The following is a 72,089-nucleotide window of genomic DNA, read 5'->3' as shown; positions in this document are numbered from 1 at the left end:
AACCATTAGAACACAATTCAATGAGCATGCGGTACTCATAACCTCATTCCAAAATTGAACATGAAGCTTAGAATCCGCCAACATGTTTCTAGTCGCTTCAATCAATGTTCTATTTATTTTGTTCAGCTACACCATTTTGTTATGGCACATAAGTAGCACTATATTCACATAATACCTCTTTGAATATAGAAAAGGTAAAGCATACTATTCTTGAACTTTGTGCCGTTATCAGTTTGAATACGTCTCACTTTATGTTTATAAAGTTATTCAATCTTAGTGATTAAATTTTGTACAAGAACTGGTGTCCGATCTTTCGTACTCATAGATAACACCCATGAAAATATTGAATAATCACCGGTGACAAACAAACAATAAAGATCTCCAACAATACTCGAATGGTTCACTGGACCAAAAAAATCCATATGAAGTCGTTCCAACGGAATATCAATAGAGTTAATCTGCTTCAATGGGTGCGACTTGTTCTTATGTATACCCATTTTGCAAGCAACTCTGTGATTGATCAATTTAAATTCTTCAATGATGCACCATCCACTAAATCATTTTCCATCAAATGATTCATCTTACGAGTGTGAATGTGATTCATCCTTCTGTTCCATAAGATCGTGTCCTTCTCAGTTGCTTTAGAGATGAAACACGTTGCAGTTGAAGAAGATAATACTTTAGAAGCCATATCAAGCAAATATATATCATTTGATCAAGGTAATCTCATGACAACCATGTCCTCGGGAATAACAAATCCCGGTTTGAGAATAACGCATTCTTTATCAGTGAATAAAATGGTGTAACTTCTTGTCACAAATCTGTGATACACTCAACAGATTATGATCCACTTTATCACAATAATTTACTTTCTCGAATGTAATAAGACCATTTGATACTTCTCCCTCTTTTGTAATCAATCCACCTTGATTACCCTCAAATGTCACATAAACCCCTTGAATATCTTTCACATTTGTAAGGAAATTAAGGTTGCCGGTAATATGTCGAGAGCATCCACTATCCATGATCCATAGAGGCACATTCAAGTAGATGATTAGGTCAAAAAGGTAGCCCAGGCCTTAGTCTTGGGTTCTACCTTCGTTTCCTTTCGGCATACATTAATTTCGGGTTTTCTTGTTGCAAGATCATCAACAAGACGCATACTCACATTTGATTCCCTTTTTATGGTATTCTGATGTGACTAATGTGTCACACCCCAACCTAAGGCGGAAATGCCGGGGCGTGAGCTGATTGCCACAGCTCTTAAGGTACTATCATGAAATTATAAAGCGACAATATCTAATTAATTTATTTATTATCAAACAACTTCATATACAACAAAAATAAAGAAAATTACAAATACAAAACCAACTATTCTTGTATATGTTTTATCCTAAAGTCATCTCTATGTGAGCTTCAGTTCGATAAGCAATCCAAATCTATAACCTGCACATGCGTACAAAATATATGTTTGTCAACAACATATGTTGAGTGAGTAGATCACCAGTTTTGACACAAACAAAGATGGTAATAATATATAATGATATAAGTGAATAAAAATAGGCAAAACTGTTATCTGTGAGTATAAACAATTAAACCATAGCACATACATAAATAATCAACCATAAAGAAAGGGCTAAACCGTTGCCATGCGAATGGGTACTGGTTACCAAAAATGAGGTGTCGGTGAAACCATTTCCAACGCGATCGGGCTCCGGCCACTACGACGGTCGTATGATCATACTATAATGAGATTATGTTGGACCTCTACGAATGTGATTCAAGTAAGCAAGTAAGCAAATAGCAAGTAACATACAACCATTCAATTGATACACAGCACAAAGATCACAGTTTGCGTTTGAGAAATAATAAGATAAATAATCTGATAAATGGTACGCAAGTGTCCCCAAAACATTTGAAAACAAGTAAAATAGGGGAGTGATTACTCACCTGTTCGGATGAACGAAACATAAGAGATGATGTGAGAGAGATGAACCCTTCGGGATAAACCGACAAGGATTCCTAGTTAAATAATACAATATTAAATTAATTATAAAAGGTACAACACGAGTAGTGGTTTTGAGATTTCAATGATTCGAATTATGTTTGGGATTAGAATGGTTATTGATCGGTTGATTGAACTCTGCGGTTATTGTTAATGTGAAATCATTATTATTAGTTTAAATGAATACATATGAGTTGAATAATTATATATAATGCAATTGTAGATGTATACAACAAATAAATATAACCTATAATATATTAAATACTTTAAATATAAACGTTCAAATATATAACAAAAATATATTTTGGAATACTTAACGAAAATCCAGTTTTGTAAATATAATTAATACGTTAAATGCGATTGTTATAGTTTTTAAAGAATGATACATACATAAATAAATAAATAATATATATATATATATATATATATATATATATAATTAATATAAGCAAATTTATAGAAGCGTCCACTATGAGAAAACATGAATTAAGAGAGTCGGGTTTTAATAAAATAAAGTTTATTATTATTAATATATTGTTATAATACCTATATATATATATACATACATACATAACCGAATACTTCTAATGAAATTTATTGGATAAGAAAAAAGTAACTTAGTGATGTCGATTATAACAAAACAATATTTATTTGATATTGTAATTAGTTAAAATTAACTATACTTCTCAAAAACAAAGTCTACAAAAAATTAAATCCAAAAACGCCCACAACAAGGCTCGAACCCGCGACCACATAATTCACAACACACAGACCAAACCAGTTGATCTAGCATGTCAGGTGGTCATTAAAGTAAAACGATTAAATATATACTGCAACAACTAGAAACCCCAACTCAAACATAAACCATTAAAATCCAATCGTGTAATCCATTAACGGATTGATTATTTAGTGTTAGGGTTTTTGATTAGGGGTCAAAACGAACACAAAGGTTTGTTCAGTTACCATTAACGAAAATTAATTGATAGCTTAACTGATCCGAGTAAAGCCGACCAGAAACACTGACGAACATGAAAATGAAGGCTACGATACTTTGATTTGTATTGGGGGTTTAGTAGGTGCTGGTTATAGGGACGGGCAAACGAAACGAATTGGATTATAATTGAATTTATATGGTATTATGATAATACCCTAGGACGGTTTAAGAAGAAAATCAATACGTGATCAAATTGATCTTGTTTCCAAATTAAATTGGCGGTGTTAGTTATGATACGCGTATAAACGATATTCAATAGTCAATTCCAAGTTTAAGGCGATAATTAAGGTGCACGAAATCATACCGGTTGCGGTTACAAGATGGATACGGGTCTGGATCTTGGATTCGGATTATTATACATATTAATTAACCAAAATTGCAAAAAAATTCCCTTAACTTTGTAGGTGTAAGGCCCCGTGACCGGTGCCTCACATTTGGGCGTTGGATTTACTCATTCACATAGTTCTAGTCATCAGAGTTAATAAAAACATTCGCGGAATATAAAAACTTCAACCAGAATATATTACATAGCTTTCAAATCTCATCATAATAAACATTCAAAGTAGTTTAAACATAAAACATTGTCTTTAAAATAACATAACACTTCCTTGAGATGCCAGTATCTTCAATTCCATGCCATGTGTTCCCCTCAAGCGAGCTGCCTCATCCTACTCACCTGCGTGCATACTAAAAGTCAGCTACGCTGAGTGAGTTCTAGTTAATCATACAACATACAATCGGTTCACATACTTGCACACACACCCGAAGGGGTGTACATTATTCATACTTACTTTTCATACATAACTATACATCCTATTTAAAGAGCCTTCCACCTTATAACCTCACAGATATTATAAGGGTCTGGTCCCTAACATCACAGATATTATAAAGGGTCTGGTCCCCACCATCACAGATATTATAAAGCGTCTGATCCCCACCACCACAGATATTATAAGGGTCTGGTCCCTATCCTCACAGATATTATTAGGGTTTGGTCCCTTTGTTCCTGCAACTGTACCATACTTGTCTCTACATACCTCCTATGACAACACGTGCAATATCCGAAGATCGTTCACGTGCCATCAACATATCATACATACATCATATACATTCATACGTTCATCACATCATATCATATCATGCAATGCATACACTTACCACTTAAAGTAAGTGTATTAACTATCACATCGAGTATGCGCATAGCCCCGAAAACATAACAAGGAAGTGGGGCTAGAAACTCACCTGAATGCGGTTACGTTCACCTTTTATTGTAATCCCCTTCTTGAGCTGTGCACGACTAACTGTATAACAATTACACGTATCAATTATCTATCACTACCCATATTGCGTATCTAGTCTAATTATAACCTTCAACGGACGGGGGTCCGAGGGCAGCGCCCCTGGCAGCGGGGTCTAGGGGCGGCAGCCCCTAGCAGGGTCCAAGGGGCAGAGCCCCTGGCTGGGGTCGAACTGTCGTAACACATTTTCCTTTAGGATTTTAAATCATTATTTAATTCGCTAACTTGAAAGTCCAATGGCTTCTTTGTAATTAATTCAATTTTTTTTCTAAGTCCAGGGACTGTTCTTGTCATTATGTTAAACTTATGATTCGTTACTGGTTCATAACGAATTGGCTTATCTTAGCGAACTGGTTCCTATAACGAATTTGGACCCTTTAACGAACTGAACTCCTTAACGAATCAAGCGAACCAGTCCACATAACAAATTGGTCCATCTAATTTGTTTTCTCTTTTAATGAACTGGTCATAACGAATCAAAGGTAATTCGTTACCCCTTTCCCCTAATGAATCAGAGACGAACTAGAACTAGTTCGTCGTGCTCCCTTATGCGAATCAACTAACGAATCACCCTCCAATTCGTTAAGTTCCCATAACGAACTAGGGTTAGGTCAGGGAATGTCAGAACATTCCCTGACATTCATTCCTCGTATTAACTTTTTCGGCGCCGCCGTCGGAAAGCCGCCGGAAAACCGCGGATTCGCCGGAAAAACGAGTTTTAACTCATTTTTCACCGTTTTTCGTCTCGTTTGATCCAGATCTGAGCTAGGGTGACCCCTAAGCTCATCATTGGTTCGGTTTATATCCGATTCCACCCGGATCTCATGACTTAAACGGTTTAACGGTGTTAGCTCGTCGTTTCGTGATTATATCTAACGGGTTTAAGCTCATACAATATTAAACTATCATTACCTCAGGTCGGTGTTCGGTTTCCCTCTTGGTCTCGGTTCAGAGAAAGGAAGTACTCTTAAGTGTGTGTTTTGGGTGGTGTAAGGGATATGTGTAAATGAGGGATTAAATGGTGATTATGGTTAATACATTTAGGGATAATGGGCTTAAGCCCATGGTCTTTCCTTCTTTCTTTCATAACCCAAGTCCATAACCCATATCCATTTAACCCAACACTAGCCCAACTCACATTCTATTTATCTAAACCGATAACGACCAACTATAAAATAGACGAAGTTTATTTTATTATTATTACCGAAAGTAGGATGTTACAATAGGTGGATACAATGATAAGTTAAAGTTTAATTTAGGGATAAAAATGTATATGTTTCAAAGTTAATTATATATATTAAATAGATATAATAAACAACTAGAATAATATAATAAATTCTCCGATAAACGAAATATTTTATTGATAAAAATTTCCCAAATATAAAGCGGGTCGGGTAATTTTAAATGGAAAACCGAGTTGTTACATGATGAACTTTGACTTACTTTTAAGATATGCATCACAGATCACACCCGAATGCACATTCTTACAAATCGGTTTAACAAGCTCAACCGGTTTGCAAGTTACTTTAGACTTATTGAAGTTAACATTCACAACTTTTTTTTGGATGAATATCATGATACATTATATGAGTATCATCAAGCTCGACTTGTGAAGGCTGTCTTTTTAAAATAATTATAATCAAAGGAACTTGTTCTTTGACCAAAGGTTTCTCAGTTGGTTTAAACCTAGATCCACATTATTTTGCAAAATGCCCGCGTTCACCACACGGGAAACAAGTTCTCATATCCACAAACATTGGTGGTGACACAATAGGTGTGTGTGAAACTTCAGGTTGATTTGAAACAACTTTTACATTAGAAGTACTATGTTTGTTTGCACATTTTTTCTTGTAAAATCCATATTAGAACAATCAAATAAACTCTGAAGTGAATCTGTTCTAGTTGAATTTACAAACTGCAATGGTTTTAAAAATTGATTATTCACCTTTGTTTTAAGTTTATTCTTATTAACCAATTTTGACTTATTAAAAGCCTTCTCAAACTCATTCAAGCTTGAAGTCTCGTTCTTAAAAACACTCTCAATCAATTCAATTTTAATTCAACTTAAAGGGGTATCTTTTTCATTAAACACGTTATCCACCCCTTTTAGTTTGTAAACCCTACCATTCTTTACTTTATTCTCAACAGGATTCATGAATCTCATCAAATCCTTATAAGAAATCAATGGTTTTTTCTGATTTAGTCTCGCTAGAATTAGAAGTATGTGAACCATACATAACTTTCTCAAATTCATGTGGTTCACAAAGAATACGATTAGAAAGTGGAATATTCTTTTCTTTGCATTCATCACGTTGAGAACATTTCGTGTTAAGAGTTTCATCAACAATATATGACATTGCATTAACAAATTTAACTGACACAGACTCAGAAGAGTTAGAACTAACCTCTTCAATACTTTCCATGCAAGCGAAAGTATCTGGCTGCTTTATGCTTAAATCATCTGAATTAGTCTCAATTTCTGATTCTTCACTCTCATTTGTTAGCTTATCTCCATTTGCATCTTCAAAGTGTTGAGCTTGCACAAACACTGTGAGATTTGCTTGGCTGCTCTCAGAATGTGTATTCCCCAAAAGTCTTTGAGACCAGTCAATCCCTCTTGAGTAATCAAGGCTTGTGACGCAGTTGGCTTCACTGATTCAGCCCCTTTGGCTTTTCCTTTGATTCAAAGTTACTATACTTCTTGTTTGAGTATCTTCTTGAGTCCTAGGGCCCACATACTCCTTCTTTGGCTTATGACGCTCCTTTGCAAAATGACCAAATTGCATTTGACCTTTAATTTATCAAAACCAATTCTTTTGTTCATCACTAGTGAATCTTTTCATGTCTTTTGCATGAAATTCTTGACTTTCCTCGTTTTCATGGCCATATTTCATTTGAGATCCATTAATTCAAGATCATCTGGATCGATCTGATCATATTCCTCATCAGTTAAATCAATCATAGCAATCTAGCTACCCATCAATTGTTCGTATGAAGTCATAAAAGCACACATGAAGACAAATTGTTGTTCTGCCTCCTTCATGTTCACATTTGGTGGTTGTGACTTTTGAGGAATTGTACCAGATGAAGAACCGGTTCAGATGTCATAAAAGATACATTAGGAATAGATTTAGCACTTTGAGGAATCTCTTGACTTGTTTGAGAATTGAAAGTTGTGATTGGTATCGATGTACTGCCTGAAGGAAGTGCTCCCCCATAAAGAGTTGGATCTTGATTTTCTTTGGAAGAATTTTGACACTTCAAGTCAAACTCTCTTTCTTCTAGCTTCTGAACGAATTCCATTGCTGTGAGTTCTTCATTTTTAAAGACATTGTTTTCTATAAGCACAAGCAAGATCATGGAATATGACGAGGGTAAATCATTCTTCACAATATCAATCTGAGCAATCTCACTTGGAGGCATTTTGAAGTTACTCTCATCTTAGCTATTAAATGACAAAACCTTGTCAATAACTCAATCACAGTTTCTCTCTTTAACAAACAAAAGTTTTGATACACGAAACGTCTTTAGCTTTTCGTCTTGTTAGTGGTCGGTTGATAGTAGTATGATAAAACGATTAAAAAGGTCAACGTATAAGTCAACCTACTGAGCGCATATGTATTCAACGTATAAGTAACATATACGTGGCTACTGGTGGGTTATATGATGGATGTATATCATGAACATATATGGGGTTATACGTTGACTTTGGACTTATACGTGGAATCCTTGATTGTCACACCCTCAAAATCCACTAACGGAGTTTACCGTCAGAGGGTGTGAACTAACAGGATCGAAATCATTAGTATATCAAAAACCACAATTAAAGTTTTAAAAATAACCAAGAAATCAAGTCTTAAGTAAAATTGTGGAAGCGTAAAGTGTAAAGTAAATAGTTGCGCCACACAGGACAACTTAAAGCAACCATGACAAAATTTAAAAGAGTTTTAAAAACATAAGAGTTCAGTGAATGCATGTCCTATACCGCTCGCCCGCCTCAGCTACCTGAGATAAACATACTAAAAAGTGTCAACACAGGATTGGTGAGTTCACAGGTTTAATTAAATTTAAGCGTTGCGTTTTAGCGTTACCAGATAGTGTTATGTCAATATATATCAATAGGTAGCTAACCTATCAAGCATGTATTACTAAGTGTTCGAAACTGAAGCTGACTGTTTATACGATTGCCTTGTCACCATGTCAACCACGACCATGGTAATGTGTTAGCCAAAATTACACCACTCGACCTACATTCAAGTTTAAAGTTGGGTGGGGTTTGTCAAACCTAGTAGTACTACTCAAAGGTGACTCGCTATTATCCAATATTAACCGGTTCGATTGTTCAGGAGGACTTAGTTGGTTTGTTGCCACTTAGCTTTACAAGTGATATATAAAGTATAAACAAAATCTAAAGCGTTGGAGTATGTTATCTCCCCCTAATAAAAACGTTAAAGAGTAAAAGGGGTCGTGAAACTCACTGTTTGCGAAGTTATCAAAAATCCGAGAAAAGCGTGTGTCAAAGAAATCCTCACTAGTGGTCTAAAAAAATGAGATTTCTAAGTGTTTGAACTACGAGTGAGTCTCTAGACTCGACACATAAAAGTTATGCATGAGATGTGTTCGTGTTACGTTTGTGAAACAAGTGCGACTCGACAAACACGTTGGTGATAAGTTACAGGTGTGAACAAGTATAGTTTTAAGTGTTACTACGGTATATCATCAGTAAAATATCTACCACAAGGGAAATATGTCAAACACATTGCAAACATCGGTCAAATAGTCACTTTTCATGTTTAATTAAAGAATGCAGCAGCTAGGTTACCGAGACAGATTTTAACACGTCAAGATTACTCTATTTCACTAATCATAACATGTAGATAATATAGCGGATTTGGGCGCTCTAGCCAAAACGAATCCTATTTCGGCTATTACCTTCTCCATTACTATGTTCTCCTACGCAGGAATACCCCCGTTAGCCGGCTTTTGTAGCAAATTCTAAAATCACCAAAATTCATCACAGAGGCACATGTGAGATAGGTTTCTAAAAATATTTTTATTAAATTTTTATTACATACGGTTTTATCACAAGAATCAAAACAACACAGTAAGCACACAGCAGTCATTATCATGCACAACAAAACGTTCTTTACTATTCCCGTTACATGGTTAATCGAATTAATGCAATGCCAATTGGGATAGATTTAAAACTCAAATTAGAAACTTCCAGAAGTGGAATAAACTCAATTGGTCTTGTCGTTTGTGAGATACACTATTTACAAAACAGCCTATAAGAAGGCTTCCCGAATTAGACTTGCGCAACATATTTGTAAATTAATAAAAACTAACTTTCACACGTCCAGAAATTACAAACTCAGATTCTTTAGAAACTAGACTCGACGTACTACATCATAGAATCAATAATCACTTCAAAACATATCATTAACATTAAGTTACAGCCGTTTTAACATGCAATTATGATTCTGTCCAGCATCAGTTTTCACCAAAAATTTAACAAACTACTAATCTATGAACAAATAACCATGCATATAACCCTAACTCATCAATAATCAATATATTTAACATTTAGGGTTTATGATCATCATGTGTAATCATGCAAACTAATCAATGGAATAGGTTAAGAGAGTGTTTAGTTACCTAGTTAATACCTTAAACCTTCAAACAAGCTTGTAGGAGTATTGTATGTGTGTGTGTGTGTGTGTGAGTTTCGGCCGATCCAAGGGGAGGGGGGCTGACATTCGCAAGAGGGAAGGAGAGGAGAGGGAGGGTTAGGGTTTATTGATTAAGTTGTTATATATTAATCAATTATATTACAAGTTGCACATCACACCCTAAACTTCTAGTTTAGTTTAATTCTAACATAAACTAGTCAATTGCATCCATAATATGATGTTATACATACAAGCACAAATTTACTCATATAAATGTAACACGTAATTATACCAAGTACTTGTTTATAATATTTATTGTTTGTTCGCCAACGGTTTGAGTCGACTCGTGTGTGATTCGGTGAAACTCCGAAAGACTACTTGTGTAATGATTGTAATGTGTCATTTAAACTATAATTAAATGAAATGAGAACTGTGTTAACTGAAATGACATAGTTCGTGTGATCTTAGTTTGAATTAACGGAGTTCGGATTAACGGAGTTAACCTGGAATTGACGAGTGTCAAATTGATGCTGCTGGTGGACACATACGGTGATGGTTTATACGTATACGAGTAGCCTCATATTGTTTGACATGTTGAGTGGACTTATATGGGTTGCTGCTTTAACGGTTTCTTGTCTCCGCATATTGATTGACAAATTTATGTATGCGGCTGCTGGTGCTATGATTGGACTTACATGCTTTATATTTTCCACATATTGATTGATGGGTTATCCGTATAAGTGTTGACTTATACGGCTGCATGGCTACTGAACTTACACGGGTGTAGATCTTATACTCTAGTTGTGGCAGATGTGTGTCTATAAATAGGTGTTTGGTTATTTTCATTTGTTAAGCTTCTGGATCAGTTTTCTCTTATTTTTTTTATATTTTTGGATCCAGTTAGCTCGTGTCGTTAACTTTCATATCTTGTATCGGTTCACTACTATGAATAAACTTTGGGTTAAATGAGATATCTATCGTGCTTTTCATCTTGTATTGAATTCCGCTCAATACATTATAGAGTTGAATCAGTTCGTTAACATGATGTCGATCCGTCTCATGAACTTTTAAAAGTTCTGAATTGAAACTTTAGCATCGATTTCTTGTTGTCTTTTGAATTCCCCATGATTCTCACTTTCAAGTGTTGATATAAGGAAGAACATACTTTAATGTTGCTTACTTGATGAAAAATGTTTTCAGGTAATGCCATGGTCAATGTAGAATAAGCCCTTGTTTCGATCTCGTAGGCTTTATTTATTAATTGGTCATATCAGTAAACATTTTCGTTGTCCACCCAACATAATCACTACCAACTAGTACATGTTTATAGACAACATCCAATCTTTGCATACAATTTAGATGAACAGATCCCAAGTTAGCTATAAACCTTGGTTCCCATTTGGAAAATCACATAAATTCATGAGTCATGGGTATTTAGTATGAGAGCCGATCTCAGAATCTAGGTTCAGCATTTGTTGCATTACGTTTTGGGACGCAAGTGCATAAAAAATCGTCATTTTGAAAATTCAAGGGTTAAAACTATCAAATTAAAAATATGGGGTTAAAATTGACAATCTGTGAAAATTAAGGAAACGAATGAGTATATTTTTAGGTAACGAATGTGGTATGTTTGTGTAACGAATGAAATTTCTCACACAAATGAGGAGTACACGAATGAAGCAATGATGAATGCAAAGAACGAATGAATGCAATTGTTCACGCGTATGAATAATAACGGATGAGTATGATGAATGAAGGTTAGTGAACGAATGAAGAACTGTAGTAACGAGTAGGTCGCTATAAATGTTGAACATCTGTCAAAAACGGTTACAACTGCTTAACAAATGAGTCGTTGAATCTAATGAATGAGCTCAATAAAAGTACGAATAAGCCTTCAAATCTTCAAAGTTTTTCCAGATTCAAACTCAAAACAAACCAAAACCAAATCAATTCAGACACGTTCAAACCTCAACCAAACCTCACAATTAACCACTTAGTCAACTCGTCTATCCATTCCGAACCTCATCATATCAATCCAAACCACAAACACAAACCAGTTCTCGTCCAATTTTACCAAAAAATCAGTCAACCTTAACTTCGTTCCCGCGTAAACTCAATTCAACAATGCACAACGAACTAATACAATTAAACTATACCAGATGTTCATATCATCATCATGAACAATCCTAGAGTCTAATTAATATCGATTATGATGATTTTAATACCTAATTGAACAATTTTATACCGTTAACAATCTGAAATCACAGTTCAATACATTTAAACACAATTAGCAACAAATTGATGTATCAATTGTGTCGTAAATGATTCCTAATTACAATTCAATCAGACAGTGGTTCCGATACCACTTGAGAAACCACGTATCTGGTTTTATACGTTTAAGGATCTAGTCATTTGATATGAATTACGATTGGATCTGGTTGAATAAGTTAAATGTGTGTAACAATGTGTGTTGAGAGAACAATTTGGCAGAGCAATGAGATGGAAATGATAATATTAATAATAAGAACCGTTTTAGATTATGATAAGTTATAGGTTATATATAGAAGACAAGCTCATTCGTTATACTAACGAATGAGCATCTCATTCGTTTTCATATGTTAAGTTCATTCATTAATATCCCCTAACGAATGAACCTTATACGTAAACCAACATTCGTTAACATATATAACGAATCAAGACAAAACTAAGTGAGTCTCATTCGTTACACAGGCCTAACGAATGAGCCTTTACATTAATGACCAAAATACCTCTAATAGATTATCTATTAACCAAAAACGTTATACAAAGACCGAGACGCAAAAATGTGTATCAACAGCTTTTAATGTTAAGATTTATATAATCGTTTTTAATTTTAAGGTTTAAATATTGGTTGATTAAAAATAAAGGGTTTGGTTAAAATACAAAGTAAACAAAAAATGAGAAGTGTGAGAAATAATCTAGTCCACTGATCTTATATTTGAATGGTTGTGATTAATTGAGAAGAAAAAAGTGATGGAAAGGACATATATGTAGGGATGGCAACGAGCCGGGTATTGGTAATCTCATGCCCATACCCGTTTGTAAAACCGTGTCCCATAACCGGCACATTACCCGTCGGGTATTTGTCGGGTAACTACCCGTCGAGTATTGGGCATACCAGCGGGTATCGGGTATACCCGTTGGGACTTTGAAGTACATTTTTTTAATCATTACAATTATTTTATACCTTTTATTCATATGACAATTGTTACAAATTTAAATATAATGCACTCCATATATAGAAGCGTGACAATAAATAAATAATATCATTATAATTTTTATATAATATTATATATATATATATGTGCTTTACAACCTATGAAATACAAATAATTTTTGGATATATGGTTCGGGTAAACGGGTATGTATTTTCGGGTAATCAGATCGGGTATCATCTAATCCCATACCCAGCCCGTACCCGCGAAAAATGTTAAATCCTAATCCCATACCCGGCCTATACCCATCGGGTTTCGGGTATACTCGCCCCATTTGTTTTGGGTTTCGGGTATACTCGTCAGGCTTTTTTTACCATCCCTACATATATGGAATTGTCCTTATCTGTTGGCTTTCTTTCTCCATATGCAAGACACATGTTTATTTCCTCTATCATTTAAAAACGTCTATAACTTTTTCATATGAAAATTATTTTATAAAAATATTTCACAATAATAAAAGGCGTTTTTTTTCTTTAATATGAGTATCATATATATAAAAAAATTAGTGGGTTTTAATACATTATGTTTTTTTAATTGAGTTTTTTACATTGTGTTATAGGTTATGGTCATTGTGTTTTTTAATCATTACACATTATAAAGATAAAATTTAAAACAAAAATTATGTCATTTTGTCTTTATGCTCATCATTTTGTCTCTTGTTCGTTATTGTATCTTTATACTCATCATTGTGTATTCCGTTCATTGTGTATTATATTAAGGTCATTGTGTTTTATTTATTTACCATATTCCGTTCATTGTGTATTATATTCAGGCCATTGTGTTTAATGTATTTACCATTATGTTATACGTTTTAGATTATTGTGTAATATGTATTCACCGTTGTGTTTTACGTTTTATGTTATTGTGTAATATGCATTCATCATTGTTTTTTATGTATTAGATAACGTTGTTATTTTATCATTGTATTTACATAGTAGAATTATACAACAGTATTATTTCACTATTACAATTTTCAGATTGCATCACTAAAAACACAATGATGCGCATAAAGACACAATGATAAATAGAGATACAATGAGAAACATAAGACACAACGATAGATAAAGAGACACAATGAGGAACACAAAAAACACAATGACATTATTTTTTTGTTTTTTATAAAACAAAGTTATACTCATATTAAAGACAAAAAATCGTTTGAAATAATGGTGATTTTTTAAAAAAAAAATGTTGTACGAAAAAGTTATAAGCGTTTTAAAATGGTGGGATAATTGACATGTGCATTGCATGTGACTAGAGAAATATATTATTTTCCCTTTATGTCCTTCTTTCTTTAGTCCCCACTTGACACACGACAATCAATTATGACTTCTCATTTTTGTTTACACTTTGTATAATAACTCAACCCTAAAATTAAAATCGGTTACTAAAGCTTATGAAAGGAAAGTTATTATGATGAATTATTAGATTAAAAGTAAATTGTGAACATGTATCTATACTATATATATATATCATCATCGTACTCAGTATATCCCACCAATAGCAAAGCTATGGTAGGGTCTGAGGAGGGTAAAATGTAGACAGGCTTACCTCTACCCCATAGGGATAGAGAGGCTGCTTCCGGTGAGACCCCCGGCTCGATAGTAGTTTTGCATCAAGCCTTGGACATAAGACACATAACACTCAACCATCAGGACACCGACCGATTGGTGCATGTACCCTTGTCTTTCGGCTATCAGCGCCACCACATGATGCCTGATTAACCTTCCGTCACTTTTAACGTTATTTTCACGCGATTAGTAAAATAACGTCAAAATTAGTGCAGTTTCACTTTTGCCCACACGAGGGTTCACACATATATACATTATATGCGTGCACCGCAAGCAGGGCGTATATATATATATATATATATATATATATATATTCTATATTACATATAAAACATATTTGATGGACCCAATGGTAATTTTACAATTTCAAGACACCGTTAAACCTATCCATGGAGACGCCGCTAAATTAAATGTTTCTCACCTGCGATGACGTTACAATTGTTAAGGGGACGTTAAAGTTATCTCCAGCGATCATAATTGTTCATCTTCAGCCACTAAAATCCCAACCATCATCAACGTCAATTCAATGTGTGGCGTCGTTTCTACTTTAGAAACCGACAATCAAGATTCTAATACATTATCGTTGCAACTAACTTTCACCAAATCAATTACCCGTCCATCTCCGACTCATCCATTGCAAGTAATTTTTAAACCGGTTTTTTAGGGTTTCATTGATTTTCAGTCGTTGATTTTAATATTTAATTTGAATGCATCCCATCCGTAATTGAAGCCATGTTTGTGTTTTTTATTGCTGCAACTTCTAAGTTCTTGCCACTTTTGTTGATTTCTTCTCCAATTTTTGTGCTTAATTTGATAATCATTTTTTAATTTTGGGAGTTTATTGTACAAAGTTGATGCTAAAATGGTATATTCTTTTAATTTGATTAAATGTGTTGTCTTCTTACCTGTTAATTTGAGTCAATTATGTGGAACTTCACTTGCATTATCTTGCCAGGTATAGAAGGATGAAATGCATGTAGTTCATGTGCCATATTCGTATGGATTTTCAATTATGTTACTAATTATTGTTAAAACTACAACGTTGGAATTAACAAAGAAACATATAACTCTTTCTAAAATTTATTATATTGTAGGAATATTCTTTTACCCACTTCTCTTCTTGTATCGATTCCATGATTATGCATATCAAATACGTTTGATGTGAACTTCTTTACCCATTTTTTTCTACCAATTCGTCTATTTCTAGATCACAGTATCTTCCACGAGTAGGTGTAAATAGCATATATGAAACACACATCATTGGGGTTTAACTATGAAGTTGGGACAATCGTTTCATGAAAAGAAGAGGGGAAGACCGAGGAAATACCGATCGGACGACAAGCCGACGGTGGCGTAGTCTTTGGTGCCAATTTCAACATCAATTCTCCTCACGGATATTACCCCAATTGGAAGCCCATTAAAGAGAAACCTTGTTATTAATCTGGTTTGATTTTTTAAAGACTGAAACCTTATGTTGAATACTTTTTTGTTTTTGTAATCATGCTTGTTGATTGACTTGGCATTTGTGTATCTAATATCTATGTATAACTTGTTCATTCGTTAAACTTTTAATAATTTTCGTGTGTGTTGTAAATAAATGTTTTTCCTTTCAACATGCTACATTTAAAATACAATTAAATACTTTTAGTGTCAATTGTCTTTATATATATGTATTCAGTTATCGCTACTACTGCCTTATATATATTAATCCTATAATTACCTCATATTAATTGTTGCATGCTATAAGTGTTTTCTCTTTCTTTTCTGTTACATGTATATGTAAACCTTTGCGATTGAAAATGGCAACTTTTGCAAACAAGGAAATGCTTTGAAACGAGTTGAAGGTTAAGTGACCTGATTACTTTCTTTTAGCTTTATAGTCTCTTTAATCTCAGCGATATGCTATGGGTCAGTTACGCCTAGACATAAAAATGGGTCGGGTCTGGGATGGGTTTAGGCATTCCCAAACTCGTACCCGATTAGTAAAGCCTATCCCAGACCCGTCGGGTATTTATCGGGTAACTACTTGTCGGGTATCGGGCATACTCACGGGTTTCGGGTATACCCATTTATTTAGTAAAAATACTCGTCCGGTCTATGCTGTTCAAAATCCGTTAGGTATCTATCGGGTATTGAGTGACAACAAATAATAAAATAGTTAATTATTTAACTATTAGTCAAAAATGATTACCATGATTATTAAAAGCAATGATGGAGGTGGCAAAGCTTTCTAAACATGATGCTAACTGTTTTGATTAGGAATTAGATTCCGCATCATAGAGTATTGAAGGTAGTAACAAGAAACATGAATACAATTACATATTAGTATTCAAATTTCAAAACTAAATATGAAAAATGAACTGAATATGAATGAATTTCGTAAGGGATGATGAATAATATAAGGAAAAAACATATAAAAAGTGTAAACTGAATATGAATCATGCATGGATAATATTTTCAAAATCATATAGTAATTTATAATATATGTAAATAAATAAAATAAATTTAGTCGGGGTACACTCAGGGTAAATGGGGATATGTTATCAGGTAATTGGGCAAGTTACAATTCCATACTTGTTCCAAACCAGTTAAAAATTTCAAAAGTCATCCCAAACTCGTCCCATACCATAACAGGTCGGGTAAATATTTTGAGTTTTCCTATTGGGTTCGGGTTTCATTAGCATCCCTACTTACGCCCCCTGTGATGGTTTCCCTAATCTAAGCGGTTTGCAAGCAGCTTATTATTTGTTATGATTAAACAAAATATTATGGAATTTGTTATAAAACAAATGTTTATATTTATATTTATATAACGGTTTTCAATATAATTCTATGATCCATCAAGCTCATCAATGACCTCTGCAAGTAGTTGTTCAGATCAATGTTGTTATCAAGCGGCACAATTGTCGAATTTTGGTTGTTCAAACAACCGGTGTAGTTGCAAGTTTAAATATGGAGATGGTAGTGGGACTCCGGGTTAATATGTGTCGAATGTTATACTTGAACACAATTGATGTTGGTTTAACCTCAGCTAATGTTGTATTTGGGTGATTTAGTTTTAAATTATTAGCAAGTGTGACACATTTATAATATTAGTTGAAGACTAGACATGCTTGTACTGATTATGCAATAGTGTAGCACATCTCAAACCGGGGCTTTGACTTCATCTGATAGAGCGATTAAAGGGATTTTTGGATTTGGTCACAGCGAGTCATTGGTAATTTCAGTACTTTCTTTACAAGGAACTTCTCTTGATGCATTCTCTCCTTCACTTATTGAAAGTGATAATAGTGGGGGTATTTTGGTTATTGGTCAACTCAAATAATGGAGTTGCATATGGTCTATACTTCAATTATCCAGTCATAGTGAGTTTTCTTTTAGTTATGGTGGTGCTTTGGTAATTGAATTAATTTGGATCAAATAATATAATTTGCATGTTTTCAGGCCACATTATAATGTAATATGTTTTGACTGCAGAAGATCTCTATGGTGTATCCATTAATTGTGTGTGCATCGAAGGTCAACTTAACTTTTTGGAAAAAGCCAATGGGTTAGTTATATATGTTTGCCTAATGTTTTAACTAAATTTCATTGTTCGCTCACACTGAAGACACAAATTAAATGCCCATTTCACTTGTTGGGATTTGTTTACACTAGGCAAAACATTGATATTGTTGCTCCTTTTGACATGCTTCAATTTCATTGGTACTGATTGCATCTTTTATTTCTTGCAAGATATTGACATGCAGTTTGTGTGACTATTATGCTTTTTGTAAATAAATTTTTTAAATGTTAAAGATGACATTTTTTTGCCTCACGAACCATGTGGGATTACTCTTAACAATTGTTATCTAGATGCTTTAAACACCAAACAGATTTGAAAGAAAGTTTGATCTTTATAACTTCCTTTGTTTTTTAAGTAATTTTTTAATAATATTTGATTACTTGATCTTCTGGTTTGTGGGTAAGATTAAGGCAGTAGCTTTGACGAACTTTGACACCGTGAGACTACGAAATTGGTATTTCAGTTGTTGACAAATCAAGTAATAAAATAATCTAATACAATTTCATATGTATATCTTGTTAGGATATCCGACTTTAAACAGCCTTACTATGTTTTTGTTCCTATCATCATTAGGTTCAACATTCACTTACTTGAATGCTTGAAGATGAAGAAGCAAGATAGCCAGTAAATAGCTGATGATGATGACAATGTTGTTTGAGACGATTTCATTGACTGATGTGTTCAAGTTATGTGATCCAATGTTGAGCATCCCAGGGTCGTAGGGTAGTTTCATTGTTCTTGTACGAGGTAGGAAATCACATGTAACTAGATAATGGGATTTTATGGGGCCTGGGGATAGTGGTGTAATTTCTTTGAGTTTGAACCATAAGAGGGCAATATTTGGTGAAAATACCATCATAGGAAACTTGGACACAGATTAGCCGATAGATTTGTTTTTATGCATGTACAATGTATAAATTTGGACACAGATTAACCGATAGATTTGTTTTTATGCATGTACAATGTATAAAACAATTTTTATAGACAATCTAATTGGTCCATAATGTTCTTTGGTTAAGGACAACTAAAGCACAAATTTCATTCTCCTTTTCTTTTTTATTTACGGGTCATTTTGGGTTTTGAACCCGACGAGTCAAACATCTTTTTTAGCCAAAAGGGAAATACGTCAAATGGTTAAATTTTTGCATAATAAGCCAAATAACGTTTTTTCTATAAAAAGGGAAATATTTCACACACGTTAAATCCCCAAATTTCTCTTAACCAACTAACTTTTTTAAACAAAAGGAAAATACGCCAAATGATTAATTTTTGCATAATGACCAACTTCGGTTATAACTTATCCTTAATGGGTCAAATAGCAAAAATGGAAAGATGCCGAATAGGTCAAATGCTTTCAAAAGCGTAAGTTTTTAATGCTTAGCTAGATGCATCATTTCATCCACAGTTTGAAAATATAATTCGTACACATACATAATGAAAACAATCAACTTGATAACATACTAAATTATAGAACATTGATGAAAAAGTAGCACTTTAGATTCCTTTAAACAATAGTAATGTGGTCATATTTCACACCCGCAGCGAAGCACGAGCTCTCTTACTAGTATATAATATAGGAGGTGAGGGTAAATTAAGACGCTTATGATTAAGTAATTTACAAGTTACCAAGCACATGGTACATACTTTAATAGGGGCAAAGGAGTAGTTGAATCATCAAATCTCACGTCTGTTTCAATTTATTCAAATATAGTTACAACATGCCCCCCCCCCCCCCCATCTACAAACCTTTTGTTAATTTAAAAAATAGTTACAAATTTGACCCCTCATCTTTAACCTCTACTTGACAACTTTATTTACCTTTTTTATTTTCTTCTTTATTTTTAAGTTTATTTTATCATAAAAAAGGAAAGAAACTTACCGTTGTAACGGGCTTATTTTTTTCAACGTTTTGATATAAATTTCATTTAATACCGAGCTATCATTATAATGTACAAGTCAACAAAGCATGAATATACAATCTAAATATGCAATCATAATACAAAAGGTGGTTAAAAGCATGCTCGCCTATTGTTTTTCACAAATATACAAAACAAGACCTCCAAATATTAACAACTCAACTTAAGGGTATTCAATCAACTTTAATAATCATATTAACTTTTCACTTTTATAATTTAAATACAAAAATAGTAACACATTTATATCTTTAACCGTAACACATATTAATTCAAGTTTTAACCTTAAATTAACTAGCTTGATGAATCATTACACATTTCTACACTATTCTTTAAACTAAAATAAATCCCATATTTTTGACATTATTGATTTTAACATTTACTCAACCAATATATTTATGTGTGTTGTGTCAAACTCACTTAAAATCGTGTCGTGTTCGGGCCGTGTTTCACGTCGTGCCGAACCATGAACGCCTATAACTTTTATGGGATTACCAAGGTCTATGTTCAAATACCCGTTGCATCGTACGAGCACCCTTCTAGTAAATTAGATTGAAAAGGTTGGAATCTTGAAGAATGAAACAATGAAGGAAAACATTAGCGAAGGTAACTAATGTGTTGTTTGTTTTTTAAGAGCTAAAATGTCTGCAGTATGCGGATCACATCTGCAGACATCTATAGCAGAAGAGGTGGACCAAATCTCAGCAGTCTGCAGTAAAAGACTGCCAAGATGTTGGTGATGTATTAAACTTCTCTAATTCGAACTTAGTATACCTTGTTCTTTAATTTGATTGAACACGAGATCGCCTCTTCTCAATTGAACCGAGTAATAAGGCTCTAATACAAATTGCTAGGAAGACCAGGAAGCTGTTTTGGGAAAAAGAAACACCACCTAAAAAACACACGAGGACAGACCATACTCCCAATAAAGCTTCGATCTTCACAATCCAAAATATTTGATCTGGTGGCGTACACCATCATCACCTCCGATTGTGTAATCAAAACCTAACGTATTCTATTTATTCATTCACTTTCAGACAGGTTTCGTTTCTTTCTTTCTTCAATGTATTATTATTATTATTATTATTCACCTACTTACTTATGAATTATACTACTACTATTCAACCCTAATATTTACAAGAAACTTCAATTCTCTTGATTAACCAACTCATGAGCAATACACTTGACAACCCGTTTCTTGCTGGGCGATTTCCCTTGACCTTGAAACATAATAAACACACTATCAAATCCAAACCACTCAGAAAGGCCTCTTTCCCACGCGCCAAGAAACACGACTGGATTCACTTTTTATGGAAGAATATAGGTGGTTTAAGAAGCGCCTTCGTTGTCAAATCCGTCAGGGACCCCTTTGCTAGAAGAAACAAGACTCTTGTTAGGCCCTTCAACACCCAAGGTCTCTTTGTCTTTAGGTGTTCCCTTTTCTCTGCCGTCCTATCCGGAGTTTGTTTGTTGCTATGGTATGGCCGCTTGAAAGCCAAAGTTTTTGTCGAATCAAAGCTTTTACCTTCGGTTTGCTCTATGCTAAGCGATTCCATCCAACGCGACATTCGTTTTGGTAAAGTGGCAAGCATTTCACCGTTAAGCATTACGCTGGAGTCCTGTTCGGCTGGGCCTCACAAGGAAGAGTTCTCATGCGGCCAGGTCGCGACCCTTAAGTTACGCGTTCAGCCCTTTTCAAGTTTGAGAAAGGGCAAGATTGTAATTGATGCTGTTTTGTGTAACCCTATGGTGCTAGTTGCACAGAAAATAAACTATTCTTGGTTGGGGATACCCTTTACTGATGGGCCGCTTTTGCAGAAGCATTTGTCAACCGAGGAAGGTATTGATATCCGAACAAGAATTAGAAGAACTGCTAGAGAGGAAACTGCAGTCCGGATGGATAAACAACGAGACGAGGCTGCTTTAGAGGCTGCTAAAGCAGGATATGTTATTTCAAGTAATGAAATACAAAGTGACGGTGATTATAATGGTGCAGTGAATAAAAATGCTTTATTGATGGATGAGAAGCTTCGTTGGCAGGATCACCACTGTATGGATGCTGGTGTGGAGTATGATATGAAACATGCAGATTTAGAGAAATTGTTTGGTGTGAATATACCTACTGCAAATGTGAAGTTTTGGTCGCCAGGTGGACGATTAAAGCATAAGAGAAAGAAAGCGGTTAATGGGGTAGGCGTTGACATAACTGCCAAAAAAAGGATTTTGGTGAACAGTGCATCGGCTGCACTTGCATACTTTATGGATCCGAGTCTAGTAGACAAAAATGATGAGAACCAGATTGGGGAATCGTGTTATCATGATCATATGTTACAAGATGCTGATCTGAGCCTAGAGAGCAAATCTTTTCTGGAAGGTGACTAACTGCTTATTTGTGTTATTTACATTCTTCTATATGATGTTTAAAAGCAATGAACTGGTTTATAATGTAGATGAAGACATGGAAACCACACAGCAATTGGGCCCGCCTTTGCAGGGATCAACTTGCTCAAACGACAGGCTGTGGTCATTCTTAGTAGCGGGTCCCATACAAAAGATTAAGTCACTTCTTGTCCCTAAAGTTGAAGGCATTGTTGAAGGTGCTAACGGGGAAAAAACAGTTGGAGTTGAAAAAACGGTTCCTGTTATTCTTGATTCTGTTTCTTTTAACGGTGGAACATTGATGTTACTTGCGTATGGTGACAATGAGCCAAGGTTAATTTCACTTCTGTTTGATGACAATCTTTATTATGATATTATAGTGTTTATGCGGTTTTTCTAATATTTACAGAGAAATGGAGAATGCAAGTGGGCATGTGAAGTTCCAAGATAATTACAATCGTGTGCATGTACAGTTGAGTGGTGGTTGTAAGATGTGGAGATCCGATGTACCATCTGAAGACGGTGGTTGGCTATCTACAGATGTTTTTGTGGACATATTGGAACAGAAGTGGCATGCGAATCTTAAAGTTGTCAATCTCTTTGTTCCGGTAAGGTATATATTAGTTTATGCTTGCTAGGAAAATTATGCAATAATTCTTTTATGTTTAGTTCAATCAAGTTTTAAGGTTTTTCTGTTTGTCATGTGCAGCTTTTTGAAAGGATTTTAGAAATTCCCATTGCATTTTTTGAAGGAAGAGCTAGTGGTGAGGTGATTCACTTCACACTCTGTTTCCACATGTTCATTTTACATTTCTTTTGTGCTTAATTTTTAATTGGTTGCGTGTTGATGTTGCAGGTGCACATCTGCATGTCAGAAGGAGAAACTTTCCCAAATCTTCATGGGCAGCTTGATGTGACTGGTTTGACTTTTCAAATATCCGATGCACCATCTTCGTTTTCTGTATGTAACTTTACTTCACTTTTATTTATCAAATCATTTTTAGCTTTGACAAATGGAGATCATTCATCCTTTGTAGGACATATCTGCTAGCTTATGTTTCCGGGCTCAACGTATATTTTTACACAATGCGAGTGGTTGGTTTGGTAAGGTTCCGTTAGAAGCTTCTGGAGATTTTGGAATCGAACCAGAGGAAGGAGAGTTTCACCTTATGTTGCCAGGTCAGTTAGTTGTTCATGATTCTAAGTGTCTCTTAAAACACTCAACATTAGTTGTCCATGATTCTAAGTGTCAAGTTATACTTGCAAGGAATGTCTATTTAGGCTCAAATGATATAACATTTAGCAATGAAAGTTGATAGGATACAAGTACAAAGTCGACTATAAGTGTATTTACACGTCTTTTATGCCTAATGCGACTGACTATTCATTCGTATCCAGGTTCCTTCTGTGGAAGTGAATGACCTCATGAAGACTTTCAAAATGAAACCTCTACTGTTTCCTGTATTTGGTTTTCTTTACTTTTTTTGTTTTATCTTAGTCAATTCATTTATTAAACTAGTTTGTGTGTTAAAGTAGAATAAGATTTACTTACAATGTGTGTTGTTGGCATGGCAGCTGGCAGGGTGTGTGACAGCTGTTTTTAACTGCCAAGGACCTTTAGATGCGCCTGTGTTTGTGGGAAGTGGGTTGGTGTCAAGGAAAATGTCTAGTTGGGGTTCTGCTGATGATGTGCCTACATCAGCCGCTTACGAGGCGATCATGAAAAATAAAGAGGCGGGTCCAGTGGCAGCATTTGACAGGGTTCCCTTGTCTTACGTGTCAGCTAATTTCACTTTCAATACTGATAACTGTGTAAGTCTCTCTCTTTCATATACATGTATAAGTCCAAACATTCTTTAATTAGCACAACATATATTTATTTCAGATTGCAGATTTATATGGAATCAGAGCAACTGTTGTTGATGGTGGCGAGATTCGTGGGGCTGGGAACGCGTGGATCTGTCCAGAGGTACTTACACTCGATTCACGAGGTTACTATTTCAACAAAAGACGAATCACATTGTATCTTTTTGTGAAACATAACATCAATGGGTCTTCATCATTGTTATCTTATATTTATTTATTTCCACTTGGATGCTTGGTTTTAAAATACGCGATGTGTTCGATCTAAAAAGCCAAAGTGCAATGCGTGATTCCCACTCGTCACGTATGCAAGGCGTTTGTTATTAAAAAGATATACTAAAAAATTATTTATAGATAATACTTTAACTTGTTAACTTTTAAACACTCAAAATTAAGAGTACCACCAAAGAAGTTTTATGTATAACCAAATTAAGTCTTTTAACGTGTACAAGTAGTCTATGTATAAGGTACATAGAAATGTGGGCGTCAATCCGCATTGTGCATTATGCGATTTAGAGCCCATCATCTTCGCATCATGGAATCACATCGCATTGTTCTATTTGATGCGATCTCATCAGCGCATCACACATTATACGTTCCTAATGAACACATTTTAGAGCCAAACTTGGACATTTAACCTTTTTAATTTGAAACTTACCTGGATATTTTTATGCCTTTTCAGGGCAAGGTCGATGACACAGCTATGGATGTGAATTTTTCTGGGAATATATGCTTTGATAAGATAATGGATCAGTATGTTCCTGGTTATGAACATCTAGTACCCTTTAAGTTAGGGGATTTGAACGGAGAAACAAAACTCTCAGGCTCATTGCTCAAACCGTAAGGCCTCAACAACATTTTATTGTGCGCAATATTGTTATTATTATTATTATATTATTATTGTTATTGTTCTTATCATCATCATCATTGCAGGAGATTCGATATTAAGTGGACGGCACCAAAAGCTGAAGGATCGTTTGGAGATGCGCGAGGAGTTATGATCATATCTCATGATTTCATCACCATTAGTTCATCATCTGTTGCTTTTGAATTGTTTACAAAGGTTGAAACTTCATATCCTTATGAAAACTGGTTAGATAAAAAGAGCTGGCAGTGATTATCGAAGGGGTGGATTTGGATTTACGCATGCGCGGCTTTGAGATTTTCAACTCGGTTTCCTCATGCGTTTGATTCATTACGTCCAATTCACCTTAAAGCGGCTGGAAGAATCAAGTTTCAAGGAAAAGTTGTTAAGCCTGCTGCTGAGGAGTCAAAGATTCTTGCTGGTGATGTTTCAATCACGGGTCTTAAGTTAAACCAGTTGTTGCTAGTTCCACAGTTAGCCGGGCAGCTCAACATTTCACCTGCATGCATTAAGTTGGATGCAACTGGTAGAGCAGATGAAAGTCTTGCAGTTGAAGTTATTGGACCTCTGCAATCTATTGCTGAGGACAACATAATAGGGACAAAGGTGTCATTTTCTCTTCTTAAGGGGCAGTTAAGGGCCAATGCTTGCTATCAACCTTTTCAGTCTATCAACCTAGAGGTACTTGCATACTTTCATATGTTGATCACCAATGAAGGTAATTAGATTGTCTTCCTAGTTAACTCTGATAATTTCTGAAGAAATAAATTACAGATACCCCTTACGTATCATGCATATTAAATATGATTAAAAGTATATTAGTATGGCTAAAATAGGCATGTGAACGAACGGAACATTCAGTGAGCCGTTTGGTGGGAAGTTCGTTTATGTTTGGTTATTTCATAAATGAACAAACATGAGTAAACTTTTTTGTTCATTTAGGTAAATGAACGAACATGAACACATGCCACATTCGTTCATCTATGTTCGCGAACGTTCATTTGGGTTTGTTCATTTACGTTCATATATATATATATATTCTCCTTTATTTAGTTAAATAAATGAACAAGGACACAACCACATGTTCATGAATGTGCATTTGGGTTGTTCATTTACGTTCATTTATATATCCTCTTACTTTTAAGCATAGTTATTAAAAGCGCACTAGGCGCACGCCTAGGCGCTAATTCAAGGCGCAGCGCAGGTACAGCGCCTGGTGGCGGTCGAGGCGCGCTTCCAGCCAGTTTCCGGCTAAAATTTAAAATTTCCGGCCAGATTCCGGCTAAAATCTGGAAGTTCCGGCTTGAAAGGGAGGAGAATTACCTGGAAGGAAGCGGATGAGAGTCTTTTTGGTGTTCTCTTTTTCTGTACATGGGTTTAAACTATAGAAAAGCTGCAACAAGTTCATTTTGTTTTATATTATTATTAAGTAATACTGTAGTTGTGCACTGTTTGCAGCTCTGCTGCTAGTGTGCTACAGTAACCTTAAGATTACTTTTTTACAAATAATTATAGTTTAATTTAAATAAATGTTTAATTCTAAAACTATTTGTTATTGAACTATTAAAATAGTATTTGAAGGTTTTATCAATCTTTTTAGCTTTCTAATCCCTATATTTTAGAATTTTTAACTTATTGTTTAATTTTTAAATTTTATTGCGTATTACATAATAGCTTTTGCTTTTTATATATGAATAATAGTATTATTTTTCTATTACGTAACATATTTTTAATTTTTTTCATTTAAGTGTGTTTTTTTTTCTTAGACCCTTGCTTTTTTTGCGTTTTGCGCCTAGGCCCTAGGCGAGACCTATGCGCGTTGAGTGCACCTAGCTATTAATAACTATGGTTTTTAGGCTCGCTATAATTTAGTTTAGTTCAAGAAGTTAAGATCACACATTACAGCTTAGTCAATTTTAATTAACTTTTTAGGCCCAGTAGATATATGTTCAGTATAATTTTAATTGGTGTTCGCTCAGTTATGTTCGTTTATGTTCTTTCATCTACTATGTTCGTTCATTACTTCGTTTACATTCGTGAACTGTTTGTTTATACAACTAACGAACAAACATAAACAAACACTACAAGAAAACCATGACCGTTTAGTTGTTTGTGTTCAATTGTTTTTTCGTTAAAGCTAAATGAATGAACATAAGCAGGCTCCGTTCATGTTCGTTCGGTTCATTTACAAGCCTAGTTTAATTTGGTTTTGTTGTATTCTTTTGATGTAAGTCTTCATTCACATGTATAACTTGTCTGCAATAAGGTCCGGCAATTACCACTTGATGAACTGGAGCTAGCTTCACTCAGAGGAATGTTACAAAGGGTAAGCTCGTTTTGTTCATTTTCATGTTTACACAATAAACTAGCTAACATAGTCGGAAACCAACAAACATGTAAAATAAGTTTTTATTACTTGCATGTAGCAATTCTTACATGGTTATATTTGTTGCAGGCAGAAATCCAAATTAATTTTCAAAAACGAAGAGGTCATGGAATCTTATCTCTTCTGCATCCGAAATTCAGCGGTGTGTTGGGCGAAGCTCTAGACGTGGCTGCTAGATGGAGCGGTGACGTTGTTAGTACATAACCTCATAATTTCTTTCATTCTTTCAACTTCTTGCATGTATTATTATATATATGTATATAATAATAATAATAATAATAATAATAATAATAATAATAACAATAATAGGACATATATCAATTCTGTACGTATATTTACAAAAAAATATAAATTTAAAGAAAATAAAAATAGCATATAGAAACTTACTTAAAAATCCACGTTGCTGTGTTCATGGATAAAATTGTGTATATGGAAATATGAAAACTGAGTTGGTTGATAATTATGCAGATAACTGTTGAAAAGGCTGCTTTGAAACAAAGCAATAGCCAATATGAGCTTCAAGGTGAATATGTATTGCCTGGTTCACGAGACGGGAAAAAAAGAAAGAGGAAGAAGAGGGAGTGATCTCGGGAGTGTGATATCTTCAATGGGTCGTTGGAGAATGAGGCTCGAGGTCCCTCATGCTGAAATTGCTGAGATGCTTCCACTTGATAGGCTTGTTTCTCGAACTACTGACCCAGCTCTTCAGTACAGATCAAAGGTCAATCCTAATTCATCAATGAATTCGAACCATATTTTGTTATTAGATATTTATCTTCTATTGTGGTCAACCAATGGATAGGATCTGTTTATGCAAAGCATACAAGCAGTTGGGATTGGGGCCGAAAGTCTCCAGAAGCTTCTTGAGGTAATTATTTGCAACCAGAATTAGTAATTTACTATTCACAAATTCTTATTGCATTCATTTTGTTATTTGAACAGTATTAATACATGAAATATGATTTCACTTGTAGGAAATCCGTGGGCATTCAACTCCAACAGATGAAGTTATTCTGGAAGAATTAAGTCTTCCAGGGTTAGCCGAGCTAAAAGGTCGTTGGGGTGGATCTTTAGATGCAAGTGGTGGAGGCAATGGCGACACAATGGTACATATATCATGTATTTATATTCATGTATAATGCTTAGTTATGCTACAAGAATGAACTTTTTATATCTTCTTGCTTATTGATTAGTTCTTATATGGTTATCTCTAGATAGTATACCCTGCTCTTCCAAAACACATGCCACAATTACCCTTTTCAGTTGTTCCAAAACAATTTTTTATGCTTTCAATTTTGCATTTCCCATATACTATCTGTATTATGGATTTTGATCCGTGGGACTCCTTTACTTTTATTATTAGTCACAGAATAGTTAAATGTTTGCCAATTTATACTTTGCAACTGTTGGACTGAGATAATATCTTTAAGCTGTCCGCTAGTCTGTGTTTATTATATGTGTCTGTGTATACAGCAATATAGCTTTGGGTTCTGTTAAAAAGCTTATTGATTACCATTAATCAAGGATAATTGATGGCCAAGATTAGTAGTGTCACGTGGACAACCACTATGCTTTAGTTTTGGCATGGGTAAAAGGGCGATAGTCACCAATTTAACTTTTTTTCCCTCCATTTTTCTTAGACATCATTTTTTAAAAATTTTACAATAAGTTGAGCATTTTTTAACCTTCAATCTGACTACAGTACTCTTATCTTATAAAGTGCTTATTTTTTTTAAGTGTGGTTAACTATGTCCGAACAGCAGTGCGTCAGTATTGTGGCTTTACTGGCACGTTTTGTTTTACGCACTTACCCCCACCCCTGGAGTCACGTGGCCCCCTTTTTCGTCACAATTGGATTTATAGCATAACTCTACCCTATATGTACGTGCGCGCGTGTGTGTATTTTTATATAGAATGGGTTTGGATAAAATACAAATTAAATTAACGTGCTAACTGTGAGAATCAAGTAGTGTAATTATATACATAATAGTGTAATTATAGTGTAGTGTAATTACAGTATAGTGCAATTACACTACTATGTATTTACATAATTACACTACTTGATTCTCACTGTTAGCACGTTAATTTAATTTGTACGTTAACTTTCCCCTATATAGAATAATACTATAGTAGTAGTAACACCGATAAATACTTTAGGTTGTCTGCAAATGTATAATCTTCTTTGAAATGTGCAGGCAGAATTTGATTTTCAAGGGGAGGAATGGGAGTGGGGAGCTTATGAAACTCAACGCGTCTTAGCAGCAGGTGCGTACAGCAATGATGACGGCTTACGCCTCGAGAAAATGTTCATTCAAAGAGACAATGCTACAATCCATGCTGATGGAACTTTGTTTGGCCCAAAAACCAATTTGCATTTTGCGGTTCTCAATTTTCCAGTCAGTCTAGTGCCTACTCTAGTCCAGGTTCTAGAATCATCTGCAAATGAAGGCGCTATTCATTCATTGAGGCAACTTTTAGCACCAATAAAAGGCATACTTTACATGGAAGGTGATCTTAGAGGAAGTCTTAACAAACCTGAATGTGATGTGCAAGTAAGACTCCTTGATGGTGCCATTGGAGGCATTGATCTTGGTCGGGCTGAAATTGTTGCATCTTTGACATCGACTAGTCGGTTTCTGTTTAATGCAAAGTTTGAACCCATTATACAAAACGGTCATGTGCACGTTCAAGGAAGCGTGCCTCTTAATATTTTGATGGTACAAGATGAAGAAAGTATTGAAAAAGATGATAAGAAAAATGAAGAAGCGAGTTGGGCTCCGTGGGGGGCTAAAGGTAAAAACGATGACAAGAAAGCAGCATCTTGGAATGAACAAGGTTGGGATACTCAGTTGGCTGAGTCGCTTAAAGGTTTACACTGGAACTTGCTAGATGTTGGTGAAGTTAGGGTTGATGCTGATGTTAAAGATGGTGGTATGATGTTGTTAACCGCTTTGTCTCCTTATGTTAACTGGCTCAACGGGAGTGCTGAAGTTATGCTTCAGGTTGTTACTTGTTTTTAGACCTAACAGGGTTTGACCATATTGCAAGTTTGGTCCCTAGATTTAAAAAGTTGCAAAGTTATTCTCAACATTTGTGAGAGGATTGCACGTTTAGTTTGGACTAAACATGCACATCAACCTTTCCGCTAAAAACCAACTGTGAGGCCTAAACATGCAACCCTCTCACAAATGTTTGGACTAAGTTTGTAAGTTTTACAATCCAAGGACCAAACCCACATAAATGACGGTACTCTTCGGTACGGGTACGCGGTTCGCCAGGCCAGACGAATTCGGTACGGAGGGGGGTAAGTTCATTTCGGTATGAACCGGTACGGTGTACCACGTAGTCCGGTTCGATATATGCCATTGAAACCAATTTATACAAGTTATTTCAAGAAATCAGGAACAAAGAAATTAATTATGCGCTTAATTGATTGACGTGACAGCTATTAATTAGGGATGGGCTCAAAGAGTCGATGTATTGGAACATCTCCTTCTAGAATTCCCGCTTACTTTTTTAGTGTGCCAAATCTGGAAAAAAAAAAACCCAAATCGAATTTAGGTCTAATTGGAACAGCGATCCAAACTCTATAAACCTCGATTTCATTAATAATTGGAACGGCGTATCAACTCTGATTGAATCGACGACTTCTGTTCTTGGTTCGTGAATTGAATCGACGATCGGAACGATAACGAATTCCGACCCGGTACATTTCGTACCAATAAGAAAGTCACGGCATACTGAGCGATTTCTGTGATTATGGACCAAACTTGCAATATGGTCAAACTATAGGGACCATTTTGTACAATTTCTCAAGACCTGATCTACTTATGTTTCATCTGTAATATAATTCTTTAATGAGCGCATTTGTTTGTTTTTGTGGATATTTAATAACAGGTGAGAGGTACGGTTGAACAACCAATTGTTGATGGATCTGCATCTTTTCACAGGGCAACAATATCTTCACCTATACTTAGGAAACCACTAACAAACTTTGGAGGCATCATACTCATGGATTCCAATAGGTTATGCATCAGATCTTTGGAAAGTAGGGTTAGCAGAAAAGGCAAACTGTCAGTAAAAGGTAACCTACCGTTAAGGACAACTGAAGCATCACTTGCTGATAAAATTGACTTGAAATGTGAAGTTTTGGAAGTTAGAGCAAAGAATATGTTAAGGCATGTAACCATATGCTTTCCACATTGTTTAATAAGTTGAATGCCTAACATTGACTTAATTTCCTTGGTTTTTTAGTGGTCAAGTGGACACCGAGTTGCAGATAACGGGTTCTATATTGCAGCCTAATATATCTGGAAACATCAAATTGAGCCACGGAGAAGCTTATTTACCTCACGAAAAAGGCGCTGCTATGAACCGAGAAGCATCGGATACTTCAAGCATGCCAACTGGAGGATACAATCAAGTGGTTGCATCAAAATATGTTTCGCGTTTCTTAAATATGAAACCCACGATATTAAACACATCATTTCATCAACCTTCAGGTCTTGTTTCCATGCATAAATGTTTTTAGCTTTTTTATTATGTAACATGTTAAAATACAAAGCTAAAGAAACCTAAACCTTTAATAATTCTTTGTTTAGATAAAGAGGCTGAAGTGGTAGTTGTATAAAAGGGAACGGGACATGTAAATAGTAAACCGAAGTTAGATATACAGTTGACTGACTTAAAGCTGGTTCTTGGTCCGGAGTTGAGGATAGTTTATCCTCTAATCCTCAATTTTGCTGTGAGTGGTGAGCTTGAATTGAATGGTGTGGCGGACCCCAAGTTATTAAAACCGAAAGGTGTTTTAATGTTTGAGAATGGTGATGTCAACCTTGTTGCAACACAGGTTAGACTTTACTTGTACTGTGCTTAAAGTTAATGTGCGCTTCTTTTTGTTAATTAATACAGTTATGTGTTAATTAATTAGGTGAGGTTGAAGCGAGAGCATTTGAATACTGCCAAATTTGAGGCAGATAATGGTTTAGATCCAATGTTGGATTTAGCTTTGGTTGGATCCGAGTGGCAGTTCAGGATTCAAAGCCGAGCAACCAAATGGCAGGACAGTTTGGTTGTAACGTCGACACGTTCGGTTGAACAGGACGTTCTTTCACCCTCCGAGGTAATATTATTATTATGGGGCTGTTTCATATATACTCTTGCAAACATTGAAAACATATATATATGCAAAACTAAAATTATCATATTTACTCTTACTAAGTAATTAAAATATCACATATAACCTTACAAAGTAGTTAAAATATCACATACCATTACAAAGTAGTTAAAACATCACAAATACCCTTATAGTAGTTAAAATATCATGTATACCCTTACAAAGTAGTTAAATTGTTATGTATACACTTACAAAGTTGTTAAAAATATCATATATACCCATGCAAAACTAACATGATCATATTTACCTTTACAAGGTAGTTAAAATATCATATATACCCATGCAAAACTTAAAAATATTATTTATTTATATATACATGGTAATTGGAATATCATATATACCCAATTCATTAAAAACAGTTCCATAGATAACCGTTCTGACGAAAATTGTTTTTCTTTAACTTAGATTTTTTTTTTCATTTACCCACTTTTAGGTTAAATATTTTTTGAACTTAATTTTTTTATTATTACTCATGGACAATAGTTTTCTCAATATTATGTTTAACCTTCTTGCTTTATCTTTTAGCATATATTATATACAAATAAAACAATTTTCGTTTATAACATAGGTTAGGGTATAAACAAACCACATAATGTAAAGGGGTAGAATTGTATTAGACAATTAAGTTTATTATATGCATGTATTATATTAGAGGGGCTAGAGTGTAAATGTATTCAGTATTTATATACCTATTGTAATAAGTTATTGACATACAATATACAAAATATGTTTACCAAGTTTCTTGGTATCAGGGTCTTCTAGGTTCTAACCCTAGTACTGCCGCACCACCCCTCCTCTTTGCCGAAAATCAAACCACCAGCCACAAGTTGATCCAATGGCTCTTGCTGCCTTTACTATCACTGAGAAAACTTCACACAATTCCCACAAATTCAGTTTTATCTTGTCTCTTACAAACTATGGATATTGGAAGGCTATCATTCAGCCTTTTCTTGTTACAAATAATGCATTTAGCTATATAGACGGAATCAGCCACAAGTCGATCCAATGGCTCTTGCTGCCTTTACTACCACAGAGAAAACTTCGCACAATTCCCACAAATTCAGTTTTATCTTGTCTCTTACAAATTCAGTTTTTTCTTGTTACAAAAAATGCATTTAGCTATATAGACGGAATCATTTCTTGTCCATCAACAACAATCAAAAAGCCAAGGAGGGCACCTCTGCAGAGCCGCAGCCAAACCCCAACTACACAAGATGGGTGGCTAATGATGCTCATGTCTAGGTATTGCTGATATCAACTATCTCAGAAGCTTCGTTTCAACACGTTCAAGGTACTACCCACACTTCCTCAAGGGAGTTTACCCTAAAAACACAACTCCTTAAGATTGCCATGAAGGGTGATGAGACTAACTCGGCCTATCTTGCGAGGGCATAGGAGTATGCAGATGCCCTAGCCAATATTGTTGAACCAATAAAAGAAAAAGATTTGGTCATGTTTGTCATCTTAGGTCTTCGGGACGAATACAACAGTTTAAAAACCAATATCCTTGCAAGACAATTTCTCACAGCCTTATCTGAACTTCGAATTTCAGGGACCGCTGTTTGATCTTGACTTCATGGTCAAGAAGAATATTTCAGGTTTTGCACCCGTTCAAGCATTCACAGCCGTTACAACCAACAATAGCTTCACTGCTACCTCCGGCCCAACAGTTCCTTCACCTGAAACAATACAGGCTCTCCAACATTTGGTTTCTCAACTCGGACTTCAACTTCAGCCCGCCCTGCTTCACAGAACTCCCCGCATGCCTTTTGTTCAAATCGGCCAAGTAATACTCGTGTGCGGGGAAAAAAAACCGTCGTGGAGGACGTGGTAACTACAACAATAATCGTAATCAAGGAGGAAACATAAGTTAATTCAGTTGGGCCTCAAACCAAAACAACATATGTGGTATTGATCACATTCCATCACTATGTCCTAATCGTGATCCCTCTACTTTTCGGGTGAACCAACCATCTGCCAACTAACTATGCTGATTCTCGCTCACAAGCGTCTACCTCATGGCTTCCTTACACATGGTCCAACTACCATGCTGCACCGGATTTCTCCATTTTCTATACTGCTGAACCATACAATGGTAAGGATAATAATTTTGTTGATAACGGTAACCGGTGTTTTAAAAACCGGTTCAAACCGGTTGGTTGAACCGGTTAAACCGAACTTCGCATAGCAGGCTTAGAACATCGTACCAAAGGCTTTTTTCTAAAATACCGATTTTTACCGGCAAACCGGTTTTAAGTACGAGAAATTTTTAACCCAACAATTAACATTCAAACTTGTAAACTTTAGGACTATTTTTTTGAAATGAATGCTTTTGTATTAACTTTTAATATAGATAAATTTTGAATTTTGCGATCTTTCCCCCATTCTTCTTTTCCTTGGGCATTATTCATCGCTACATACAAGTGAACAAAATGGTATCGTTGAAAGACGTCATCGTCATGTGGTCGAAACCAGTCTTACTCTACTTTCTCAATCCAATGTGCCACAATGGTTCTGGAACTTTGCGTTTGACTCAACAATTTTCTTAATCAATCGTATGCCATCTCGGGTCAATTCCAACACATCTTTTTTTGAGCTAGTATTCAAACACAAATCCGATTTTTCGTTGCTTCGGATTTTTGGTTGCCAGTGCTATCCACACCTCCGTCCTTATGATAAACACAAATTGTACTTCCGATCCACAACTTGTGTGTTTCTTGGATATAGCACTTCGCACCACGGATATCGTTGCTTTGACCCAATTTCCAAACGAATGTATACATTGCCCAACATGTTCGGTTCAATGAAGAATACTTTCCCTTTCGTAATCAACCAATCAGCCCGCAGTTATTTTAAACCCGCCGTTTGTTAACCCGCATGTCTCATCCTACCCTAATCCCCCACTTTCGCAAACCGCACTAACACTGTTGACCCAACCTCTCCACCAGCCTGCATCACCTATGGACCACCATGAACCACTGTCTAATACTCTTCCCCAAACACCTATGGCCCCGCAACAACCATCCCCACCTCTGCAAACTTATCAACGCGTGGGCAACCTGCCTCCACCTCTAATTCACTTCCAACCAACTCGACCCAAATCCTACCTAGAACTCGACCTCCCAATTTACGCCAAAACTCCAAGAAAACAAAACTTTTAACCCATCTTCCTTTCATACAACTGTTGTACCTTCACAAACTGAACCTGCCACCTTTATTGTTGCTAACAAAGATCCTCTTTGGCGTAAAGCCATGGTAGAAGAGTATTTAGCCTTGATGAGAAATGGTACATGGTCTTTGGTTCTGCGAGTATCCATTGCTTATGTAGTCGATTGCAAGTGGGTTTACAAACTAAAAAGGGACCATACTAGGGCTATCAAACGTCACAAAGCACGCCTCGTCGCTAAGGGGTTTTCGTCAACAACCGGGGATTGATTATCAGGAGACTTTCAGCCCGATTGTCAAAGCGACGACTATTCGTGTTGTTCTATCACTAGCTGTTACACAAAAATGGTAAGGCAACTCGATGTGCAGAATGCGTTCTTACATGGTGATCTAAATGAAACTGTTTATCTGCAACAACCACCGGGTTTTGTTAACCTGATAAAACCAGATCACGTTTGCCTTCTTCACAAATCTTTATATGGATTGAAACAGGCTCCTAGAGCCTGGTTTCATTGATTATCCAAGGCCCTTCATGCTCTTGGATTTCAGGGCTCTAAAGCAGATCCCTCATTGTTTGTTTATTCAAATAGGGGCACATTATTATACATGCTGAGCGTCTATGTTGATGACATTATATTGACAGGTAACCTAAGTAGCCTGGGAACGGGTACGTGATCAGAATACGAGGACGTTACGGGTACGGGAAACGACAAAAATCAAAAATTTAAGATACGGGCACACAAGGGTACGACAAAAAAATATAAAAAATATACAAATAAATTACACACATTCCAAAATAGATATATATCGTTTAAGAATTGAATACGTTACTTTAAAACTTAGGTGTTACAAATGAAATACCCAAACCTTCATAGAATTGATTGGAGAAAAAAAACACATTTTATTAAGTTTATAAGTTTTAGGGGCTAAATGCAAACAAGTGAAAATAAAAGGGTTAATTTTAAAAAAAGTAAACTTGTTTAACCTTAAAAACTTAAAAGCCCACACAAAGTTTAAAAGTTCCTGGTTTTCCGGCAGACACTGTATCTCCGGCGCCGGAATTTGCTATAGGGTCGTCGGAAACGTCCTTGATATGGTTTTGGATTCGTCCCCATTAACCAGATACGTTTAGCAAACGTTTCCAATGCGTTTCCGTCGTGCTTCCATCCCCAAACCGTGCCCGGGACGGGTACCACATCACCAGTGCCGTCCCCGTGCTTATTGCAGTCTAGGAGGACATGGGCAACATGCCACAATTTAAGGGAATTGAAATTATTTACCGTGGTCATGACATGATTCTATCAAAAAAGAAATACATTCTTGAACTTCTTCAACGGGCAGGTCTTTCTAATGCTAAGCCGGTTTCGTCACCTATGGCCACTAATGCTAGTCTCACCTTTGGTGATAGTCCAACATTTGACAATCCGGTCAAATACCGTCAGATAGTGGGTGCCCTTCATTATGTTAACTTGTCCCATCCAAATATCACTTTTGCAGTTAACGAATTCTGCCAAATTATGCACTCTCCCACTAATAATCAGTGGTCCGCAGTTAAAAGAATTCTTCGCTACCTGCAAGGCACTGCTGATTATGGCTTTTGGCTCGAACATGTTTCTGGCACACTTCTTAATGATTATGGCTTGTGGCTCGAACATGCTTCTGGCACAACCCTTAATGCCTATACCGATTCAGCTTTTAATTCTCTAGTTGCTTTCTCTAATGCCGATTGGGCTAGTTGTCCGGACGACCGTCGATCCACCGAGGGATATGCTATCCTAGTTTCATGGTCTGCACGAAAACAAAGGACCATCTCTCGGTCGTCCACTGAGTCGGAATGCAAGGCCTTGGCTGATATAGTTGTTGAGCTAACTTGTCTTCAAACACTTCTACAAGAGCTTCGAGTTCCGATTAAGTCGGTACCTACTTTATGGTGTGATAATCTAGGTGCTACATATCTTTCTGCGAATCATGTATTTCATGCACGTACAAAACATGTAGAAGTTGATTTTCACTTTGTCATAGAGAAGGTTGCCCAACGGAAGCTTTTAGTTCAACTTATCTCTACTGAAGATAGCATATGTGTTCACCAAGCTGCTATCTCACAACGGTTTCTCCTATTACGGTCCAAGCTACTGGTCGCTCCCCGGCTTTAGCTTGCGGTGGAATAGTAGACAATTAAGTTTATCTATGACAATTAGAGGGGCTAGAGTATTTATATCCCTATTGTAATCAGTTATTGACATACAATATACAAAATACATTTACCAAGTTTATCTTAATTTTTTAGTATTACTCATGGGCAATAGTTTTCTCAAAATATTATATTTAACTTTCTTGCTTTCTGTTTAAGCATACATGCTTTATATACACAAATAAAACATTTTTCATTTATAACATAGGTTAGGGTATGAACAAACCACATAATGTAAAGGGGTAGAATTCTCAATTTATAAAGTCAGGTATATATAGGGTTGGTATCATTTAAGAACTCTAAAAAAGTTAAGAACTCTTAGAAACCCTTAACAATCAAACAATTTTTTAATTTTTTTATATATTAACATTATTTAAGATTAGTTTTATCATATTTTATATAAAAAATTTTGATTACATATATTAATCACAAGTTTACATATATGTAAACATTTTGTACTAACAAATTTACATAGGTGTAAAACAAAACATAGATATGTATAAAAACTAATTTTCAAAATTGTAATCGTAGATATAGATATAAAAAATGATAAAACTACTCTCAAAGAGCATTAACATACAAAATTTTTTATAAAAAACGTTAGTTTTCAAGGGTTCCTTCAAGTTCTTAAATAATTTAACAGTTCTGTAATGATACTCATCCTATATATATATATCATTTCAGAAGTATTCTTAGTGTGAGAAGTGCGAGAAGAGCCTTTAACCAATTAGATATTTTCTTTTTTATTTTAACTTTATTTAATCATATGGGTATATTAGTAAATTATCTAGTTATGTTATTTTGGTAACTAATAATTGTTAAAACAAGTTACAAATCATTATTTGTTTTTATTTGATTATGTTTTATTATCATTCTTAACAATTGATTTTGTTGTTCGTCTAACTAATTCTTTTTCACCATTTTATTGTTGACAATATCAAATTCATATGAACCATGAGATTTTATATTTTTGAATTATCACAGATCAAAGTTCTATCAGTTCAGCATATTGTTTTTGTTCAATAACTGTATTTCAGTTTTGATTATTCAAATACACAAAATAATCAAATCAAGTTATAATGAATTTGTTTTTTCCAATTCTATATTTTTCATAGCATCAATTTTTATTGTTTAATCGATTCATAGAATTCGTTAAGGTTATACGAGCCAACCAGTTAGTGCATTATGCTACAAACTAATTATAAACCAAAATCCTACACTAGCTACATACATAAGAATAGAAATATACTATTAGATCCTAACCCATCACATTAATCAAAAAACACTTTCAACATGTTAATCCTTCAAAAAAAAATCCCAAATACATAAACGATAAAAATTATACATACACACTTCGAAATACCACATACACAATACATAAATGAACCAACACACGATAAAAAAAAAATTATACATACACAATTCAAAGTGTCACCTACATAGTACATATATGAACATACACATTACTAAAATGAACCTACAGTATATTAAAGATACACATGCATAATTCAAAATACCACATGCAATACATATATGAACCTACAAAGTACATTAATGAATCTACACACGATAAAAATTAGAAAGACACAATTTGAAATACCACCTACACAATACATATATGAACCTACAAATTACATAAATGAACCCACACACGATAAAAATACACCTAAATTCAAAATACCACAAATACAATTCATGTATGAACCTACATAGTACATAAATGAACCTACACACGAAAAAATACACACACACAATTTGAAATATCACCTATATCAACAAAATAAATAATGTAACTTTTAAAATAATATTTTTTAAATTATGAAATTAGTTCGTTAATTATTAATTAATTAATTATTATAATATATTATCTAAGAGATAATGTAGTTAAAATTTTGGAATATAATAATGAAACATAAGTTACAAATATGGCTTCTACCAAGCAAAATACCAATATGCCCTTTTGTTTTAAACTCCATTAATTTCCATTAAGATGGTGAAGCTCATAATTACACTAAGACCATTTTGATTGTAGACCATAGATCAATCATCATCAATGGTTATGATTAACTTCTCGCACTTCTCGCTATAAAATCACTTCTCGCATGATCCATCCCCATATATATATATATATGGTAATTTTACATTTGATATATTGGTTGGAAATGTGAACATTAATTGCTTATGGTTGGAAGGCCGCTAGGGTGTTTGAAAAGCAATTATATATATATATATATATATGGGCCTGGATCAAATACAAATGAAATTAACGTGCTAAATGTGAGAATCAAGTAGAGTAATTATATATACAAGTAGAGTAATTATGTAATTACTCTATGATGTAATTACATAATTACTCTACTTGATTTTCACGTTTAGCATGTTAATTTCATTTGTATGTTAACCTTCCCCTATATATATATATATATATATATATGGTAATTTTACTCTTTAGTTGAGTATATTTGATATATTGTTTGGAAATGTGAACATTAATTGTTTTTGGTTGGAAGGTCGCTAGGGTGTTTGAAAGTCAATTATATATATATATGGTAATTTTACTTTTAGTTGATATATTGTTTGGAAATGCGAACAATAATTGTTTTTGGTTGGAAGGCCGCTAGGGTGTTTGAAAGTCAATTGGCGGAATCTATATTAGAAGGTGACGGTCAACTGGCGTTTAAAAAGCTTGCAACCGCAACACTTGAGACACTAATGCCAAGAATAGAAGGGAAAGGTGAATTTGGACATGCCAGATGGAGGCTTGTGTATGCACCACAAATACCTAGCCTGCTTTCGGTTGATCCAACCGTTGATCCACTTAAATCATTAGCCAGCAATATTTCATTTGGTACAGAAGTTGAAGTCCAGCTGGGGAAACGTCTTCAGGTTTGCTAACGATATATTATTTTTATAAAAATAAAATCGGCATTATTTGATTAGGTGTTTGTTTGTTGCAGGCGTCTGTGGTGAGACAGATGAAGGATTCAGAGATGGCCATGCAGTGGACATTAATCTACCAGCTTACGAGCAGATTGCGCCTTCTTTTACAGTCGGCTCCATCCAAGCGTATGCTTTTTGAATATTCCACCACCTCACAAGACTGACCGACAGACTTTCTTCATTATTTTGTCCCTCCAACACATGTTTATTATGTACATATGTGATTATTCTTTGGTTTGGACTGTTGGAGGTTGTAGTTTTTAGTCGCTAGAACGTGGTTAACTAGGAAAACAGGTTTTTCATGCTAGTCAAATATATATGTATGTTTTGGAATTGGAAGACTTCACAACCAGGAATTTTGTGATTCTCTGCTTATGGTATGTGTTATGCTCTCACCAAGTGTTTGATTGCCAAAGGGGTGTTCGTATGGTGATCCGGACAACAAAATTGAGATTACTTGATGCTTTCAAAACGCAAAATAAGGGTCCGTTTAGTTCATGGGTTGTGCTGTATGTAAAAGTCCCTTGACCTGATACATACCAATAGTGATTATGTCAAAAACATGCTAGATGCGCTTGATTGGGGGAAGCGTTTGAATTAGATCGTGCTACTTTGAAATATGATGGTGTTTTCCATAGCAAGGAGCCTGGCATGTTTACTCACTGGGCTGAGTGTTCGTCCACTTTCGCTGTGAACCAACTGTCGCACTATAAAATTTGGATAGGTGTTGATCTATGGTAATAGTGTGATTCTAACAAACCCTTCAATATAGTTCAATCTATATAGAATCTAACCAAGGTATCTAACTCATTTTTATTAAGTTTTTTTTTCTTAATGTTAATAAATTAAATTCAAAGCTAGGGAACTTGATAAAGTGTAGTACTGTACGCACTCCTTTAAGAAAATGACTGGTTACCACTCCAAAGTTTGATGAAAAGCTATTCCCATGACGTGGGTAAGTTTTTTGGTCATATAATGTCCAATAAATTTGGTGTTTCTACATTACATCTATAGCATAAATCGTTTAGATTGGCATTTGTTGGCGGGGAATAAAAATTGTATGTTTTGTTTTTATTAATAATATTATGGCCTAATCAATCTTCGCACTTTATTTGATTTTGAAGAGCTTCATTTGTTAGACTCAGAGAGCTTAACGAATCCCTCTCTCAAATAATGTGTATTGGCTGATTTTTATGAATTTAACCTAAAGATTAAACACATCGAACATAAAATAGAACCTGGGTTCACATCCTAAATATATAGAGCAAATAATTTAATAAACCCAGGATTCAATTGTTTTTATATTTTTAAAAGGTTTTATTCTACGATAGCCTTCAGTGAACCTTGCAACAACTTTATTTAATCTTACCTAACAACTTTAATTTAATAAACCAAACGTATGTTTACAGCTTGCCTTATTTGTCAATATCAATGGGTAAGGTTATTCTTCAATATCAAGTGCTAATAGTATTTGGTCACGTGAGTTCACCCTTATTCACCACTATCAAACGAAACTAGTAGTTTACCCGTTCGATAGACGGAAATATTAACGCAAAAATGTGACGACTACATTAATTTAGTAAGATATGTGACGGTTTGGTTGTGGTCCAATACATTGTGAGAGGTACGGGTTCAAAGTGATAGCAAATGGAAGTGTATCACTTCATATTGTAATTATATATTTATGATAATTATATATTTATGTGTTACAAGACAACACAATTTACGATACACTGACTTTAGACATTAACTTTTGTTTTAAACACAAGTTATAGTTGTCTTTTTTTGTTCATTTGAAAAAAAATGATTTAAATGTGACTAATAGACCCAAAGGTTGTGAAATGTACTAAAACCTAATAAAGTAATAAGTAATGCTCGTATTTATTGTTAGCCATGTTTTTGTTATTAATTATTATATATAATAAAAGAAGAGTTTGGCGCTGCTGGACCATAATTGGTCCATTTGGCGGTGCCTGACTCACCACTACAACGTCCGAAACAGACAATGTGCGTGATTTACGGACATTTTGTTTTAGTTCAACGACCACAAAGAACGTAACCGAAAGCGACCAAATTAATGTCGACTCACCGGCGTATCTTCGGGACCGACAACGCTCGATGGTTTTACAAACCCCCGGGTATTATCAACCGATTAAGCGGCATTTTAGATATTTTATTTTTTTATTTGTTAATTTGATGAACTTTTTTTTGGTTGTGTGTGTGTGGGGGGGGGGGGGGGTGTTAACGCTTAGGTTTTGCCAACATTGTTTATACTGTACCGTAAAAAATGAAACTAAAACTGACGAAATTCGTGTCGACTCACCGCCATAACGCGGGGGTACCGACAATGCTCGGGTTTACCAACTTTCAGGTTTTAACGGCCAAATAAACGTCGTTTTAAATATTTTATATGTTTTAACGCTTGCGTCTTAGGATTTAGGGTAACGTGACAAGTATATAAGCATATCTGACTTGTCCCGGCGCAACGCGCCGGGTAATTTACTAGTTAATGATATTTTATAAAACAAATGACGCATCATCATAACATGTTTAAACACTAATATATAATATTGTTACCTAAACAATTATCATAGACATTTAGAAAAAAAAACTTTTGATACCGAAAATCCAAAAGGCCCATCTTATAGTGTGCATACTGAACCCTTTTATATATGTCTTTTAAAACCCACCCCTCCTGACATAGGTCGGAACTGATGGCTTACAATAGTACAATGTGATAGCGTGATGGTCACACGGTGTTGATCTATGTCAACGCTAATTCCCTGAGCTATGTCAAGAACACGTTTGAATCCTCCAAACGATAAACTTCATTAAATTCTCGAAAATAAACAACCAAGTTTCAAACGTAAAAGAGAGAGATTAAATAGAAAATCCAAACTTGAGGAACAAGTCTCAACTAAATAAACATAAAAATTAAGCAAATATTATACTAAAGATAGATTAGGGTCGCCCAAGGTGGAGGTAGCTTGGGCCGGTCCCGAACAAGCCCGCGAGTCCACTTAGCCACTTTCGTTTGGAATCGGTTTACAAGCCCCGAAACCCGCCATGCTTGACTCATTCCCCTCGCCATCATCCTCCCCGACGTGAAAAGTACTCATCCCCGAGTCATCATCATCTAAATCACCTTCATAGGGAGAAAAATCAGCCACATTAAATGTTGCAGAAACTTTGTAGTGACCCGGCAAATCAATCTTATAAGCGTTGTCATTAATACGCTCGAGCACACGGAAAGGTCCATCCGCTCGAGGATGAAATTTACCAAAACGAACATGTGGAAACCTCTCGCGACGCAAATGAATCCAAACCAAATCCCCTGGCTGAAAAATAACCGAACGCCTATGTTTATTTGCAGCATCTTGATATTGCAAGTTATGTTTAGCAATCTGAGCGCGGACTTGCTGATGGAGGACCTGAATTTGAACAGCCCGGACATCACCATCGGTACTAAGGTGAGACATATCAGTAGGAGGCGCTAAATCTAAAGGAGTAAAAGGATTGCGCCCATACACAATAAAAAACGGACTCTTCCCAGTGGATTTATGGCATGAACAATTATAAGCAAACTCAGCCTGAGGTAAAACTAAGTCCCACTGCTTGGGCTTATCACCAACCAAACTACGAAGTAAATTACCCAAACTACGATTCGTTACCTCAGTTTGTCCATCCGTCTGGGGTGATGAGAGCTAGAAAACTGCAACTTCGAACCCAAACGTTTCCATAGTGTACGCCAAAAGTGTCCAACAAACTTAACGTCGCGATCAGAAGTGAGAGTCTTAGGAACTCCATGTAAGCGAACAATCTCTGAAAAATACAATCGAGCAACTTAGGACGCATCAAAAGTCTTAGCACAAGGAACAAAATGCGCCATTTTCGAAAAACGATCAACGACGACCATAATCGAGTCTTTCTGTCGCTGAGTCCGTGGTAAACCAAGAACAAAGTCCAAACTAACATCCTCCCATGGACCATGTGGAACCGGAAAGGGCGTATAAAGCCCCTGGTTTGTGTGAGTGGTCTTCGCAATGTGACAAACGTGGAAACGATGAAGTAAACGAGCAACATCAGGTTACAAACGTGGCCAAAAAAATCGATCCCTAACCTGTGCAAGCATCTTGTCACGACCGAAATGTCCAGCCAGACCACCCTTATGACATTCCAAAATGATTTCTTCCCGAAACGAGGATTGTGGAACACATAAGCGGGTACCGCGAAATAAAAAACCTTGACGACGGGTAAAAAAACCCCACGACGACCTGGCGGTACGGGACCAAGCATCCCCAAAATCAGGGTCATCAACATATAGGTGTTGCCAAGAATTAAAGCTAGGAACAGAAAGCTCAAAGGAGGTAAGTAAGGTCGGCCGACGACTCAAAGCATCAGAAACATTATTAGAAGATCCTGCCTTGTGACGAATGGTAAACGAATATGCTTGTAAAGTTTCGACCCACTTGGCATGACGCGGATTCAGTTTAACTTGTCCTTGGATGTATTTCAAAGCTTGATGATCCGAAAAAAGAATAAAGTCATTTGGAAGTAAATAATGACGCCAATAATCAAGACTACGAATAATAGCATAAAACTCCTTGTCATATGTGTTGTAGCGCTGCCGTACCTCATTCAATTTTTCACTAAAATATGCCACAGGGCGTCCACTTTGACTCAAAACACCACCTATCCCAATACCGGACGCATCACACTCAACTTGAAACACATCATCAAAGTTCGGGAGAGCGTGAATAGGAGCCGTTGTAACAAGAGCCTTCAAGGTGTCAAAGGATTTTTGTGCAGCAGCGGTCCAGACGAATTAGGAATTCTTCAACAACTCGGTCATAGGTGCCACAATAGAACTGAAATGTCGGATGAAACGGCGGTAAAAAGAAGCTAAACCATGGAAACTCCGGACATCGCGTAAGGTTTGCGGCGCTGGCCAAGATGTGATGGCCGAAATTTTGCTCTCATCCATTCGAATACCATCACCCGACACCAAATATCCCAAGAAGACGACCTCGCGAGTAAGGAAATGACACTTCTTTTCGTTAGCAAATAAGCGCTGATCTCGTAAAATAGTAAAAACTGCTCGTAGGTCCTGCAAGTGTTGTGCCAAAGTCTTGCTAAAAATAAGTATATCGTCAAAATAAACGACGACACAAACGCCAATAAGATCCCGAAAAACATGATTCATAAGACGCATAAACGTACTCGGAGCATTAGCTAACCCGAATGGCATAACCATCCACTCGTATAACCCGTCTCGCGTCTTAAAAGCGGTTTTCCATTCATCCCCTTGTCGCATTCGAATTTGGTGGTATCCACTTCGAAGATCGATCTTGGAGAAAATGCTAGAGCCGTGCAACTGGTCAAGTAAGTCTTCAAATCGTGGAATAGGAAAACGGTACTTCACCGTTATTTTATTCACCGCACGACTATCAATACACATTCGATATGTGCCCCCTGGTTTTGGCACAAGTAAAGCGGGAACAACACACGGACTTTTACTTTCACGTATAAAACCTTTTTCTAACAACTCTGTCACCTGTCGTTGCAATTCAGCAAATTCTTTCGGGTTCATTCGATAAGCAGGTTTATTCGGTATACTCGAGCCCGGGTGAAAATCAATACAATGCTGAAGTTCGCGTTCCAATGGTAAGCCTTCCGGTATTTCCTCCGGAAAAAGATCACGAAACTCAGTGAGTAAAGGCCTTACCGCCACCGGTGGAGGTGGTGTTGGCGGATTTTCCTCAACAATAAGAAGTCCAAAAATCCAAGGGGGTTCTGGTTTTAGAGCGCACTCCAAAAATTCAATTTTTGAAAGAATTAACGCTTCTGTTTGTGAATCTTTCGGGTTAAAAGGTGCCAAAGTAATACTCAACCCGTCTTTCCGAAAACTATACGTATTACGATACCCATCATGTTTCACGCGACGGTCATACAACCAAGGTCGCCCCAAAAGTATATGACAAGCATCCATGGGAATGACCTCACACCAAAGTTCGTCCGTGTATTTGTTACCAATTGAAAACGGTACTAAACACTGATGTGTTACTTTAATTAAATTTCCTTTTTTTAGCCAAGATAGCTGATACGGTTCTGGATGGTTTTTAATTGTTAATCCCAATTTATCCACAGTCGTAGTGGCTATCATATTATCACAACTCCCCCCGTCAACAACAATATACAAACTTTACCTTTTATCGTGCACTTGGTTCGAAAAATATTATTGCGTAGCCACATAGTGTCATCCACATCCGATGCAAGAGACGCGCTGAGAACGCGTTGAGATATTAAAGCTTCACCCCGATCTGGGTAAAGAATTGTAGCATCCTGGAATTCATCGTCCGCATCATGATTATCATCAAACGTGGGTGCCGAATCATCAACGAGTGCAACAACTTGCGTGTTTGGACAATTTCATTGCAGGTGACACAACCCTAGGCATTTAAAGCATCGATTCCCACCTTGCGGGTTTGACTCCGGCGGTTTAGCTGCTGGGACAACAATTTTCGGCTGGGCCACAGAGGCCGGAAGTGGAGCGGAAACGAAAGTCGATCCCCGACTTTGATAGGGCCGAAGGTTTGAATACCGTCCCCTCACAGTAGCTTGTTTTTCCACTTTATAAGCTAGCCTGCACACGTCATCAAAGGTATAATAGGGGTGTAACTGCACGACATCCGAAATATCGGTACGTAACGAACCCAAAAATCTAGCAATAACTTGTTCTTCGTCTTCGTTTGCGCCACACCGCATCCTTAATCGTTCAAACTCCAAAATAAAGTCAGACACACTTAAAGTCCCCTGTTTTAAACCATGGTATTCTAAAAAAGCTTCTTGCCTATGATTAACAGGTAAGAATTTTTTTTTCAATAAACGCTTCATCTTATCCCATGAATCGATTTTATGTTTACCTTCTTGGACATGCTTTTTTTTCAAGTCTTCCCACCATAATGACGCGTGTTTCTTTAATTTAATAGCAACGATTTTTACCTTCATGTAATCAGGGACATCCTTGAGATCAAAGACCCGTTCGACAGTGTGCAACCAATCAATAAACTCGTCTGGCTGAACACCGCCTTCAAAATCTGGAATTTCCACGCGAATCCCTAGGGATCGCAGTGGGTCGGACACGGGAGGTGGCGGGCGACGCACCCTGACATGTCGGCCGAAAGGGTTGTCGTGAATCCCGTCCCTCATATCGTATCCATCCGACTCAGTTTGTTCGGAATCGCTTTCTTGCTGCCATCTTCCTTCGTTGGCCGGTTGTAATCCTGCATCCAAAAGTTGTTGGCGCAGCCTTTCAATTTCTTCTATGTCTCGCGGAACACGTTCATAATCACCGTTGCCTCTATCGGCGAATCGACGTTGACGTATGTTATGATCCGGCATGGCTTTGATACCACTTGATAGCGTGATGGTCGCACGGTGTTGATCTATGTCAACGCTAATTCCCTGAGCTATGTCAAGAACACGTTTGAATCCTCCAAACGATAAACTTTATTAAATTCTCGAAAATAAACAACCAAGTTTCAAACGTAAAAGAGAAAGAGATTAAACAGAAAATCTAAACTTGAGGAACAAGTCTCAACTAAATAAACATAAAAATTAAGCAAATATTATGCTAAAGATAGATTAGGGTCGCCCAAGGTGGAGGTAGCTTGGGCCGGTCCTGAACAAGCCCGCGAGTCCACTTAGCCACTTTCGTTTGGAATCGGTTTACAAGCCCCGAAACCCGCCCTGCTTGACTCATTCCCCTCTCCATCACAATGTCTACAGTTCAAACGTCTTGAATACCACTCGGCATTTCACTTCTTAAATCGATGACCACGCGAGTTGGTAAAATGCACGTGAACCGGCAATTGTTGCAATTTTAGTAATATGGCTTATACATATTCTTGTTAATATATTATAGATAAAACCTATTAGTTAAGTTTTAGGCTAATAATTAAACATGGAATAATCACAAGGGGTGTAAAGTGAAAATATTATTATGATCTGACGGTTTTGGGATATATATATATATATGCAATTTATATTGCAACCAAAATATTAAGAAAAACATTCAGACGACAAAGGATTTGTGAAGCCCTGATTCTTCATCATTAATCAATTCAGGTTCTTGTTTCAATTTCTTGATCTTATCCGATTAAATCTATTGTAAGTGCACAAATGGTTTAATCTGAAAGAGTAATCGATATCAAGAACATCCTGGTTATTTAATTTCAATTTCAAATTCTTTATCAAATTAGGGTTTGATAAAAGTAGTATAATTTTCCCTTTAGTTTCAACAAAAATTAAACCATTAATGCATATTAAACCATTTGATTGGGTATTGGTTGTTGTATGTATGATCGATATATGTAGTGTTATCGATATTAAATTGTTGGGCATTGATCACCACATTTAAAGTCATTAATTCTTGAAATCAATTAATTATTCAGAATTTTGATTTTGTGGTTAACCGAACGGAAATATTGTTTGGTGTAAAATTGAATTAATTTAGCATTCAATGAAATAATTGGATTTCAAGTTTGTTTACATTAATTCAATTATGTTTAATGACATTAATTTAGTATTGAATTCGATGCATGAATACAGAATTAATTCAATTTACTTCACTGATTTCAATCTTGAATAAATTCAATATATATTGATATTGAATGAAATTTGTTTTCCAACAATTTTAATTTTACGTGAATGGAGCATCGATGTGGGAATCCAAATCTGAATTAACGTGGCATTACACATTTAATTGACATTTAATTAATTCAGTGGATAATTGAAATTGGATTCTATTTGATAGAATTTGTTAATCAATTCAGATTTAATGACTGGGGAATCGATAAAGGATATATCTAGCAAATTTTCAAAACTTGAGAAATTTGAGGGACAAGATTTCAGAAGATGGAAGAAAAAAAATGCATTTTCTTGTAACAACTCTGAAAGTTGCGTATGAATAGACCACTCCAATGCCTGCAATGCCTGAGACATTAGAAGAGGAAACTCTGGAACAACAGAGAAGGAGATTGAAGTGGGAAAATGACGACTATATATATGCCGCGGACATATATAGAATGGGATGTGTGATGCACTCTTTGATGTGTACCAAAATGCTGAGTCTGCCAGGGATTTGTGTGATTCTTTAGACACCAAATATATGGCAGAAGATGCATCTAGTAAAACGTTTCTTGTAAGTAACTTCAATCTTACAAGATATCGGATAATAGGCCAATTATGGATCAATTTAATGAGTTGCAACACATTCTTGGTCAATTTTGAACAACACAATATGCACATGGATGAGTCAATTGCTGTTTCTAGTATCATTGACAAATTGCCTCCATTATGGAAGGATTTCAAGCATACCTTGAAACACAAAAAGGAGGAAATAAGTTTGGTTCAGTTAGGTAGCAATATTAGGATTGAAGAATCTCTTAGGAATCAAGAATCTGGGAAATTAAAAGGGAAAATGGAAACGGGTCAAAACTTAGTTAACTTGGTTGAAAAGTATGGTAATTTCAAGAAAGGGAATCAATTTATTGGAAAGAAAAGAAAGGTAAAAGGGGGCTATCAAAAACCAAATAAGAAGCGTGATGAAGGATGTTGGAGGTGTGGTAAGATGGGTCACAAGAAGAAGGATTGTCGTGTGAAACTACCTAGTGGAAACAAGGGTTCAATTGGAGCCGGTACAAGTGGGTCGAAGGACCCACCATCTCAACCAAGTATGTTATCTAAATCATCTTTAGGTTCAATAAATTTACTTGAATGTAACTTGAATAATCCAAATGAATCATACCATGGGTTAAAAATTAATAAAAATGAGTTTGCTCATGATTTAATTATTGGTACAAATGAAGTAAATTTTGGTCCATGGCAAATTGCCCCTGTACACAGCCCAATGAATAATTTATTTGGCAATAGGCTGAGATTAGTGAAAGGAAATAGGAGTGAGTCACTTGACTCGGACTTTGATTCAAATTTATTAACGATGAACGTTAACAATTTGGAAAAGTGTTCGGATATAAAGTTGAACACATTTCACTAATTGCTGAATCATTCTATGTGCAGGATGATTTGATAGCTTGGTGGGTAGACTCGGGTGCTACCGGCCATGTTTGCAAAGATTCAAGATGGTTCATAGACCTGAAATTAATTGAAGATGGATCTGTGCTAAGGATGGGGAATGTATCAACCGAGCCTATCGAAGGGATTGGAAAAGTCAAACTGTTATTTACTTCTGGGAAACAATTATTATTAGATAATGTGTTGTATGTACCGGGGATTCAAAAGAATATTATATCTGGAATTGTGTTAAATAGTCATGGATTTAAACAAGTAATAGAGTCGGATAAATATGTGTTGTCAAAACATGGTATGTTTGTTAGATTTGGTTATCTATCTAGTGGTATGTTTAAACTTAAATTCATGTACCGTTTGATAATGAATTTGTTTGCATGGCATCTTCATCTAGTAATAAAGTAGATTCTATATCTAACTTGTGGCATGCTAGATTAGGACATGTTAACTATTCTAGAATGCAAGATATGGCAAAAATGAGTTTAATACCAGGATTTGATATGAAAAATAATAAATGTCACACATGTCAATTAACTAAAATAACTAGAAAACCTTTTAAAAGTGTAAAAAGGGATTCTCGATTGCTAGAACTCGTTCATTCTGATTTATGTGATTACCATAGCGCACCATCACTAGGAAATAACAAATATTATTTATCGATGATGCAACTAGATATTGTTAAGTTTATTTATTACATGCAAAATATGAGTCACTTGATAAATTTAAATTTATAAACAAGAGGTTGAACGATTTCATAATGATCTGATTAAAACCTTAGAACAGATCGCGGAGAGGAGTATTATGATCCGGTATATTTTCAGTCCACCGGTATAATACATCAGACCACAACACCGTATACACCATCACAAAATGGTGTTGCGGAAAGGAAAAATAGAACCCTAAAGGAAATGGTTAATTCCTTATTATCCTACTCAGGTTTGAGTGACGGGTTTTGGGGAGATGCTATGTTAACTGCATGCTATTTATTAAATAGAACTCCCAATAAGAATAATGAAGTAACTCCGTATGAGCTGTGGAAGAAAAGATCTCCAAATCTGCATTATCTCAGAGTTTGGGGATGTAGGGCAGTTGTACGCCTTACTGATCCTAAAATAAAGAATCTAGGTGAGAAAGGCATAGATTGCATCTTTATTGGATATGCCAAGAACTCAAAAGCATATAGGTTCTATGTAATAGAACCAAATGATTCAGTGTCCATAAACACTGTCATTGAGTCAAGAGATGCTATATTTGATGAGGAGAGATTTACCTCAATACCTCGACCTACTGATATGGGTCATCACTCACTAAATAGGACTAGTGATTCTACTGATAATACAGTATTTCCTCCTGAGCCTAGAAAAAGTATTAGAGCTAGGAAAGTAAAGTCTTTTGGCGATGATTTTCAACTATATTTAGTAGAAGGTTCAAAGGATGACATTGAATGTCAATATCAATATTGCTTTAGTGGCGAGGATGATCCAAAGACTTTTAGTGAAGCTATGGCTTCAAGAGATGCAAATTTCTGGAAAGAAGCTATGCAAGATGAGATTGATTCCATCATGCATAATAAAACTTGGAAACTTGCTGATTTGCCTCCAGGTTGTAAACCTTTAGGGTGTAAATGGATTTTCAAGAGGAAAATAATGGTAGATGGGAGTATATACAAGTATAAAGTGCGTTTGGTTATACAAGGATTTAGACAAAAAGAAGGTATAGACTTCTTTGACACTTATGCTCCAGTTTCAAGAATTTTTACCATAAGATTATTATTAGCTCTAGCAGCTATACATAATCTGGTAATTCATCAAATGGATGCCAAAACTGCTTTCCTAAATGGTGAATTAGATGAAGAAACATATATGAGACAACCCGAAGGATTTGTTATGTCTGGACAAGAGCATAAAGTTTGTATGCTGGTTAATTCTCTTTATGGATTAAAACAAGCTCCTAAACAATGGCATCAAAAATTTGACGAGGTTGTATTGTCAGATGGTTTTATCCTAAACCAAGCTGACAAGTGTGTTCACAGTAAATTTGATTCTTCTGGAAAAGGAGTCATAATTTGCTTGTATGTTGATGACATGTTGATCTTTGGTACAAATCAAGGAAAAGTTGATAAAACTAAAGAGTTTTTGTCATCAAAATTTGCCATGAAAGATATGGGGGAGGCTGAAGTAATTCTCGGAATAAGAATTACCCGAGGGAACAATGGAATTGCTATCTCTCAAACTCATTACATTGAGAAAATATTAAATAAGTTCAATTGTTTGAATTCCTCTCAAGTTGGAACTCCAATAGATCCAACTGTTAAGCTTATGCCAAATCAAGGAAGTCCTATTGCTCAGTTGGATTATGCTAAGGCAATAGGTTGTTTGATGTATGCTATGGTCAGTACAAGACCTGATATAGCATATGCACTGGGAAGGTTGAGCAGGTATACGAGTAATCCAAGCTTACATCACTGGCAAGCAGTGAATAGATTGTTTAAGTACCTGAAAGGAACCATGAACTATGGTTTGTGTTATTCAGGTTCGCCTTCTATTCTACAAGGGTTTTCGGATGCAAGTTGGATTACTAATTTAGAAGATCATTCATCTAGTAGTGGATGGGTATTCCTACTAGATGGAGGTGCAATTTCTTGGGCTTCTAAAAAGCAAACTTGCATTACAAACTCTACAATGGAGTCTGAGTTTGTAGCATTAGCTTCAGCAGGAAAAGAAGTTGAATGGTTGAGAAATTTATTATATGAGATTCCATTATGGCTGTACCACCTATTTCAATAAGATGTGATAGTGCTGCTACACTGGCTAAGGTTAATAGTCAAGTGTATAATGGAAAATCTAGACACTTAGGTGTTAGACATAGCATGGTTAGGGAATTAATCATGAATGGAATAATATCTGTTGAGTTTATAGATCTCAACAAAACATGGCTGATCATTTAACCAAAGGGTTAGGAAGAGATCTCGTAAATAAATCAGCCATAGGGATGGGTTTGAAGTCCATTTCTTAGTATCTCATGTCAAGATACCCAATTCCCATTTAATACAACGTTAAATGCCGAATTCAATGTGGAAGGCTTATCATGAAGATATTGGAACACAACATAATCATCCCAAGGTATGTGTTCAGACTGTAAGATAAAGCAGGTTGAAACATGGTTTCTTAATAGTTCTTTGGTAAATTGCATTTACAGGTGCAAGATGAGAATTACCTATAAGAGTATGAAGTTTAGATGCTTCAAGAAGCTTGGACTTGGCTTTGATATACTACTTTGAAGGATGGCACATAGGCTAGTAAAACAATATGTCAAGTTAGAACCACAGAATTGTGAACTTATGTGTGTATTACCTTCAAGTATTCAAATGAATAGAACAGGTTCAATCATTGTGACACCTTGATATTCGAATATTTGGATCGTGTAATATACTAATGTGAAATTCATTACGTAGGACATTTCATTTATGCATAAGTTTGATTATGGTGAAGTTTGTTTATGTTGATCATGGATATTACTAAAATGGGGGAGGAATGTTGGAATTTTAGTAATATGGCTTATACATATTCTTGTTAATATATTATAGATAAAACCTATTAGTTAAGTTTTAGGCTAATAATTAAACATGGAATAATCACAAGGGGTGTAAAGTGAATATTATTATGATCGACGGTTTTTGGGATATATATATGCAATTTATATTGCAACCAAAATATACAGAAAAACATTCAGACGATAAAGGATTTGTGAAGCACTGGTTCATCATTAATCAATTCAGGTTCTTGTTTCAATTTCTTGATATTATCCGATTAAATCAATTGTAAGTGCACAAATGGTTTAATCTGAAAGAGTAATTGATTTCAACAACATCCTGGTTATTTAATTTGAATTTCAAGTTCTTTATCAAATTAGGGTTTGATAAGTTTAGTATAATTTTCCCTTTAGTTTCAACAGCAATCACAAGTTGTTGGGTTGGCATCCCGTACACAATGTAACAATCCTCAATTCGTGTATTGGTGCAAGAATCTGAAACAAAGGTTCATTCAAGTCAAACAGGTTTGTTGACATTGAAATTTATGCTTGGTTAATTCTCATATTTCATTAAAATGAAAAAAGATCGGGTAAAAACTCTAAATCTTTGTCACAATTAGATGATGTGTGCCACTTCACCACGTCTACGCACGTGGGTTCACATACTTGAGATAGCACCTTTGCAATGTTTTAATTATTTATTACTATTAGTTTGTTTAGTGTTTATGTGGTCAACAAGTCAAAAGGATAGTGGGTGGTTTCCCCACCACCATCCATTTGGACTTGTGGGTAGTTAGTTGTGTCTTAATTTCCTTTAAATAGGTGCTAACTTGTATGTTTTTATTATTATTATTATTATTATTATTATTATTAAAATTATTATTATTATTATTATTATTATTATTATTATTATTATTATGCATATGAATTAAAAGTCAGTTTCCTTTCTCAATATTCTAATCTAGTTCTTATTCTTCTTTCTGGCCATCTGATCTTGTGGATACTATCATTTGGTATCAGAGCAACGATCCTATCGATACCCGCAACAAATCAAATGCCTAGTTCCGTCAAGAAATGGATAGCTTCATAGCCCGACAACAAGCTGCAATGGATCGCCATGACGCCCTCTTTGAAACCATCATCACCCGACTACAAGCCATGGAGACTAACCGCTCCGTCGCACCCGCTGGACCATCTCACTCGAACATGCCTCCACCAGCTGTTACAACTCAGCCCCAAACCAAACTGTTTTTCCCAAAATTCACCAAAACCGACCCAATGGGGTTGGTTTACTTGTGCGAGCAGTACTTTGAGTTCGCGTCAGTCCCGACTGATCGACAAGTTTCATTGGCCTCGTTTCACTTGGAGGGAATCGCTCTCCAATGGTATAGATGGTATACCAGATTGAAAGGACCAATAGCTTGGGATGAGCATACGCGGGCTGTTTTGCAGAGGTTTGGTCCGACTGAGTTTGATGACCCATCTGAGTTTCTCTCACTCTTGAAGCAAACTGCTACGGTGGCGGCTTACACCGAAGCATTCGAACGGTTGTCCAACCGCATTGACGGTCTGCCCGAATTCTACTTAATTGGGTGTTTCATCTCCGGACTTAAGGACCCAATAAGGTATGAGGTTAAGCTTAGCAAACCCAAAACTATACCGGAAGCTATAAGCGTGGCCCGTTTGATCGAGGAGAAAATTACCGTTGAGCATGGTAATTTAGATTCGGCTACTGTTGCAGTCCACAACCAAGTGCCCACTTCACCATCGAACCCGGTAACAGCCAACAACACTTCGGGGCTCTTGGGTTTAAATCCTGCACCTCCGCTGGCTCTTCCAGCACCTAACCTGGTAAGGCGACTCTCGAGTGCTGAATTAAAGGACCGTCATACTAAAGGTTTATGTTATTATTGTGATGAAAAATACCGGCCGGGTCACAAGTGTGCAAAACCACAATTGTTTATGATAATCGACCCCACGGACGAACCCGACTTTCACATTGAGGACAAGGTGGATTCAAGCGGGGTGGAATGATGTGTGCCACTTCACCACGTCTATGCACATGGGTTCACATACTTGAGGTAGCACCTTTGCAATGTTTTAATTATTTATTAGTATTAGTTTGTTTAGTGTTTATTTGGTCAACAAGTCAAAAGGATAGTGGGTGGTTTCCCCACCACCATCCATTTGGAGTAGTGGGTAGTTAGTTGTGTCTTCATTTCCTTTAAATAGGTGCTAACTTGTATGTTTTATTATTATTATTATGCATATGAATCAAAAGTCAGTTTTCTTTCTCAATATTCTAATCTAGTTCTTATTCTTCTTTCTGGCCATTTGATATATCCTTAAAGTCAAAGCTATTCAAGTCAAATGGATTGAGATTGCCTTCAAAAGTAGGAGTTAAAATGATCAAACTTACAGGAAATTTAAACTTGTAATCCAAAAGTTGTAAGTATTTCTAAAAACAGCAGATCAGGTGACATTTATGATCAAATTCATAACATTTTAGTCATTTAACTCATATTTCAAAGATAACTTAAAACATGATAATTAGTCTAAACCTTTGTCACAAGCACTACAAACATGATATTTTTTGTACTCATGTCAAAAGTATCATTTAAGTCAAACGGATCAAGTTTAACATCTAAAATTACTTGAGTAAGATGATCAAACTTTCAGAAAAATTAGACCCGTGTGCTAATTATTATATTGCCGCATCAACCAAACTAAACAAATCAACAACATTCCATATAATCAAACCACAAACGACACGTGATTAAACCTGCTATATATCGGATGAACATTCCATGAAGGCAAGCCAATCAAAGTAACATTTGATATCTGAAGTCCATCCTAGTACATGATTTCAATCAAGTACGGCCAGGTGTACTTTAACTTGTCTCCACGAAATTTGTCCCACCACGGGCCTCCTTGATCATTAATCATCCCATTGTTCCCTTCAAAAAAACAAACACCAATGTCAAACGACTGACCCGAACCCATTATGACCCATTAACAAAAACATAATATACCAGTGATTATAACGTCGGTGAGTTTGGAGCCAAATATCAGACTAATCTATCCTCCACCATTAGCATCACGTCCCCGACCATATGAGGGTAATGGATCGATAGCTGCCCACTCGTTATCATCCTACAAATCAAGACTTTATAATAAGCACATGATCATTAATTATCAATTCAAAACAAAGTATCTAAATTTAAGTATCGTTGAATTAAATCAACTTAATAAGCTTGTGTATGATGAATTCTATGTCGATAATCGCATCACCTCACAAGCTACCTCAGCATGTCTGTCGTAAAGTCCATCCCATGACAATTTTAAATAAATATGCATTCTTAATCACAAAATTAAAACCAAAAAGAAAGAAACAACAGTCATTGGGTCAGCCACAAAAACATGTTAACTTTTAGAATTAAAAGTGTCAACCAAATAGCATCAAACACTGATAATAAATCGTATCGGTTTAAGAAAATTTATAAGCAAATAAAGATTTGATTTTCGCAAATAGTCTTTCTGAAAACATCATCTGATTAAAAATCTTCCACATAGGATAGGGATGTCAAACGCGTTCAGTTATGAAAAAGAAAAGAAGAAAATACATCTTCAGGAAATCTGAATCTTGGCTAAGGTTGTCGATGCATCAAGAGCTCAATGATGGCTAAGTATAACAGTGTCCAGTCCAGTCCAGCCCAACAGCATCTCATGCACTCTAGACAAGGTTCAAGGTCAACGACCGAGCTGTCATTGTTAATCTGAGTATTATAGAACTGAGGCTGACGTAGTCTTGGAGGGAAAGAGTGTCCAGCGGACCGAGTTGTCCTTGTTAATCTTAGTATTACAGAACTGAGGTTGACGTAGGCTTGGAGGGAAAAGAGCGTCCAACGGATAATAACCAGCCCCCTGCCAAAGTCAGAAGGAATGGGAGAAACCAACGGACATTAGAGGGAACCCAAAGAGTAACGGTCCAGAGGAAGATTCCTCCAGGACCCTATATACGTACACATTCTCTTTGTAATATGTATGCACTTATGAATAAGAACACACACTCACTTTTGCTCTCAGTCATCTCACACTGAAATTCATCAAAGAAACCTCACACACCAACACATAACACACATATATTCATAGTCAAATAGTCATTTCACTTGGGGTTTCTACATTGGTGCCATCCGTGGGACCCTTATCTATATGGTCTCACTAATGGTTTCAAACGAGATGGGCGGCGTAAACCCAGATGGCACGCCGTCATTACTCAAGCCCATTTCGGACGGTGAACATGCGCCTGCCGTGACGACAGAGGGGGAGATAGCAGACCTCCCCAAAACAGGCCCTCTTCTGGGTAACTTTGTAGATATGGAAGGGCCAATAATGGTTGAAGATGAAACAGAGGAAGAGAGCCAAAATATCCGAGCCGGAAGGGGAAATGATACAGAGGAAAAATGGGAAATAACTCCTGAGTTCGTGCGAGCCCACAAGGATGCTCTCAAAGAATGTTTAGAAGAGCATGAAAGGAAGGAGAAACTCATGGCGGTTAAGACCCGTTTATCGTTCGACACGCCGTTACCGGAAGACGATGCAAAACCTGAAGTTGCCCCGAGCCAAGATTCAAACGTTCTTCTGGAATCTTTGGTCACTCTCCTTTCCTCCGTCAAAGAAAAAGAAAAGAAAAAATCCACACCAAGTACTTTGGACACCCCATACCGGCCCACAGACACGTCTGACGTGTCCAAGTTTACTCGACGAATTGAAGAGGCTACCTTACCTCCCAAGCTTCGCTACCCTTCCACCGTGGACAAGTATGACGGAACCCAAGATCCAGAGGACCACCTCCACGCCTTTCGAGGTGCTAGAATGGTCAGTGGGTGGTCCATGCCACCCTGGTTCCTGATGTACCCCCAAACCTTAACGGGGGGAGCCCGGATCTGGTTTGACAGCCTTGAGCCAGGTAGCATAGACAACTATGAAGAGCTAAGAGGGAAATTCTTGAGAAAATTTAGCCAATAGAGAAAGGCCATGAAGAATCCTAACGAGATTCTACATATCAAAAGAAGGGATGAAGAAAAAGTGGAACAGTTCATGGACAGATATGTGGCCGAGAGCATGAACATCAAAGGAGTCCCGGAGGTTATGAAGATCAACGGTTTCATTAATGGGGTAAGGTTCTCCCAGTTGACGGAAAAACTGGGAGAAGACTTCCCGTCCACCTTTGACCAATTGAAGGACCGTGCCAGGGATTTCGTTAGAGGGAAGGACACAAGATCCAAGCTCCGGGAATGGGAGACAAAAAAAGGAACCCCGAAACCTCCCGGAGGAAAAAACGTTGGAGGTTCCAGTCCCGGGAAGATTCGGGCGCCGTTCGATAGATACCGCTTCACGCCTTACTGCCCCCCGGAGCTCATACCAGACACATGCCCTCAACGACGTATCACCCGCCACGATTCCCCGACCCCATGCACCCGGGGGGGGGGGGGTTCAGACCACCTTACAGAGGAAAACCTCCACTGGGAGGGGAAGACGTTATGGTGGCCGATAAAGCCAAGTATCCGGCCAGGGTACCCAGTCTTTTCAAACAAGCATACAAACCCAACCCACAGGGGCGTTGTAATTATCATAAGAGTCACGGTCACACCACAGATAACTGCGTTCAGCTAAAGAAGTTGTGCGAAGTGACCCTTAAGTCTGGGCAACTACCTCTTCCGCCCGGGGAATCCCTGTCAAAAATCAAAGATGAAGAAGAGACAACGATGAAGAGGATCCGAGAAGAGCCCTGAAGGTGGGGAAAAGAATTTTTACGCCACAAGCACCGCATGGATGAAGTCGGATGTATCTTTCCCAGGCATAACGGAGGAGGAAGCCCGGGAGATGCCTTTGAACATATCTGCAAGTGTAGGAGGACATCGGGTAGCTCGGGTCCACATGGACGGAGGCAGTGGGGTAGAGGTAATGTATGAACATGGTTTCGTGAGGTTACAAAGGGAGATACGAAGCAGACTGGAGGAAGACATATGTCCATTGATGGGGTTCTCGGGGGAGGTGGTAGATACTTTGGGGTCTCTTACCCTCCCGTTCACCCTCAGATATGGGGATAAAAGCCGAACTGTTTATCTATGTTTCTCCGTTGTTCGAGCTCCCTCGAAATACAACTACATTTTGGGCAGACCCGGGATGAAAACACTCCGAGCAGTCCCATCTACGGGTACACGGGTACATGAGATTCCCGACTCCTAAGGGAATAGCTACTATCCGATCGTCCACTAAGATAATAGCCAGAATTGGCAAAGGGGTTAAGGTGAAAAAAGGGGTAGAGGAGTGGGTTCCCAACGGGGAACACCCGGACCAAACAGTAAGAATCGGGTCCCAACTATCCTACAAGGGAAGGCCGAGCTGAAGGAAGTGCTACTCCGGAACACCGACGTGTTCGCCTGGAAACACGAGGACATGACCGGGGTCCCATGAAGCCTGGTACAGCACAGCCTGGATGAATTCCATTGGATGGAACCGGTCAGGCAGAAGAAAAGGAGCCTGGGTCCTCAGAAAAGTCGGGCAGTCCGAGAAGAAACGGCCAAACTTGTGCAGGCGGGTATCATTAGAGAAGTCAAATATCCGTAATGTATATCGAACCCAGTTATAATTGCAAAGTTAGATAACGGCTCCCCAGCCGGTGGAGGTTTTGATTACCTCTCACATACTGACAAGATAATCAGCTCGGTGCTCATGGTCGAAAAGAAGGAGGTCCAGATACCCATATACTTCGTGAGGTGCACATTGAAGGTACCGGAAGAAAGGTATTCTCCCATCGAGAAAACGGTACTATCCCTCATTTACACGGCGAGAAAGTTGAGGCGATATTTCCAAGCCCACGTCATCCGGGCCTTGACAGACCAACCCGTCCAACGAATACTAATGAAGCCAGAGATATCCGACAGGCTCGCCAATCGGGCAATAGAGCTGGGTGACCATTCCATCGAATACAAGCCGCGAGCAGCTTTTAAGGGACATGTGATAGCCGATTTCCTTACAGAAGGCCCAACACTTGAGCAAGAAGAACCCTCGTCCCGGGAGGACTGCCAGAAGGACCTGGCTACCGACACCCTGGAAGGCCCAGAGGAACCTCTTTGGAACCTGTATACGGATAGGGCCTCCAACGAAGATGGAAGCGGAGCATGACTCATCCTCATCAGTCCCGAAGGAATAGAACTGACATATGCAGTGCGACTGAATTTCCCCAGCACCAATAATGAGGCTGAATACGAGGCCTTGTTGGCAGGGCTGAGGATGGCAAAGAAGATTCCAGTCCAGCGTATCAAGGCTCATGTGGACTCGCTGCTTGTAGCCAACCAAGAGAAAGGGGACTACGAGGCCAAAGACAGTAAGATGATAGAATACTTAAAGAAGACAAAGGAACTATTACAGAGCTTCGAAGAGGCTGAAGTCGTCCACATCTCTAGAAGTTTAAACAAAAAAGCCGACGCTCTAAGTAAGATAGCATATGTGGCTTTTGACCATTTGGCAAAAAACGTCAAGGTAGAGACCATCAAGCAACCGTCAATATTAGAAGAAATGGTGGCCGGTGTGGAAACACAGGAGCCATGTTGGATGACCCCGATCCTACGATACTTGAAGGAAGGGATCGCACCCGAAGACAAACAAGAAGGGCGCAAGTTGAGAATTCAAGCCCTCAAGTATGAGATAATAGAAGGGGCCCTATACCGGAGGTCCTACATGAGACCTTCACTCAAGTGTATCAATCACGGAGAGTCCGAGTATGTTATACGGGAAATCCACGAAGGAATCTGCGGGATGCACATGGGGGCAAAGATGGTGGCAGCCCGAGCCATGAGAGCAGGATACTACTGGCCTGCCATGTTTATGAGTGCCTTAAGAGAAATACGGAAGTGCGACAGCTGTCAAATCTATGCCCCGGTGACCCGGAAGCTCAAACTTAACCTGGTCCCGGTGAGTTCTTCCTGGTCATTCCAAAAATGGGGCATCGACATAGTGGGTCCCTTTCCTGAAGGGTCAGGGAAATCCAAGTTCTTGGTAGTGGCTATCGATTATTTCACTAAATGGGTGGAGGCCAAGCCTTTACCCACGATGTGAAGAGGTTTGTATGGGAAAACATTGTCTGTCGTTTCAGACTACCTCACACTATCATAAGCGACAATGGGAAGCAATTTGCGGGGGGAATATTCAGGGAGTGGTGTAAAGAGCTGAAAATCAAGCAATTCTTCACATCAGTTGCCCACCCCAAGCAAACAGACAAGTAGAAAGAGCGAACATGAGCATTGTAGAAGGGATAACCGGCCGTTTGGGCAGACAACGAAGCTCGTGCGTGGAAGAACTACCCCACTTTCTATGGGCCCATCGAACCGTGCCTAAGGTCAGCCACAGGGAAACACCTTTCATCCTGGCCTACGGGACAGAATCTATGATACCCGTCGAGATCGGCTCGCCTACCAACATGATCCAACTGACTGAGGAAGAGAATGAAAATGACCTAAGATTGAATCTAAACATTGCTGAGGAAAGAAGAGAGGCGACCGCCAGACGAGATCTCGAATATAATAAAAATGGAAAAGTATTACAACTCAAGGGTAAGAGAGGTCAAGTTCAAGGTTGAAGATGTCCTTCAGGAGAACAAAGCAAGTAGGCAAGAAAATCAAGGGAAATTGGGACCTAGCTGGGAGGGTCCTTATCAGGTCATCTGGGCCAGAGACAAGGGTGCCTACAAACTAGCGTACCACACGGGGGAGGAAGTGCCTTGTGCGTGGAACGCAATGCAGATCAGTAAGTATTACGCGTGAGACCCCGGAAAGGGGAGACAAAGAGGCGACACACAGGGGGCTACTCTTTCAAAATATTTTGGACAACTAGCCACGTGTACTCAAGAAATGCCTCTAGACCCACAATAACCTCTCCGTGAGGGAACCGAGGAAACAGATCATGACTTTCATTATTTTTGTAATCCATTTATGTAACATGATCAAGATTTAATGACATGAAGTTTGATTTTATAAAAAACCTCTCCGGGAGTCCTCACATGTGTCATTTATAATCTAATAAATGCTGAAATCGTTACATGAACACCGAAAACACCATTTCTCGAAGAAAGGAGTTTAAATGAACTCACGTCAAGTGACAGTTCCCTACCTCCTATCATATAAAAAGGAGAAGGCCTCGCCAATAGGCTATCTGGTTAACCAAAACAATTAAGCGAAATCAGAAGATTTCCTAATCATTCACATGCATGCATAGTCAGTACGTAAAGCAATTAAAACGCAAACATCACTTATAATACAGTCGCCCCCTGAGGGAAAAAGAGATAACTTCCATACCTAGACCCTTAAGGGGTTAAAAATACGATTATCCTTACAAAACATACAAATTTCAAAAGAATGTCTTGGGAAAGGTGACAACCACCCATAAAACGCTAACTTTGGCAGTCAAGGAAGTGGAGTGGCATGGTCAACCATGGAAGTCAAAGCCTGAATCTCACACACAGGCACATCAGGGGTGGAAGAAAGTTGTTTCAAGATCGGAGGTTCAAAAGTGTTGTAGGCGATATAGGCCTTTTCCGCCTCCGCCTCAGTAGTCTCGGAGAAAGTGGGAACCTCGAAGATAAGAACCCCCTTCGCCTGGTAATCGTAGCCCGACTGCAAGCCATGTTGGAACCCCGAAGCAAAAATCGCCCTATTCAGAATTTCCCGAACTTGATAGGTCTCACGACAAGACTTGGCTCGCTCATACACCTGCTTGAAGCCATGCACCACTATCCACACTCAATCAGCGTTCAAGCCATCACGTTCCTGCTTCAATTCCTCACACTCCTTACGGAGACCTTCAATCACCTGATCCTTCTGAGCCTGGATCACCACCACTTCACACTTCAAACTTTCATGCTCTTCCCACTCCCGTTTAAGCTCGGCGTCCACCTACGAGCTAGGCCAAGAACAATCAGTTTACCAACAAAGGCAAAAAAGAAATCAAAGGGGAAGTACTTACCTCTTGAAATTTCTCGTGACCAGCTTGGGCTTCAATATATTGAGCCTCAAAAATAGCAACCTGTTTCTGAGACACAGAAAGATCAGCCATCAGATGGACAACCTGATCTTGGGACTTCTTTAGATTGGCTGCCAGGCCAGATGTCTCAAGAACCTTCTCTTATGCTAGAACAATTTTCTGCCTCAGGCTTTGGGTTTTCTACCGGTCTTTTTCGACTGCCTGCTCCAAAGAATCGATTTCCTCCTTGTTTTTCTGCAACATCTGATCCGCATCGATCACATCCTGTTGGGTGGCTGCCCCCAAAGCCAAGGTGCGATAAAGATGGGTCCCAAACTCACTTACAAGACCAGTCACACTCATGGCTCGAATATGCACGAAATCCACCGGAGGTATAACCTCACTAAGAAAGTTGTGAGCTTGTTGGGGAGTGAGCACAGATGAACAACATCCAGATCCCATTTAGGGACAAACACCGTATACCCAGGGGATTGTTCAGTTTCAGGAAAGGGCTGACCTTGAGGCAACAATACAGGCTCTTCAGGACGTTTACCCTTGGGGTCAGAACGAACAAGACCAGAATCATGACCTTCATGTTCTTTTGCAGAAACGACCACCTGAAATGCATACTCGTTGTCCAAGTCAACGACCTCGGTAGCAGATAGATTCACCGGGTGAGAAGAATATGATTGGCCCAAGTAAGGGCGTTTAGAACTCCTCAAGCGATTCTTCATAGAGGCGTAAAACATCTCGGACAATGGATTCTTTAGTTTAGGAGTATCTTCAACATCAGGAAGCAAGTCGGGGTTGGATCGGTCTAGGGATGCTGACTCCGTCTCCGAACTAGTTACTGGTGTCACGAGAAGGTGAACGAACTCGGCAGCCTTCAAAGATCCTTTCTGCAAAGCCTCTTTCAAACTCATCTCTGCAAAAGAAAATCAATATCAGCTGCTTTAGAACAAATGGTGACACGAGAAAGAAGAGGAGTCAACAAGAGGCTAAGAGACCTCGACCGTTTTCAAATATGGCCGGTCGGGTGGAAGGATCCGGCCATATCTGGCTCAGCCCAACCATATACAACAATGGTTCAGGATAAGTCATAGCTTCTGTGGGATTGTTCACAAGCAAGTCATGCAGATCATCTTGGTTTGTGGGAGGACGAGGGGCTACGTCACAAATAATAGTGTCCGTGCGACGACGGCTATGGAGACCAGGAGCAAAATTAGGGGAAACAAAGAAAAAACTATCCTTCCACTCTTTAGGGTGGAACCCAGTAGGCATTTTTGAGTAGCATGGAGGCTGTTTGTTCACCGGACGACGTTCAAAGGTAAACCAATCGCCATCGACCTTAAGACGGTAAAATCAACGGAATAGAGGAACTGTTGCAAAACCTCCCATAGCCGACAAGCCAACTCAAAATGAGTCACCCGCAAGAAACCTAATGGGTGAACCTGAGAAAACCCTAATTTTGATGCTTCAACAAGGCAGTCTGAAAGTCGGTGAGGGGATAATAGATATTAGCACAATCCAAGTTTTTCGTATACAATGTAATGAGATTGGGGCGACTGATAGCTTTCTCATGAGGTTCGGGCAAAATTAGGGATAATGATAAGGGAATACGATAACGGGAACACAAAGTAAGCATTTTTTCTTTAGTGAGAACGGAGGTGATCAAAGACAAACCTTCGTGACTCATGATAGAAGAGAAGAAGATGGAAGACAAAAATAATAAGCACTAACCTGATCGGAAAATAGAAGACGAAAGATCGGCCGGAAAAAGAGGAGTCACTGGAAATTATGAGTGTAAAGAGAAAAGAGAGAAGGGTAGGTGAAAAAGTTATGTTGATGGGATGTTAAAACCCTCAGTATAATTACGGCTTGGGAAAATGTGCAATTCAGTTTAAGCCACATATTTTACCGCCTCTATTGTGGGCTTGGAGTGGGACAGGAAAAACATGGTCTAAGGAAAGGAAAAGTGGGCCTGGCCTGCATAGTCAGCCCAAATAACATAAACCCCGGGCGAGAAGATATAAGAAATGAGAGGGAAGGTGAACTTGAATCAAGTCTATTACCTTCGTCATAAATAAAAATGACAATAGACTTGGAGACTTGAAGAGAGTATGTCAGAATGGGCCCAAGCAAAGCCCAAGAAGTCCAGTCCTGTCCAGCCCAACAGCATCTCATGCACTCTAGACATGGTCCAAGGTCAACGACTGAGCTGTCCTTGTTAATCTGAGTATTACAGAACTAAGGCTGACGTAGTCTTGGAGGTAAAAGAGCGTCCAACGGATAATAACCAGCCCCCCTGCCAAAGTCAGAAGGAATAGGAGAAACCAGCGGACAATAGAGGGAACCCAAAGAGTAACGGTCCAAAGGAAGATTCCTCTGGGACCCTATATATGTACACATTCTCTTTGTAACATGTATGCACTTATGAATAAGAACATACACTCACTTTTACTCACGGTCATCTCACACTGAAATTCATCAAAGTAACCTCACACACCAACACACAACACACATATATTCATAGTCAAATAGTCATTTCACTTAGGGTTTCTACAAATAGCATATAAAAAAGCAAAAGTGAAGTTCATCAAAAACATATATGTTGACTAACATGTTGAGTTATTATTGCCTTTACATATGCATTGTTGACCTGGTGTGTTTCCTTTTTTGATTGCTACAGTTAAACTTGTAAAACATAATTGTATATTATTGTGAATGTAATCGTTACATTAGGAGAGTATATAATACATTATCACACTCTAGATCCTCTAATATAATATAATAATAAACTATGTCTAATATTCCCCCGCAAGCTAAGGCCGGGTGCTATCCTTAGCTTGGACCGTAAGTAGATAAATCGCTGAGAGGGTAGAGGCTTTGTAAAAACGTCAGCAATCTAATCCTCTATAGAGATGAACAGCACAGAGAGGTTTCCTTGAGTAACCAGTTCTCGAACAAAATGAAAGTCCACTTCAATATGTTTTGTAAGTGCATGGAAGACAAGATTTGCTGACAAGAAAGTCGCGCCAAGATTATCGCACCATAGTGTTGGGGCTGATTTGACCGGGACACGCAACTCACGTAAGAGTGCTTGTAACCATGTTAGTTCACGAACCGTATCAGCTAGAGCTTTATACTCAGATTCTGTGGATGACCGTGAGACAGTCTGTTGTTTTCGTGCAGCCCAAGATACAAGGTTCGACCCAAGATATAAAGCATGTCCCCCAGTAGATCGACGGTCATCTGCACATCCAGCCCAGTCAGCATCAGAGAAGGCATTCAAAGTGTTGTAAGTGGAATCTGTGTAAGCATGAAGAACTGAGGACGACTGTTGTTTGATGAGAAGGCCATGTGTGGCAGTACCCTTCAGGTAGCGCAAGATGCGCTTAACAGCTGACCATGATTTTCGGTTTGCGAGTGCATGAATTGGTAAACCTTGTTACCTACATAAGTGATATCGACACGAGAATGTGTTACGTACTGAAGGGCACCAACAATCTGTCTATATTATACCGGGTTCTCACACGGGAGGCTGTCACCCAAGGCCAAGGCCAAGTTGGCGGTTGTTGTAATAGGTGAGTCAACCGGTTGAGCATGTGATAAGTTTGCACGTTGCAATTATTCCAGAACACATTTCTGTTGTGACATTATAATGTCCGAGCCTTGGTAAATAATATCAATACCCAAAAAATAGGAGAGTCGGCCCATGTCTTGAACCGCAAAGGACCTGCTAAGATTATGTACCATTTTATCTATCGCCTGGGGGTTGTTACCTGTCAAAATAATATTATCAACGTAGACAAGTAGATACAAAAGAGTGTCCCCGGATGAATAAATGAATAAGGAAGGATCCGTCCTGGAACCTCGAAAACCAAGCCCATGAAGAGCTGTAGACAACCGCTGAAACCAGGATCGAGGGGCCTGTTTTAACCCATACAACGACTTATGTATTAGACAAACATGATCAGGTCTTTGTGGGTCAACAAAGCCCGATGGTTGTTGTAAATACACTGTCTTGTTTAGTTCACCATGTAAAAATGCATTCTTAACATCAAGTTGTCGTAGCTGCTATTTTTGTGCAACTGCTAAAGAAAGGACCACACGAATGATGGTAGACTTGACAACTGGGCTAAAAGTCTCCTGATAGTCAATGCTTGGTTGTTGTCGAAAGCCTTTTGCTACTAAACGAGCTTTGTGACGTGTAATAGCTCCTGTTTGGTCTCGTTTAAGTATATAAACCCACTTACAATCAACAATATTAGAGCTCGGGGCACGAGGCACCAAAGACCACGTACGGTTTCTCATCAAAGCCGAGTATTCTTCAGCCATGGCATAACGCCATTTAGGATGTGTGTTAGCAACAGTAAAGGAGGCAGGTTCAATATCAGGATTAAGGGTAGTAGAGTGAAAAGAGGTTGCATTAAAAGGTTTTGTAGTTTTTGGATTTTGGCGAAGGTTTGATGGGCGTTGACGGGGTGGAGGCTGGGCTATAGAGGTTGGGTCGTTGGTTGTAGTTAGAATGAGTGTTGTAAAAGCCATAGGGGCTGATACGACCGTTGGGGCTGGTTGGGTTGAGTTGGTGAGAGAGATGGTGAGGCTGGTGTTGAGATCGTAGGAGCCATGGAGTTGGGGTCGGTAGTGGATGTTTTAACAGTTTTTGCTTTGCGAGTGTAAGTATGGATCAGAGGTGGACGACCAGAAGTGAGGGCGGTGGAGATGGTGTAGGTGGAATGTTAGGGTAGGTAGACACATACATATCTATAGGTTGAGGTTGGGATGGGGAGCATGGGATGGATTGTGTGGAGAATGGGAAGTTGTGTTCATTAAAACGAACATGGCGTGCCACATAGATGCGTTCGCTTTGTGGATCGAAGCGTCGATAACCATGATGAGTAGGACTATAACCCAAAAAGAGACACGGAGTGGACCGGAAGTCCATTTTATGTTTGTTGAAGGGGCGAAGATATGGGAACATTGAGAGCCAAAAACCCGTAAGAAGGAGTAGTTGGGTGGATGATGAAAAATGTGTTCAAATGGAGATTTAGATGAATTTGTACGGGAAGGCATACAGTTTATTAGGTAGACTGCTGTGTCAAAGGCAAAATTCCAAAAACGTTGTGGAACATGTGATTGGGCTAATAAGGTGAGATCTGTTTCGACAACGTGACGATGCCGACGTTTCACAATGCCATTTTGTTCACTGGTATGAGGACACGAAAGACGGTGTGTGATACCTAGGGTAGTAAGAAAGGTAGACAAGCTTCGGAATTCCCCACCCCAATCGCTTTGAACAGACTTAGGTTTAGTGTTAAATTGTCTTTCAGTCATAGTGATAAATTGTTTGAAGATTCCAAAAACATCATATTTATGTTTGAATGGAAAAATCCACATAAACTTAGAAAAGTGGTCTACACACAACAAAAAGTAATTATGGCCCTCAAGAGACATAACAGGGGCGGAGCCCCAAACATCACAAAAAATAAGATCCAAAACACTTGAACTCTTATAACTAGATGATAATAAATGTAATTTAGACGATTTTCCAATGAAACATGAATCACAACCAGTGCTAAAAACATTGTTTTGTAAAGGTAAATGATTAAAAGATAACATTGACTTCAAAAGCTATGGATGAGGATGTCCCAGTCTTTGATGCCAAGTTGATGTGGAGGCACGAACCACGGAGAAGGATACTTTAGACACGGGTTGTAACCGCAGGAGCTTGAGGGAGTAAAAACCCCCATTACTTGGACCCGTGAGGAGGGTAGTGTGTGTAAACTTGTTCTTCACAGCAAAAAAAGTAGCGTGAAATTCAAAATAAACGTTATTATCAAGGCAAAAACGTTGGACGGAAAGGAGATTTTGTTTTATCTCAGGGACATGAGGTATGTTTTTAAGGTCAAAGGTTTTTGCGGGTGAGGAATAACGAGTGGAAACAATATGCAAAATGGGGAGACCCTTACCGTTGCCAACATGAAGACTATCATCACCATCATAGGGTCAGAGTTATCGAGGCTGGAGAGATCTACTGCAACGTGGTTATTTGAGCCGGTGTCCGGGAGCCAATTGTTGAAAGTTCGTGACAGATGTTCTGCATAGTTGCCAGATGGTTGTTGTCTTGAGCGGAAAGTGGCAGGGTCACGATTAGGACATTCAGACGGTACATGACCAATGCCACACCTGTTGCATGTGCCATAAACAATATTTTGATTTGATGCCCAATTAAACTGATTTCGATTACCTCCCGTGTTGTTACAGTTGTTATAGCTGTTGTGACCGCCACGTCCCCGACCGTTGCCTTGTCGATTGTTTTGGTTACGATTTGAGTTCCGGTTTGTGTAGTAGGCTTGTGGCAGCTGAGATGAAGGCAAATGTAGTTGTAATCATAATTGGGCAGCCAATTGCTGGATTGCATGAATTGCATCGGATTGGGACACCGAGCAAGACAAGTCAACGGCGGCTGAAGCAGCTGGTTTGCGAGCTACTGTAAAGGCTTGTGTCGGTGGGATATCAACCACTGTTTTCTTAGGCATCATGATCAGCAAATAACGGATGTAGTTTGTTAAAAGCCAATTGTCATGTAAGAGCGGTGGTCTTCAGTCCATTATATTCTTCACGAAGACCTGAGATCACAAGCATCACAATGTCTTTTTCTTTCATCGGTTCACAAATATTGGCGAGTGCAGTCTCATATTCTTGAGCCCTCGTTAGATAAGCAGAAGTCGTCTCAGCATTCTTCATCTCGATTCGGAGAAGTTGGGTCTTCAAAGTGTATTCTCTGGAAGCCGTATGAGGAGCATATGCACGTTCCAAAGACTGCCAAAGATTCCGGGATGTCGAACCTTGAACATGCTGGAAGGAGCTTTCAGAGATTGTGGACAGCAAAAGCATGCGAATATGAGCATCATTAGAGACCCAAATAGCATGCTGGGGATTGGGTTGAACTTGTTGTACGGAGGCCTGTTCCTTGCCTTTCCCAGTAGAGGATGTAATCGAGATAGTAGGTGAGGGAGATGGAATTGTGCCATCTATGTAGCCAAACAAATTATTGGTTATTAAGAATGGCTGGATCATAGTTTTTCAAAAACCATAATTGGTCGGAGACAAGGTAAATCCAAACTTGTGAGAGTTATGAACTGTCTTTTCAGATTGAGAGAATGCCACCAGATCAGTCATTGTAGAGACTGGAAAAACAATCAGATT

The 72,089-nt window shown here is 37.6% G+C and overlaps 1 protein-coding gene and 1 pseudogene across 2 annotated transcripts; both read left to right on the top strand.

Moving 5' to 3' along the window:
* Positions 1-21,439: 21,439 nt before the first annotated feature.
* On the top strand, positions 21,440-41,561 carry LOC143600068 (protein TIC236, chloroplastic-like; annotated as a pseudogene). The gene is made up of 24 exons (XR_013147411.1): positions 21,440-22,643; positions 22,720-22,981; positions 23,058-23,256; positions 23,358-23,417; positions 23,505-23,609; positions 23,686-23,819; positions 23,968-23,974; positions 24,047-24,109; positions 24,224-24,460; positions 24,534-24,617; positions 25,194-25,351; positions 25,445-26,057; positions 27,643-27,702; positions 27,832-27,954; positions 28,231-28,483; positions 28,565-28,630; positions 28,737-28,868; positions 29,958-30,764; positions 31,660-31,940; positions 32,017-32,264; positions 32,364-32,611; positions 32,693-32,884; positions 40,908-41,180; positions 41,252-41,561. The product of XR_013147411.1 is annotated as a protein TIC236, chloroplastic-like (transcript).
* A 20,592-nt stretch (positions 41,562-62,153) lies between these two features.
* On the top strand, positions 62,154-62,978 carry LOC143600067 (uncharacterized). The gene has a single exon (XM_077077857.1). It carries the CDS (start codon positions 62,154-62,156, stop codon positions 62,976-62,978), a length of 825 nt encoding a protein of 274 aa, XP_076933972.1.
* The last annotated feature ends 9,111 nt before the right edge of the window (positions 62,979-72,089 follow it).

This window comes from Bidens hawaiensis, unplaced genomic scaffold (genome assembly GCF_021521415.1).
Source record: "Bidens hawaiensis isolate Kalapana, Puna unplaced genomic scaffold, B.hawaiensis_p1.1 tig00053267_1, whole genome shotgun sequence".
Classification (NCBI taxonomy): Eukaryota; Viridiplantae; Streptophyta; class Magnoliopsida; order Asterales; family Asteraceae; genus Bidens; species Bidens hawaiensis.
The sequence above is the reverse complement of the archived record's forward strand: the minus strand, read 5'-3'. Positions and strand labels throughout refer to the sequence as shown.

Excerpts from the sequence above, each read along its gene's own strand:
- LOC143600067 (XM_077077857.1), top strand. The coding sequence starts at position 62,154 with ATGGCAAAGAAGATTCCAGTCCAGCGTATCAAGGCTCATGTGGACTCG.